This window comes from Bufo bufo, chromosome 1, assembly GCF_905171765.1.
Source record: "Bufo bufo chromosome 1, aBufBuf1.1, whole genome shotgun sequence".
NCBI lineage: Eukaryota > Metazoa > Chordata > Amphibia > Anura > Bufonidae > Bufo > Bufo bufo.
In genome coordinates this window covers 99,714,083-99,786,171 of record NC_053389.1, presented here as the reverse complement: position 1 = coordinate 99,786,171, position 72,089 = coordinate 99,714,083, and the positions used below count along the sequence as shown (strand labels likewise).

At 45.5% G+C, this 72,089-nt stretch overlaps 1 protein-coding gene and 1 long non-coding RNA gene across 2 annotated transcripts; both read right to left on the bottom strand.

Annotated features, from left to right (window-relative positions):
* Positions 1–28,300: 28,300 nt before the first annotated feature.
* Positions 28,301–31,947, bottom strand: LOC120990447 (izumo sperm-egg fusion protein 1-like). Its single transcript, XM_040419289.1, has 12 exons — positions 31,803–31,947; positions 31,646–31,720; positions 31,434–31,517; positions 31,140–31,160; positions 30,731–30,745; positions 30,554–30,637; positions 30,317–30,364; positions 29,922–29,996; positions 29,650–29,750; positions 29,198–29,339; positions 28,656–28,833; positions 28,301–28,361 (listed from the first exon to the last, which is right to left on the bottom strand). Exons 1-12 carry the CDS (start codon positions 31,945–31,947, stop codon positions 28,301–28,303), a joined length of 1,029 nt encoding a protein of 342 aa, XP_040275223.1.
* Positions 31,948–47,994: 16,047 nt separating this feature from the next.
* LOC120986857 lies at positions 47,995–49,063 on the bottom strand. Its single transcript, XR_005775818.1, has 5 exons — positions 49,025–49,063; positions 48,813–48,896; positions 48,519–48,539; positions 48,110–48,124; positions 47,995–48,016 (listed from the first exon to the last, which is right to left on the bottom strand). It is a non-coding gene; the product is annotated as an uncharacterized LOC120986857 (long non-coding RNA).
* Positions 49,064–72,089: the final 23,026 nt, after the last annotated feature.

The window sequence follows — 72,089 nt, the reverse complement described above, 5'->3', positions numbered from 1 at the left end:
TCAAAGCCGAAGCAGAGGCCAGCGATCAGGAAGTCCACGAATCCCGGAACCGGATGTTCCCGTAACAGGAGGGCCAGGAGGTCAATGTTGCAATCGGCCAGTCATAGGTGCTTGGACTCCTTCTTGGGACATGTGGACCTAGGGTGAGCCCTGAAGCAGATGGAGCAGATGTGCAGGGCCCTGCAACCGCTGAAGAGACAGGAACCGAAGTTAAAGTTGTTGCATACTTGGCTGTTGCCAAGGTAAACAATGGGTCTGCCTAACTTATCAGTGGAGGAGGGGCTACGGGGGACCCCGGAAGGGCCTGGGATGACCTTGTCTGGTTGGGCCGTGGCAGTTTGAGGACACCACTCTGTGGAATGAAAAATCGACTGACAAGTCGAACAGGCGGGGGCCCGGAGACCGGCAAAATGCCGGCAGAACAATTCCATGTCCAGAGTAGCCCAGTTGACGGAGAACTGAAACTGGGTCAGCGCGGCGGCAGCCTTGGCTGAAAAGGAGCGGTGGTAGTCGTAAAAAGCCGTGCCGCCGTACTTATGCCCAAGATCAGTAACCCTGTGTAGATACGTGTCCAGCTCCTCCCGGCGAGCTGGATAGGTGGAGCAGATCACGTCTCTATACAGGCCAAAGGCCAAAACGAACTCAGGTACAGAGAGCTTGCGATTGAGACGGGCATCCTTGGCCCGAAGGACCACCGAGATTTCCCCGCAGTCAAAGGTCTTATTATCTGCGGCATCGTGGGACGCAATCAGGATGGACGCGAGATTCACGTCCTTGCCCGCCAAGATGTCCCTCCTGATGTTGTCCGGCACAAAGTGCGCAGGAGCCACCACGGGAGCAGCCGGGGACGTACCTGGAGCCGGTAGCTGATATAGAGGGGGATCGGTGATGGGGACCACCGCCTGGGATGACGCCGGTGTTCTGGACTCCAAGTCCACCACCCTGGTCCTGATGTCGGCAACATATGAGATGAGCGAATCCATGGAGGCCTGTAACTGTGCCAAGGACTGCTGGATGGCTGGGGGTGGATCTTCTCTTTCAGGAGGACTGGGTTCGGTCATCAACAGCCTGTATAGCTCGGCCTTTCTGGCTGACGCTGGGTGCCTGATACCCCTTCTGCCCAACTCCGCAATGAGCCTTGGTACGGTCCATCTTCGGAGGGCTACTGGGCCGCCTTGGCCAGAGACCGAAGTACCCGGGAGGGACAATGCGTCGTCGACATCTGATACCTGAGACATGGCTCCGAAGATAGCAGAGACCTTATGCGAGACCTGGAATTAGAGACAACAATATGGCAGCTGGAGAGGTCATGGGGACCGTGTACCATGACTACTGAGGCCGTGGGTGAACGTATTTGAGGACGTACCTGAGCGTGGAATCAACACCCTTGCCTTACCGTCTGAGGATCGACTGGAACGACTCGGCTGGCCCTGAGGACTGGAAAAGTTAGGAGCGACGTGAGAAAATTGCAGCGCGGGACCTGAAAACCAATGCTGATGCGTGCGGACACACCGCTGTGTCGGCTAATAACGGGAACAGGGAGACGTGGAAGAAACATGAAACCAGGAATAAAGGGGTATCTGGGGAGCCAGGAGGCGGAGTCGAAGACTGCGGTACGAAGGAGGCCTGGATGTTCCAGGATGAGCGGCGAGGAGTGACCTGAACATTTCAGGTTGGGGACGTGAGCAGGGTTGCCTGGGTGCCGCAAGATACGTAGGAACTGGGAGACACCTGACGCACCGGCTGACTACCGTAATGGTGGCTGCACCCGTGAGCTAAAGAGACCAGGAACGACCCTGATGCTACAGGCAACAGTGGATGGGGGAGACACCTGAACGCTTCAGGGTACCTGGGCAGAGAAGACACCTGAACGTCTCAGGCTAAGATGGACAGAGGAGACACCTGAACGCTTCAGGGTACCTGGACAGAGAAGACACCTGAACGCCTCAGGCTAAGATGGACAGAGAAGACACCTGAACGCTTCAGGGTACCTGGACAGAGAAGACACCTGAACGCCTCAGGCCGAGATGGACAGAGAAGACACCTGAACGCTTCAGGGTACCTGGACAGAGAAGACACCTGACTGTCTCAGGCCGAGATAGACAGAGAAGACACCTGAACGTTTCAGGGTACCTAGAGTCACAGGAAGTGCGAGTAGGCGGGCGCGGTGAGGTGAGCTGGACGAGGGGGTCTAAGAAGGAGGACCTGGCCCCTCCCACAATTACAGGCTGCACGCAGACTTAACTATTTATCATTCATTATGGCTTTGCAATTTGTCCGTAAAAAATGTTGGCTGTCAGTGATTTGGGTGTCATCAAAAAATTACCTATTGTTTAAATCACGTTTTAACATGTTTTAAAAAAAAATTATGATTTAAATATCTATATTTAACCTCTTCCGGACACATGACGTACCGGTACGGCATGTTTTCCCGGTACTTAAGGACACATGGCCTACCGATACGTCATGTGTATTTCGGATCACCGCCGCTCGGCGGGCTGTGATCGGAACCCGGTGCCTGCTCAAATCGTTGAGCAAGCATCTTGGCTAAATGCGCGGGGGGGCCCCATGACCCCCCCGTGTCGGCGATCTCCGCAAACCGCAGGTCAATTCCGACCTGCGGTTTGCAGCTTTTCAATGTTGGGGCGGCGATCAGCGGTGCCATCGGGTCCCCGTGGGTCTGCAGTTGGGACCCAATGGCATGGAAGGCAGCGCGATGCCTTCCTGAGGCATCGGCGCTGCCTTCCGGTTAAGAGCCTGTGAGATCCAGCCCCCTGGATCTCACAGGCCGGAAGCTGTATGAGTAATACACACAGTATTAGGCCTCATGCACACGACCGTTGTGTGCATCCGTGGCCGTTGTTCCGTTTACCGTGATTTTCTGCGGACCCATTGACTTTCAATGGGTCTGTTGAAAACTCGGAAAATGCACCATTGTTCATCCGCGGTCGTGATCCGTATTTCCTGTCCCTCCTCCTTCTTCTCTAACATCCTGCGCGTGCGCACAGGCCTGTGCCTGATGTGCCCGTGCGGACTTCTCCGTTCGGCTTCATGGAGCGAAGTGCGCATGCGCCGACACTTCGCTCAACCTCCCGATGACCTGAACACTGGCGCCAGCCTGTCAGAGGCCTGTGCGCACGCGCGGGATGTTAGAGAAGAAGGAGGGGGGAGTGAGGGAGAGCCGGAGGCGTAGCAAAGGATTCTGAGGCGGCGCTGATGACAGCAAAGGAGGAGCTGGGCACGAACGGCGGCGGGTGCGGGCGGCATCTGGAAGACATGAGCATCCCCTTGGGCACCTTTGTGAGATGAATGACAGGTTAGTTATAACGTTTTTTAGACAAAATGAGCCTACAGATTTCGGTTATAAGACCACATTAGGAATCGCTAGAGCTCCATGAACATAACCATATTTTTAAATGGGGGGGGGGTAAAAAACTGGTGACAGAATCCCTTTTAGTTGAAATAGGGCTGAGTCCTTAAGGGGTTAAAGTGACACTGGTCATATTTGCAAAAAAATGGCCTGGTCCTTAAGGTGAAATATGGCCGTGTCCTTAAGGGGTTAAGGACACAGCCTTATTTTACCTTAAGGACACGGCCATTTTTTGCAAATCTGACCAGTGTCACTTTAAGTGGTGATAACTTTAAAACGCTTTGACTTATCCAGGCCATTCTGAGATTATTTTTTTTCCGTCCCATATTGTACTTCATGACACTGGTAAAATGAAGTAAAAAAAAAACAATTTTATTTTTTTAAAAATACCAAATTTGCCAAACAATTTGAAAAATTTGCAAATTTCCAAGTTTCAATTTCTCTACTTCTATAATACATAGTAATACCTACAAAAATAGTTATTACTTTACATTCCCTATATGTCTACTTCATGTTAGGATCATTTTGGGAATGACATTTTATTTTTTGGGGGACGTTACAACTTTTTAAGGACCAGTTCAGGTCAGAAGTCACTTTGTCAGGCTTACATAATAGAAACCACTCAAAAATGACCCCATTCTAGAAACTACACCTCTCAAGGTATTCAAAACTAATTTTACAAACGTTGTTAACCCTTTAGGTGTTCCACAAGAATTAATGGAAAATAGAGATACAATTTCAAGATTTCACTTTTTTGGCAAATTTTCCATTTTAATCCATTTTTCCCAGTAACAAAGCAAGGGTTAACAGCCAAACAAAACTCAATATTTATGGCCCTGATTCTGTAGTTTACAGAAACACCCCATATGTGGTCGTAAACAGCTGTACGGGCACACGGCAGGGCGCAGAAGGAAAGGTTTTGCTAGACTGTTTTTTTTGACACCATGTCCCATTTGAAGCCCCCCTGATGCACCCCTAGAGTAGACACTCCAAAAAAATGGCCCCATTTTAGAAACCACGGGATAGAGTGGCAGTATTGTTGGTACTAGTTTAGGGTACATATGATTTTTGGTTGCTCTATATTACACTTTTTGTGAGGCAAGATAACAAGAAACAGCTGTTTTGGCACCGTTTTTATTTTTTGTTATTTACAACATTCATCTGACAGGTTAGATCATGTGATATTTTTATAGACCAGGTTGTCACGGATGCGGCGATACCTAATATATATACTTTTTTTTATTTATTTAAGTTTTACACAATGATTTCTTTTTTGAAGCAAAAAAAATCATGTTTTAGTGTTTCCATAGTCTGAGAGCCATATTTTTTTCAGTTTTTAGGCGATTACCTTGGGTAGGGTATGATTTTTGCGGGATGAGATGACGGTTTTATTGGCACTATTTTGGGGTGCGTGTGACTTTTTGATCGCTTGTTATTACACTTTTTGTGATGTAAGGTGACAAAAAATGGTTTATTTAGCACAGTTTTTATTTTAAATTTTTTAAGGTGTTCATCTGAGGGGTTAGGTCATGTGATATTGTTATAGAGCCGGTCGATACGGACGTGGAGATACCTAATATGTAAACTTTTTTTTTATTTATGTAAGTTTTACACAATAATATCATTTAAAAAAAAATAAAAAATCATGTTTTAGTGTCTCCATATTCTGAGAGCCATATTTTTTTTAGTTTTTGGGCGATTATCTTAGGTAAGGTCTAATTTTTTGCAGGATGAGATGACGGTTTGATTGGCACTATTTCGGGGTGCATATGACTTTTTGATCGCTTGCTATTACACTTTTTGTGATGTAAGGTGACAAAAAATGGTTTATTTAGCACAGTTTTTATTTTTTACGGTGTTCATCTAAGGGGTTAGGTCATGTGATATTTTTATAGAGACGGTCGATATGAACGCGGCGATACCAAATATGTATACTTTTTTTTTTATGTAAGTTTTACACAATGATTTAATTTTTGAAACAAAAAAAAATCACGTTTTAGTGTCTCCATAGTCTGAGAGCCATAGATTTTTCAGTTTTTGGGCGATTATCTTAGGTAGGGTCTAATTTTTTGCGGGATGAGATGACAGTTTGATTAGCACTATTTTGGGGTGCATATGACTTTTTGATCGCTTGGTATTACACTTTTTGTGATGTAAGATGACAAAAAATGGCTTTTTTTACACCGTTTTTTTTCTAACGGTGTTCACCTGAGGGGTTAGGTCATGTGATATTTTTATAGAGCCGGTCGATATGGACGCGGAGATACCTAATATGTATACTTTTTTTATGTAAGTTTTACACAATGATTTAATTTTTGAAACAAAAAAAATATCATGTTTTAGTGTCTCCATAGCCTGAGGGTCTCATTTTTTGCAGGATAAGGTGACGGTTAGATTGGTACTATTTTGGTGGGCATACTCCTTTTTGATTGCTTACTGCTGTACTTTTTGTGATGTAAGGTGACAAAAAAATGGTTTATTTAGCACAGTTTTTATTTTTTATTTTTTACGGTGTTCATCTGTGGGGTTAGGTCATGTGATATGTTTACAGAGCCGGTCGATACGGACACGGCGATACCTAATATGTATACTTTTTTTTCCCCCCTATCTTTTACCTTTTTTTTTTTTTACTTTATTTGGGGAAAATGACGATTTTGTTTATTTTTACTTGAAACTTTTAATTTTTGGGGGGGGAAACTTTATTTTTTCAACTTTTTTTTTACTTTATTTTTTGTCCCACTTTGGGACTTCAACTTTTGGGGGTCCAATCCCTTTTACAATGCATTCCAATACTTCTGTAATGGAATGCATTGGCTGTACGAGTAATACTATGTGTATTACTCATACAGCTTCCGGCCTGTGAGATCCAGGGGGCTGGATCTCACAGGCTCGTCACCGGAAGGCAGCGCGATCATAGATTTAAGCCACAACTAATACATATCATGACATTCTTTACAGAATATACATATCAGGCATGGGTAACAGAACATGTACCACCCGTATATTCCACTGTATGATGTTATCGGAATTTGAAAATGAGGCTCTGAAACACAAAAATTATTGGATTGGTGGAAAATGTAATTGTGTCATCATTATATGAAATATGCAAGTTATGTTCTGCTAGTGTTGGGCAATATACCGGTATCCACAATATAATGCAGTATTAAAAAACGGCAATATGACGATATCATCGTTTCTTAAGTATCGTGGTATTTAATGACATCATAGGGGTGGCCGCTTCCATTATAGGTAGGTATGGAAGACCTATAATGAAAGCTGGTGGTTAAGGACTGACTCACGTGGTCTTCTCTTAATCTTGAGGCTGGCAAACGTCAGAACGTTGCTGTCTTTGTCACAGCGACATCACCTAGCATATGGGCGCCGCGGCTGACTTCACAGCAACTGCCAGCGGAGCTAGGCTGATGCTCTGTCTCACTCCTGTGTCCTGCTGCCAGACTGCTGAGTGGGGCCATCATCTGTCAGTCAATGCCAGGGGCCTTCTAGCTGCTGCCCTCAGCTTCAGCCTGCCTCACTTGTCCACCCAGGCCCTCAGCTGCCCTGGACTGATGGTGGTACATGCTGCCCAAGTAATATACTGTATATTCAGGGGCGTAGCTAGAAATGACTGGGCCCCATAGGAAAAAAAAAAATTATGGGCCCCCTCCCGGATTTCCCACCCCCACATACCTCTCAGACCTCGCTGCCACATCCGCAGGTCCTCATGCACTTACAACGGTTACGTGTAGGACTGAGCACAGACAGTTGGTCACGGGCAACGCATTTGTGCTAGTGTAGGAAATGTATGACTCTAAATGTCTGTGTATTTAAGTAGGACTAGTCAGAACAGCCACCCAGACTGCGGGACCACTCCAGGGGTCAAGTCCTGAGAAAAAAGTGTGGGAACTCCCTCAAGATCCACTGCCACCCCTCCCCCCTCATATTATAAGCTCCCCTTATATATAATTTACTTACAGTTCTGAAGACTCAGGGGTGCTGACAGGCTTGGCCTCACGGGTGCTGGCAGGCTTGGCCTCACGGGTGCTGGCAGGCTTGGCCTCAGGGGTGCTGGCAGGCTTGGCCTCAGGGGTGCTGGTAGGCTTGGCCTCAGGGGTGCTGGCAGGCTTGGCCTCAGGGGTGCTGGCAGGCTTGGCCTCAGGGGTGCTGGCTGGTTTGGCCTCAGGGGTGCTTTGCAGGCTTGGCCTGAGGGGTGCTGGCTGGGGGGGGGTCGGGGAGGGGGTAAGGCCGCATCCTCAGCAGGCGGACCGGGCTCAGTGGCGCTGCTATAGCGATACTGCCCGCTGCCACATCTATCTCTCCTGGACGGGGCCCCATGGGCCCCTCTGACTTAGGGGCCCGGTCGCAATTGCGACCCCTATAGCTACGCCACTGTGTATATTATGTATATGTACTGCAATGTGATGTTCCAATATCTGCACTGTATACTCGTGCATCACATTACTAGTAGATCACATAACATGTTACATGTTTTATATTACACATATAAGGCCACTGCATTTGCAGATATTGGTGAGCTATATTCATGATGGGTCATCAATATCAGATCGGTGGGGGTCTGAATCTGATTAGCTGATTCATGCAGCCACTGCTCCAGAAATTATACTGTGTACGGAGCACAGCACAGCTCTGTGTATGGTATAGCGGCCATGCATTTGCACTGAAGCTCAACTCCTATTTAAGGGAATGACAGCTGAATGTCATGGATGAGATTTGCAGATAGCTGGAACTTATAAATAAACGAGCGACTGGCTTGATCCCACACTAAGGAGCTATTAGGTGAGCCCTATAAAACCCTAACAGCTCTCCCTGACTGCTATGCACATACAAGGGTCTCGATGGTAGACGATTGCATGCCCACGTACCTAAGCCTGTGTGACACCTGAAAACCCTATAATAGTGAGGGAGTCAGGGTCACCTAGAATCAAGCCAGAAAGCAAACACAATAAAGTAAAGGACTTATCTGAGCAAACAGCAGACGAAGCCTCCAGCAGTGAACACCTAATCCAGGAAGTAGTATAAACCGCAAAGTGAGGCAGTATGGGAGGGAATATAAAGGAAGACGATTATGTCTAAATAAGTGACACCTGGCAGAAGGAAAGGAGATGAGAAAGTGAAACCAAAACAAAGAACATCATACAAGAGGTAGAGAAGAACGTCTGCCAGACCTTCTCACAGAAGTGGCAGTGACAGTAACCCTCCCTCTACGGGTGGACTCCGGACACTGAGAGCACACCTTCTCAGGATGAGACCTATGGAAAGCCCTAATGAGATGAGTGGCCTTAATGTCCGCCACTGGGACACACATCCTCTCCTCAGGACCATAACCCTCCCAATGAACGAGGTACTGGAGAGAACCGCGGATAATGCAAGAATCCACAATCCTAGAGACCTGAAATTCAAGATTACCATCAACAATAATTGGAGGAGGAGGCAAAGAGGAGGGTACAGTGGGTTGGACATAAGGTTTTAATAGGGACTTGTGAAAAACATTATGGATCTTCCAAGTCTGAGGAAGTCGGAAGGCAACGGGATTGATGACGGACAAGATCTTGTAAGGCCCAATAAACTTAGGACCCAACTTCCAGGAGGGAACCTTCAGTTTGATATTCTTTGTGGACAACCACACCAGATCACCCACATTCAGGTCCGGACCAGGCACACGTCTCTTATCCGCCACACGCTTATATCTCTCAGTCATCCTCTTCAGATTACCCTGAATCTTTTGCCAAATAAACGACAAAGACGAGGAAAATCTCTCCTCATCAGGTAAACCAGAAGACCACTCTCCAGAGAATGTCCCAAACTGCGGATGAAACCCATATGCACCAAAAAATGGTGACTTATCAGAGGACTCCTGGCGATGGTTATTTAAAGCAAACTCAGCAAGGACAGGTGCACTCTGCGGTCTTACTAAACCCTCAAACTGATTTTAAAATTGAGAGATTATCCAACATATCCTACGGTGTAGGACATGTCTGAGCCCAAGCACCGCGCCAAGGTTTCTCAAGTAGCTCGGGGACTTGACCGATTAGTTCCTAAATCCTTCAATCTCTCTATCTCAGAGATGCAGGCATTACAATCCCTTGAAAAAGACTGCACTATTATAATAAAACCTTCAGATAAAGGCGGGAATCTGGTTGTGCTCGATAATGAGGCCTATATGCGTATGTGCCTTGAACTTCTGAAGGACCGGGAGGGTTATAGTATCTTACCCTCTAACCCTACTCTGACATTTCTGGCAGAGCTTAAACATATTTTGCTGTATGGCCTTGAGAACAAAGTGATTGGAACATCGGAATTTGAATTCCTCTTACCCACCAAACCCCTGATAGCGACCTTCTACGGGCTCCCGAAGATTCATAAAGGGACTAACCCGTTGAAGGGCCGCCCCATAGTGTCAGGTGTTAATTCACTTACTCAGAATTGTGGGATATATCTGGATAAAGTGTAGAGGGAGTTCGTTGTGGCCCTCCCAGCCTATACGAGGGACACAGTGGACCTCCTCAACAAAATTGATGCTCTAACTCTCGATCCTGACTGTATCTTATGTAGTATTGACGCCGAGTCGCTTTATAGCTCAATTCCACATCAGCATGGCCTCAAAGACATTGAGTATTTTTTATGTGCTAGGGGTATTCAATATGACTTACATAATAGCTTTATCATCAGGCTGCTTGAGTATACCCTTACCCATAACTTTTTCTTATTTAACTCCAAATTCTACCACCAGCTCAGGGGGACGGCGATGGGTAGCCCTTGTGCCCCCACTTACGCCAACCTCTTCCTGGGCTGGTGGGAGGATACTCTTGTCTTCCCCGACCATGACGTCTGGTGGTCCAGGAACATACAGTTCTGGACTCGCTATATAGACGACGTGTTCGTCGTCTGGAAAGGAGGTTCAACTGAGCTTAAACGATTCGTATCCAACCTCAATATGAATGAGATCGGACTCCACTTTACCTTTGAACAACATCCGTCTAGTATTACATTTCTTGACGTTAAGGTCACAATAGTGGGGGATCGGCTATCTACTAATATTTACAGGAAAATTACAGCTACCAACTCTCTCCTTCACTGGAGCAGTTACCACCCAACCTCCCTCAAACGGGGTATCCCCAGGGGACAATACCTCCGGGTGCGGAGGAACTGCTCCAGTGACGAGGCCTTCTTCAGAGAAGCGAGGGTCCTTCAGGATAGATTTGTAGCCAGGGGGTACCCACAACCGGTACTTAGGGAAGCCTTTAAGCACGCACAGACTAGAGAACGTAATGATCTACTTATCCCTAAAACAAGGAGAACAGACAGCCCCCAACCGATGAGAATCATCTCTAACTTTGACACGGCTAATCAGAATGTCAAGAAAATCCTAAGCAAATATTGGCCTATCCTGAGAATGGACCGACCTCTCCGAGGTCGTGACTGAACGTCCATCCGTCTCCTACCGACGGGGCAGAAGTCTTAGGGACCGGTTGGTGGCCAGTCATTTTACACCTCCCGCTAAGGTGGGTACCTGGCTTGATCGCAGGCCAGTGGGTATCCATAAATGCGGTGGCTGTAAGGCATGTGCGTTCTTGAACACAGCTAATACCATCATAGGATCAGTATCGGGTCAGACCTTTCAGATACGTGATTTTATTAATTGCCGATCTAAGGGTCTTGTGTACCTATGTCAGTGTACCTGCCCTCTGGACTATGTCGGGAAGACTATTAGAGAATTCAGAAGACGAATTCTTGAACACGTTAACGATGTCAAAAACAAGGAGGATACCCCAATTGCGACACATGTGAACGAGTCCCATGGGGGTGATCCCAGGTGCCTTCGCTTCACTGTACTTGAAATGGTACATCCATCTCCACGTGGGGGGGATTGGGACAGGAGGATCCTACAAAAGGAAAGTGAATGGATTCATAGACTCCGGTCCCAATCCCCCCGTGGTCTTAATGAAAGACTGACTTTTTCATGCTTTTTGTGACCTGCTTTGCCCTCTGGCCTTCTGGCCTGTTCCTGATTTATCCTTATCTTCCCTCCTCTGTTCTTTTCCATCCCCCCTCCCCCCTCCGCCCCATCCCATTCCATCCCCTTGTCCCTGCAACATATGGGCTCGGTTGATATTTGTGTCCCTTTTCACTGGGCTTGGTGCGTGAAGCACCTAAATTGTAGTTATCTTGAACAGTGATCATGAATGGTTTCACTGGTTTAATTATACATTTGTCTATCGATTTCTATCGACTTTTGCGACATTTTTCTGTCCTTTTGTCTGTCCCCCTGTTCACCTACCCCTCATAGAGGTACCTTTATGCTCTATATATAAATTAAAATAAATATAGAGTTTGATGGTATTACTGCCCTTGTATGGCGATCTTATTATCTATTTTTATTAGTTCTGGTCTGGTTGAGCATTATAATCTCTTTCCCTGTTATACCTAATAGGTGCTTTAATGATGTGGACCTCATATACCTAATAGGAGCTTTCACTCCCCCATTTGGTCCACAGTGACCTGCCTGATCCGGCCGTATGCGCTCCACGCTGGAACGCAAGGCCCTAGGTGATGACGTCATACCTGGACGCCTGTCTATGCGATCAGTCTATTATGGATGTGCGCTCCAGGCTGGGACGCATGTCCTTATGACGCTACATCCGGGCGCTTGAACCGGAAGTCGTGCGGCGTGCGTTCCACTCTGGAACGCACGCTAACTATAAGGAGGTAACATGCTATTCAATACGGCACCTGTACCGGACAAACGAGGAGGAGTGGTCTGGATCTCTGCCCAGACACAGGTATGCTCAATTAGTGTACTTTAGGTGATCACTATAAGAGGGGGCTACTTTGAGAGTCTTATTGTTGGACCTTGGGAGTGGATACACCTCTGCGGTATTGGAGGGCTTTGTCATCTAGAAGCACCAACAGTAAGTAACTTTACTGTATCACCACTAGACATGAGCTGGTTGCACTGGTGTTTTTGTGACACATGCTTTTTTGTCATACAGGGAGTGCAGAATTATTAGGCAAGTTGTATTTTTGAGGATTAATTTTATTATTGAACAACAACCATGTTCTCAATGAACCCAAAAAACTCATTAATATCAAAGCTGAATATTTTTGGAAGTAGTTTTTAGTTTGTTTTTAGTTTTAGCTATTTTAGGGGGATATCTGTGTGTGCAGGTGACTATTACTGTGCATAATTATTAGGCAACTTAACAAAAAACAAATATATACCCATTTCAATTATTTATTTTTACCAGTGAAACCAATATAACATCTCAACATTCACAAATATACATTTCTGACATTCAAAAACAAAACAAAAACAAATCAGTGACCAATATAGCCACCTTTCTTTGCAAGGACACTCAAAAGCCTGCCATCCATGGATTCTGTCAGTGTTTTGATCTGTTCACCATCAACATTGCGTGCAGCAGCAACCACAGCCTCCCAGACACTGTTCAGAGAGGTGTACTGTTTTCCCTCCTTGTAAATCTCACATTTGATGATGGACCACAGGTTCTCAATGGGGTTCAGATCAGGTGAACAAGGAGGCCATGTCATTAGATTTTCTTCTTTTATACCCTTTCTTGCCAGCCACGCTGTGGAGTACTTGGACGCGTGTGATGGAGCATTGTCCTGCATGAAAATCATGTTTTTCTTGAAGGATGCAGACTTCTTCCTGTACCACTGCTTGAAGAAGGTGTCTTCCAGAAACTGGCAGTAGGACTGGGAGTTGAGCTTGACTCCATCCTCAACCCGAAAAGGCCCCACAAGCTCATCTTTGATGATACCAGCCGAAACCAGTACTCCACCTCCACCTTGCTGGTGTCTGAGTCGGACTGGAGCTCTCTGCCCTTTACCAATCCAGCCACAGGCCCATCCATCTGGCCCATCAAGACTCACTCTCATTTCATCAGTCCATAAAACCTTAGAAAAATCAGTCTTGAGATATTTCTTGGCCCAGTCTTGACGTTTCAGCTTGTGTGTCTTGTTCAGTGGTGGCCGTCTTTCAGTCTTTCTTACCTTGGCCATGTCTCTGAGTATTGCACACCTTGTGCTTTTGGGCACTCCAGTGATGTTGTAGCTCTGAAATATGGCCAAACTGGTGGCAAGTGGCATCTTGGCAGCTGCACGCTTGACTTTTCTCAGTTCATGGGCAGTTATTTTGCGCCTTGGTTTTTCCACACGCTTCTTGCGACCCTGTTGACTATTTTGAATGAAACGCTTGATTGTTCGATGATCACGCTTCAGAAGCTTTTCAATTTTAAGAGTGCTGCATCCCTCTGCAAGATATCTCACTATTTTTGACTTTTCTGAGCCTGTCAAGTCCTTCTTTTGACCCATTTTGCCAAAGGAAAGGAAGTTGCCTAATAATTATGCACACCTAATATAGGGTGTTGATGTCATTAGACCACACCCCTTCTCATTACAGAGATGCACATCACCTAATATGCTTAATTGGTACTAGGCTTTCGAGCCTATACAGCTTGGAGTAAGACAACATGCATAAAGAGGATGATGTGGTCAAAATACTCATTTGCCTAATAATTCTGCACGCAGTGTATACACTGCGTGCAGAATTATTAGGCAAATGAGTATTTTGACCACATCATCCTCTTTATGCATGTTGTCTTACTCCAAGCTGTATAGGCTCGAAAGCCTACTACCAATTAAGCATATTAGGTGATGTGCATCTCTGTAATGAGAAGGGGTGTGGTCTAATGACATCAACACCCTATATCAGGTGTGCATAATTATTAGGCAACTTCCTTTCCTTTGGCAAAATGGGTCAAAAGAAGGACTTGACAGGCTCAGAAAAGTCCAAAATAGTGAGATATCTTGCAGAGGGATGCAGCACTCTTAAAATTGCAAAGCTTCTGAAGCGTGATCATCGAACAATCAAGCGTTTCATTCAAAATAGTCAACAGGGTCGCAAGAAGCGTGTGGAAAAACCAAGGCGCAAAATAACTGCCCATGAACTGAGAAAAGTCAAGCGTGCAGCTGCCAAGATGCCACTTGCCACCAGTTTGGCCATATTTCAGAGCTGCAACATCACTGGAGTGCCCAAAAGCACAAGGTGTGCAATACTCAGAGACATGGCCAAGGTAAGAAAGGCTGAAAGACGACCACCACTGAACAAGACACACAAGCTGAAACGTCAAGACTGGGCCAAGAAATATCTCAAGACTGATTTTTCTAAGGTTTTATGGACTGATGAAATGAGAGTGAGTCTTGATGAGCCAGATGGATGGGCCCGTGGCTGGATTGGTAAAGGGCAGAGAGCTCCAGTCCGACTCAGACGCCAGCAAGGTGGAGGTGGAGTACTGGTTTGGGCTGGTATCATCAAAGATGAGCTTGTGGGGCCTTTTCGGGTTGAGGATGGAGTCAAGCTCAACTCCCAGTCCTACTGCCAGTTTCTGGAAGACACCTTCTTCAAGCAGTGGTACAGGAAGTCTGCATCCTTCAAGAAAAACATGATTTTCATGCAGGACAATGCTCCATCACACGCGTCCAAGTACTCCACAGCGTGGCTGGCAAGAAAGGGTATAAAAGAAGAAAATCTAATGACATGGCCTCCTTGTTCACCTGATCTGAACCCCATTGAGAACCTGTGGTCCATCATCAAATGTGAGATTTACAAGGAGGGAAAACAGTACACCTCTCTGAACAGTGTCTGGGAGGCTGTGGTTGCTGCTGCACGCAATGTTGATGGTGAACAGATCAAAACACTGACAGAATCCATGGATGGCAGGCTTTTGAGTGTCCTTGCCAAGAAAGGTGGCTATATTGGTCACTGATTTGTTTTTGTTTTGTTTTTGAATGTCAGAAATGTATATTTGTGAATGTTGAGATGTTATATTGGTTTCACTGGTAAAAATAAATAATTGAAATGGGTATATATTTGTTTTTTGTTAAGTTGCCTAATAATTATGCACAGTAATAGTCACCTGCACACACAGATATCCCCCTAAAATAGCTAAAACTAAAAACAAACTAAAAACTACTTCCAAAAATATTCAGCTTTGATATTAATGAGTTTTTTGGGTTCATTGAGAACATGGTTGTTGTTCAATAATAAAATTAATCCTCAAAAATACAACTTGCCTAATAATTCTGCACTCCCTGTAGTGGACCTATATTAAACAGGCTGTCTTACCCTAAGTGGCTGATGTTTGTGATCCAGCATGTATCTGAAGGTATGCTTACTTCCTTAATTCACCTATGTTATCTTATGGGGGGCTCTTATAGCATGACTCTGTATTGATTGGCAATTTCATTATGCTTGTAGTCTACCCTTGCGATTGGCACATGTGAAGCCTCTGGTGAACATCACTAACACGATTGGCCTCTGCAAACTCTATTATCTATAAGGCTGGGTTCACACGAGCGGATGCCGTGCGTGGCATCCGCTCCGTGAATGAGAGCCAAGACCCGATGCAGACTGCAGAGGCACGGAGCATTAACATGACTGATAATGCTCCGTGCCTCTCTGTGACCTCTTTACTACGAAATCACAGTTGTCACTGTGATTTCGTAGTAAAGAGGTCACAGAGAGGCACGGAGCATTATCAGTCATGTTAATGCTCCGTGCCTCTGCAGTCTGCATCGGGTCTTGGCTCTCATTCACGGAGCGGATGCCACGCACGGCATCCGCTCGTGTGAACCCAGCCTAAGGCTGCTAGTTGCATTATTTATGAGACCGATCTTGGCTATCCCTGTGTACTGAATTTCCTCAGGACATAGTAAGTGATTCCTCTTAATATAGCTTATGCTGGTGGTGGTCCCTCACACTTTTGAATTTGGTGCTGGGGTGCATACTTACGCATATATACATATGTATATCCTCCTTTTTCTTTACAGAAACCTACTCTTCTTACGTATGGTATACGCATTTGATACATCAAGACTGTTGGTATCTGTCTCTCCTTTTTCCCTCCCGGGATTGTCATCTGGTCCAATGTTTTAATCCTATTACTGAATGTCATTATTGACACCATTTGTTGAACGGTCACAACACGGATGCGCCAATTTTATCTGGGCCTCCCTCCGCTCGACATTGTTTCTCTTTTGTATCTATTTAAATATCTTTATTCATTTACCCCCTGATGATCCCACACCGTGGGGAAAACGCATTGGGGTTTACCACAGTTATGTTCTGTGGCATCAATAGTCATCATAATTAGGTGTCTTCTATTTCTGTAGTTGGTTGCACCGTGTACCTGTTGGTATATTATATCATCAGGGCTGTATACACTGTGCATTTTATAATTGATCCTCTCTGTCCACGCCCATACCAGCCCACCACTTTGGTAACTACTTTTAACCCATTACTGTAGGGTAAACTAGGAGTTGCTAGCCAGGTTCGAGGACAGGGGGGCTCCACCATCAGGAGTCGCCCCTGGGCTAAGGGCCTAGTCGTAGGATACGTAAGTAGGGTTATTTATCCCGCATCCTGGCAGCATTTTTTGTGTGGTCTGGTATGCGCCTGGACACAAATGGGCATTTTGTTGTAAGTAGTAATAAAGTTTAATATATATATATTTTTTGTAAGGGTTATGCTGTAGCTGGACCACCCTAATGAGACGAGTGGCCTTAATGTCCGCCACTGGGACCCACATCCTCTCCTCAGGACCATAACCCTCCCAATGAACGAGGTACTGGAGAGAACTGCGGATAATGCAAGAATCCACAATCCTAGAGACCTGAAATTCAAGATTACCATCAACAATAATCGGAGAAGGAGGCAAAGAGGAGGGTACAGTGGGTTGGACATAAGGTTTTAATAGGGACTTGTGAAAAACATTATGGATCTTCCAAGTCTGAGGAAGTCGGAAGGCAACGGGATTGATGACGGACAAGATCTTGTAAGGCCCAATAAACTTAGGACCCAACTTCCAGGAGGGAACCTTCAGTTTGATATTCTTTGTGGACAACCACACCAGATCACCCACATTCAGGTCCGGACCAGGCACACGTCTCTTATCTGCCACACGCTTATATCTCTCAGTCATCCTCTTCAGATTACCCTGAATCTTTTGCCAAATAAACGACAAAGACGAGGAAAATCTCTCCTCATCAGGTAAACCAGAAGACCCCTCTCCAGAGAATGTCCCAAACTGCGGATGAAACCCATATGCACCAAAAAATGGTGACTTATCAGAGGACTCCTGGCGATGGTTATTTAACCACCTCCGGACCGCTGTACGCAGATTCGCGTTCCGGAGGTGGCAGCGCTGCGCACAGTCACGCATATACGCGTCATCTCGCGAGACGCGAGATTTCGCTCCAAGCCGGCCCGCGCATGCGCATCGTGGGCCGGCAAAAGTTAAAGAACAAGTTCGTCACCAGCCTGCCAGCAATGATCATTGGCTGGCAGGCTGGCGATTTTTAAAAAATCCAATCACAAGCCATATAACAGATCATATTAGTAAATATGATCTGTTATATGGCTTCTCTGCTCCTCTGCTGGTCCTTTTCGTCGGTTGGATCCAGCAGAGAAGCAGACATCACTGTGAGTACACCAAACACTTCACTGTAGCCCCAGATCACCCCCCTGCACCCCAATTAACCCTTTGATCACCCCTTTGATCGCCCCTGTCAATCACCAGTGAAAGGAAAAAAAGTGATCAGTGTAAACTGTCACTTTTTTTTTTTCACTAGTATTGGCTGTTAGGTTTTAGGGATAGTTTAGGCCCCTTGGTTAGGTAGTTAGCGTCAGTTAGCGCCCACCCCACCGCACCGCAGTCACTTTTATTCGCTGAATAGCGTATCGCTAATCAGCATTTGTACTTTTATAGTATCTGTAAGTGATCAAAACTGATCACGGTCAGATCTATAATAGTATTAGTGTCACTTTAGTTCGCCCTCCACCCAAAACGCAGTGTTTGCCCGATCAGGCCTGATCGGTCGCCCACACGTGCGTTCACCCACGCCCGCCCCACCGCAGTGACAAAAAATATATATTTTTTGATCACTGCACATTCATTTTACACGCACTGCGGCGATAAAAAAATCAGTTTTGATATTTTTTATCAACCGCAGCGGCCTCCGGTACTTCGCTAGCCTCCCCTTTGTAAGACAGGCTTGCTTTTTTTCTTGGGTAGTCTCAGGGAATACCCCTAAATTTAGTAGTCCAAAATGTCAAACAGGGGGTATTCTTCTGAAGAGGCCTACAGGATTCTGACCCAGTCGGATGAGGAGTGGGAACCCTCATCTGATGAATCTAGCGGGTCAGAATATGAACCTGTGGAAAGCAGTGGCTCTCTGACCCAAAGTTCGGACGAGGAGGTGGAGGTCCCTGGCAGCACCAGGCGTACCCGGCCCCGTGTCGCTAGACCACAGGTTATGCAGGATCCGCTTCAAGAGCAGCAGAGTGGGGCTGGCGCTGTCGGATCACGTGGTGAGGCATACACCAGCAGCGCAGCCCTCCCTGGACCTAGTACCAGCACTGCCGTACAACATGGTGACGTGGCGAGCACCAGAAGGGCAGTTGAAGCTGGTACGGTGGCACGTGCAGTAGTTACCCCGTCGCAGCCACCGCACAGACAGGCCCGTAGAGCCCCTAGAATCCCTGAGGTGCTGGCAAACCCTGATTGGCAGTCACCAACTTCAGCCGCACCTGTAGTTCCCCCTTTCACCGCCCAGTCTGGAGTTCGGGTTGAGACGGCTCAAATCGGTTCGGCCCTGGGATTTTTTGAGCTGTTCTTGACTGCGGAGCTCTTGGACTTAGTCGTGGCAGAGACCAACCAGTATGCCACACAATTTATATCCGCCAACCCGGGAAGCTTTTATGCCCAGCCTTTCCGGTGGAAACCAGTCCAAGTTTCCGAAATTAAATTTTTTTTGGGCCTTCTCCTCAACATGGGCCTGACAAAAAAGCATGAATTGCGGTCATATTGGTCAACGCACCCGATTCATCACATGCCCATGTTCTCTGCTGCTATGTCCAGGGCACGATTTGAGGCCATCCTCCGTTTCCTGCATTTTAGCGACAACACCACCTCCCGTCCCAGAGGCCACCCAGCTTTTGACCGGCTCCACAAAATTCGGCCCCTCATAGACCATTTCAACCAGAAATTTGCAGATTTGTATACCCCCGAGCAAAACATCTGCGTAGACGAGTCCCTAATACATTTTACCGGGCGCCTTGGCTTCAAACAGTACATCCCAAGCAAGCGTGCCCGGTATGGGGTCAAATTGTATAAGCTCTGTGAAAGGGCCACAGGCTATACCCACAAATTTCGGATCTATGAGGGAAAAGATCAGACCCTGGAGCCGGTCGGTTGCCCTGACTACCTGGGGAGCAGTGGGAAGACAGTCTGGGACTTGGTGTCACCCTTATTCGGCAAGGGGTACCATCTTTATGTGGACAATTTTTACACAAGTGTGGCCCTCTTTAGGCATTTGTTTCTAGAACGGATTTGCGCCTGTGGCACCGCGCGAACTAGTCGCGTGGGCTTCCCCCAACGGCTTGTAACCACCCGTCTTGCAAGGGGGGAGAGGGCTGCCTTGTGTAACGAAGAACTGCTCGCGGTGAAATGGAGAGACAAGCGTGACGTTTACATGCTCTCCTCCATTCACGCAGACACGACAATCCAAATTGAGCGAGCAACCCGTGTCATTGAAAAGCCCCTCTGTGTCCACGACTATAATGCGCTCATGGGAGGGGTGGACTTCAATGACCAGATGTTGTCTCCGTATTTAGTTTCCCGCAGAACCAGACGCTGGTATAAGAAGGTGTCTGTATATTTAATTCAATTGGCGCTCTACAATAGTTTTGTTCTCTACAGTAAGGCTGGGAGAACACGATCTTTCCTCAAATTCCAGGAAGAGATCATCGAGAACCTCCTTTACCCAGGAGGTTCCGTGGCCCCATCCCCCAGTGTAGTTAGCCGTCTACACGAGCGACATTTCCCCAGTGTCGTTCCTGGTACCTCAACCCAACCGTCACCCCGAAAAAGATGTCGTGTCTGTAGCAGGAGTGGAATAAGGCGTGACACCCGCTATTTCTGTCCTGACTGTCCGGACCACCCTGCCCTATGCTATGGAGAGTGTTTCCGGAAGTACCACACACAGGTACACCTAGCATAGGGATTGCATCTCACAGGACAGGCACACAGGGCTATTAGGGCCCTTTTACTCTCAGCTGCTGCAAACCTCTCCTTTCACCTGGGATAAAGTGCATAACGTACTTCGCCACATCTTTGGGCGATTTGCGCTTTGCACATTGTCCCATGGGGAAGGAGAGGTTTGTTCTATAAAGGTAAAAAAAACTAAACAAAAAAAAAATTACCGGTAAGTAAAAAAGTTAAAAAAGTTTAAAAAAGTTAATATGTTCTGTTCTAAAGTTAATAAAGTTATTGCTTTGCGGCCTGGTTTTTTCTTTTTTGTTTTGTTTTTTTTACCTTCCAGGTGGACCAACCGATCGACCAGCTGCAGCACTGATGTGCATTCGGACAGAAGCATTGCGCTGCTGTCAGATTACACGCAAGTCGGTGTATGCGGCGCTGCAAGACGAGATTTCTCCTCTGCAGTAAAAGATATGTTTGCCGAGGCATATGAGCTGAGGAGGTGGCGGTGTTCATATACTTTGGCAAACACTTTGTATATATAAAAAAAAAAAATCCCGGCAATGATTTATTCATCCACATCGATTGATGTGAATGGAGAAATCGGGTTTGCCAGGGCATACGAGCTGAAATGGGTATGGATGTTGGGCGGAGCTCCTATGTCCTGGCAGACGCCTTTCCCCTCCTTTTTCTTTTTTTGGCAGAGATTTTTTCATCCACATTGATCGATGCGAATGAAGAAATCTGTGCCGTTCATTTTTTTCTTTCAGCCCAGAGGCTGAACGGAAAAAAAAAATCTCATTACCCGTATGCTCAATATAAGGAGAATAGCAGAAACTCCTAATGCTGGGCATACATGTAATGATTGCGGAGACCCTCAAATGCCAGGGCAGTACAAACACCCCACAAATAACACCATTTTGGAAAGAAGACACCCCAAGGTATTCGCTGAGGGGCATATTGAGTCCATGAAAGATTGAAATTTTTGTCCCAAGTTAGCGGAAAGGGAGACTTTGTGAGAACAAAATCCAAAAAATCAATTTCCGCTAACTTGTGCCCAAATTTTTTTTTTTCAATGAACTCGCCATGCCCCTCATTGAATACCTTGAGGTGTTTTCTTTCCAAAATGGGGTCACATGTGGGGTATTTATACTGCCCTGGCATTTTAGGGGCCCCAAAGTGTGAGAAGAAGTCTGGTATCCAAATGTCTAAAAATGCCCTCCTAAAAGGAATTTGGGCACCTTTGCCCACCTAGGCTGCAAAAAAGTGTCACACATGTGGTATCTCCGTATTCAGCAGAAGTTGGGGAATATGTTTTGGGGTGTCATTTTACATATACCCATGCTGGGTGAGATAAATATCTTGGTCAAATGCCAACTTTGTATAAAAAAAATGGGAAAAGTTGTCTTTTGCCAAGATATTTCTCTCACCCAGCATGGGTATATGTAAAATGACACCCCAAAACACATTCCCCACCTTCTCCTGAGTACGGAGATACCAGATGTGTGACACTTTTTTGCAGCCTAGGTGGGCAAAGGGGCCCACATTCCAAAGAGCACCTTTCGGATTTCACAGGTCATTTACCTACTTACCACACATTAGGGCCCTGGAAAATGCCAGGGCAGTATAACTACCCCACAAGTGACCCCATTTTGGAAAGAAGACACCCCAAGGTATTCCGTGAGGGGCATGGCAAGTTCCTAGAATTTTTTCTTTTTTGTCACAAGTTAGTGGAAAATGATGATTTTTTTTTTTTTTCATACAAAGTCTCCTATTCCACTAACTTGTGACAAAAAAAAAAAATTTCCATGAACTCACTATGCCCATCAGCGAATACCTTGGGGTCTCTTCTTTCCAAAATGGGGTCACTTGTGGGGTAGTTATACTGCCCTGGCATTCTAGGGGCCCAAATGTGTGGTAAGGAGTTTGAAATCAAATTCTGTAAAAAATGACCTGTGAAATCCGAAAGGTGCTCTTTGGAATATGGGCCCCTTTGCCCACCTAGGCTGCAAAAAAGTGTCACACATCTGGTATCTCCGTACTCAGGAGAAGGTGGGGAATGTGTTTTGGGGTGTCATTTTATATATACCCATGCTGGGTGAGAGAAATATCTTGGCAAAAGACAACTTTTCCCATTTTTTTATACAAAGTTGTCATTTGACCAAGATATTTATCTCACCCAGCATGGGTATATGTAAAAAGACACCCCAAAACACATTCCTCAACTTCTCCTGAGTACGGGGATACCAGATGTGTGACACTTTTTTGCAGCCTAGGTGGGCAAAGGGGCCCATTGTCCAAAGAGCACCTTTCGGATTTCACAGGTCATTTTTTACAGAATTTGATTTCAAACTCCTTACCACACATTTGGGCCCCTAGAATGCAAGGGCAGTATAACTACCCCACAAGTGACCCCATTTTGGAAAGAAGAGACCCCAAGGTATTCGCTGATGGGCATAGTGAGTTCATGGAAGTTTTTATTTTTTGTCACAAGTTTGTGGAATATGAGACTTTGTATGAAAAAAAAAAAAAAATCATCATTTTCCACTAACTTGTGACAAAAAATAAAAAATTCTAGGAACTCGCCATGCCCCTCACGGAATACCTTGGGATGTCTTCTTTCCAAAATGGGGTCACTTGTGGGGTAGTTATACTGCCCTGGCATTCTAGGGGCCCAAATGTGTGGTAAGGAGTTTGAAATCAAATTCTGTAAAAAATGACCTGTGAAATCCGAAAGGTGCTCTTTGGAATATGGGCCCCTTTGCCCACCTAGGCTGCAAAAAAGTGTCACACATCTGGTATCTCCGTACTCAGGAGAAGGTGGGGAATGTGTTTTGGGGTGTCATTTTATATATACCCATGCTGGGTGAGAGAAATATCTTGGCAAAAGACAACTTTTCCCATTTTTTTATACAAAGTTGTCATTTGACCAAGATATTTATCTCACCCAGCATGGGTATATGTAAAAAGACACCCCAAAACACATTCCTCAACTTCTCCTGAGTACGGGGATACCAGATGTGTGACACTTTTTTGCAGCCTAGGTGGGCAAAGGGGCCCATATTCCAAAGAGCACCTTTCGGATTTCACTGGTCATTTTTTACTGAATTTGATTTCAAACTCCTTACCACACATTTGGGCCCCTAGAATACCAGGGCAGTATAACTACCCCACAAGTGACCCCATTTTGGAAAGAAGACACCCCAAGGTATTCCGTGAGGGGCATGGCGAGTTCCTAGAATTTTTTATTTTTTGTCACAAGTTAGTGGAAAATGATGATTTTTTTTTTTTTTTTCATACAAAGTCTCATATTCCACAAACTTGGGACAAAAAATAAAAACTTCCATGAACTCACTAAGCCCATCAGCGAATACCTTGGGGTCTCTTCTTTCCAAAATGGGGTCACTTGTGGGGTAGTTATACTGCCCTGGCATTCTAGGGGCCCAAATGTGTGGTAAGGAGTTTGAAATCAAATTCTGTAAAAAATGACCTGTGAAATCCGAAAGGTGCTCTTTGGAATCTGGGCCCCTTTGCCCACCTAGGCTGCAAAAAAGTGTCACACATCTGGTATCTCTGTATTCAGGAGAAGTTGAGGAATGTGTTTTGGGGTGTCTTTTTACATATACCCATGCTGGGTGAGATAAATATCTTGGTCAAATGACAACTTTGTATAAAAAAATGGGAAAAGTTGTCTTTTGCCAAGATATTTCTCTCACCCAGCATGGGTATATATAAAATGACACCCCAAAACACATTCCCCACCTTCTCCTGAGTACGGAGATACCAGATGTGTGACACTTTTTTGCAGCCTAGGTGGGCAAAGGGGCCCATATTCCAAAGAGCACCTTTCGGATTTCACAGGTCATTTTTTACAGAATTTGATTTCAAACTCCTTACCACACATTTGGGCCCCTAGAATGCCAGGGCAGTATAACTACCCCACAAGTGACCCCATTTTGGAAAGAAGAGACCCCAAGGTATTCGCTGATGGGCATAGTGAGTTCATAGAACTTTTTATTTTTTGTCACAAGTTAGTGGAATATGAGACTTTGTAAGAAAAAAAAAAAAAAATAATTAGCATTTTCCGCTAACTTGTGACAAAAAATAAAAAGTTCTATGAACTCACTATGCCCATCAGTGAATACCTTAGGGTGTCTACTTTCAGAAATGGGGTCATTTGTGGGGTGTTTGTACTGTCTGGGCATTGTAGAACCTCAGGAAACATGACAGGTGCTCAGAAAGTCAGAGCTGCTTCAAAAAGCGGAAATTTACATTTTTGTACCATAGTTTGTAAACGCTATAACTTTTACCCAAACCATTTTTTTTTTACCCAAACATTTTTTTTTTATCAAAGACATGTAGAACTATAAATTTAGAGCAAAATTTCTATATGGATCTCGTTTTTTTTGCAAAATTTTACAACTGAAAGTAAAAAATGTCATTTTTTTGCAAAAAAAATCGTTAAATTTAGATTAATAACAAAAAAAGTAAAAATGTCAGCAGCAATGAAATACCACCAAATGAAAGCTCTATTAGTGAGAAGAAAAGGAGGTAAAATTCATTTGGGTGGTAAGTTGCATGACCGAGCAATAAACGGTGAAAGTAGTGTAGGTCAGAAGTGTAAAAAGTGGCCTGGTCTTTCAGGGTGTTTAAGCACTGGGGGCTGAGGTGGTTAAAGCAAACTCAGCAAGGACAGGTGCACTCTGCGGTCTTACTAAACCCTCAAACTGATTTTAAAATTGAGAGATTAGCCAACATATCCTACGGTGTAGGACATGTCTGAGCCCGAGCACCGCGCCAAGGTTTCTCAAGTAGCTCGGGGACCTAACACTCACCTACCTGGGCATATGTGGGCAATACCAGCAGCCAGTGGGCAAATTACAGGAGCATGAGGCCGACTCACAAACAACTCACCAGTTACCTCCAGCATGTGACCATGCTAGCAATGGGAGGAGGGAGGAGTCTGCGAGTCCCACTCAAAACTGGCTGATAAGGCCCAGGCCTCACAGGTGCACCTAAATGTAGCCTGTAGATGGAAAGCAGGCACATTTAAATTGGAGTTTATACACCTCCAGGAATCTCTATATATACAAACTGAAAAGAATGACGTGGTATTAAACAAGCAGGACGTGCTCAAACCCACATGCAGTTGTGCATATATATAGGGGAGCAGATCCTGCACTTGTGGCCCATTGCTAATGACGATCCCCAGCAAAAATGCATACAGTGGAGGATGACCGCAGTGAACCACAAGTACCACAATAGACATCCTACACAAGATAGCAATTATGTGGATGTGATATTCAATATAACAATATAACAAAATAATAGCAAAGACGGGTGCACTCTGCGGTCTTACTAAACCCTCAAACTGATTTTAAAATTGAGAGATTAGCCAACATATCCTACGGTGTAGGACATATCTGATCCCGAGCACCGCGCCAAGGTTTCTCAAGTAGCTTGGGGACGTAACACTCACCTACCTGGGCCTATGTGGGCAATACCAGGAGCCAGTGGTCAAATTACAGGAGCATTAGTGACTCCTCCCTCCTCCCATTGCTAGCATGGTCACATGCTGGAGGTAACTGGTGAGTTGTTTGTGAGTCGGCCTCATGCTCCTGTAATTTGCCCACTGGCTCCTGGTATTGCCCACATAGGCCCAGGTAGGTGAGTGTTAGGTCCCCGAGCTACTTGAGAAACCTTGGCGCAGTGCTCGGGCTCAGACATGTCCTACACCGTAGGATATGTTGGCTAATCTCTCAATTTGAAAATCAGTTTGAGGGTTTAGTAAGACCACAGAGTGCACTTGTCTTTGCTATTATTTTGTTATATTGTTATATTGATTTTCTTGGACGCCCAACCAGTGCACTGAAATAGACAGTGCACTGTGTCAAAGAAACGAGTGAGCAAACCAACACATGGGACGCCACGTGGGCCGCCAAACGAAAAGGAACTACACTACTTGACTTAGGGCTCATGCACACGACCGTTGTTTTGCGGTCCGTTTTTCCTGGATCCGTTGTTCCGTATCTATTTTTTTTCTCTGATTTAAGTCCTGTTCCGTTATTCCACAAAACATATCCGTATGGTTTCCTTATGCAATACATTTTTTGCAGATCGGAAACAGTAAGGCCCCTTTCACACGGGCAAGAATTCAGCGCGGGTGCAATGCGTGAGGTGAACACATTGCACCCGCACTGAATCCGGACGAATTCACTTCAATGGGGCTGTTCAGATGAGCGGTGATTTTCACTCATCACTTGTGCGTTGCGTGAAAATCGCAGCATGTTCTATATTCTGCGTTTTTCACGCAAAGCAGGCCCCATAGAAATGAACGGGGATGTGTGAAAATCGCAAGCATCCACATTCACACATGGTTGCTAAGGAGACAAGGGATAAGTTACCAGGGACCCCAATTACTTTATTATTTTCCATTATAACATGGTTATAATGGAAAATAATAGCATTCTTTAATTCTGAATGCTAAGTAAAAGGTCCATTGTGGGGTTAAAAAAAAAAAAATGCAACTCACCTCATCCACTTGATCGCATAGTCGAGCTCGTCGTCTTTCTTCTTCTTCTTGCAGAACCTGGCTGGAAAAGGACCTTCAGTGACGTCATCGCGCTCACAACGTGGTGAGCGCGGTGATGTCAGCACAGGTCCTGCTGAATGAAGATAGAAGGTTCTTCTATCTTCATTCAGCAGGACCGGCGCTGACGTCACCGTGCTCACCACGTGGTGAGCGCGATGACGTCACCGAAGGTCCTTTTCCAGCCAGGTCCTGCAAGAAGAAGAAGAAAGAAGACGAGCTCGACTATGCGACATCCCACATCTTTTTCCCCCAGCAAAGGTCACACCCTAGGCCCTTTAATCTGAGAGGGTCCAAAAGGTCCACATGTCCCATATGAGTAGACCAGTGCTGTACACCACACATGATAGTTCATGGCCCTGTTAGGTATTTTACATTGGAGCCCAGGTGCTTGAAGTTAGTCATCGAGATTAAGGAAGGTTTTCTAATAAAGACATGTTTCCGCTCAGTCAAACCATAAGTTATATGACTATAGATCTTGAAACTGGCGCTGGTGTTAAGAATAACAAGAAGAGACTCCATCCTCCTGATCTATCTCTGAGATAGGCCTCTTTCCCACGGGCGTGTGCGCCCTGTTGCCGTATTGCAGACCGCATATGTGGATCCGCAATACACGGGTGCCCTTCCGTGGGCATTCCTCATCACGGATGCGGACCCATTCACTTCAATGGGTCCGCAAATCCGGAGATGCGGAATGGAAGCACGGAACAGAACCCTATGAAAGCACTACGGAGTGCTTCCGTGGGGTTTCGTCCCGTACTTCCGTTCCGCAAAAAGATAGAACATCATTTTGTGGAACGGCCGGATCGCGGAACCATTCAAGTGAATGGGTCCGCGATCCGCTGCGGACTGTGCTCCTGCATTGCGGCCCGCATTATGCAGGCCGCAGCACGACCACGGGGCGTACACGCCCGTGGGAAAGAGGCCATAGTCTTTGTAGTTCTTATGTGACATATAGGCAGGTAAGGAATGGGAAATGAAATGCTGCAGTCAAGATTTTTTGTATATTTTTATTTTTTTTATTTTTAAGGGAAAAAGGGGAGGGAAGAAAAGGGGAAGGGAAGAGAATTTTTTATTTTTTTGGGAAACATTTTTTTATTTTTATTTTTTCATGGAGGGGGAGTAGGGAGAGAAAGTGAAGGCAGAAATGGGGAAGGGAAGTTTTTTTTTAAAGTTTTTTTGTTTTTGGGGAAGGGTTAAAATTTTCATTTTTTTTTTTTTTTTCCTGGCAGGTGGCAGTACAGGATGGTGCTTGACGGTTCGCCTTCACACTGGCTCATTTTCCAGAGGCTCTCTAGATTTCATTTTCCTCCAGAACATGCAGATGCTGAAAAAAGAAAATCTATCAGTTATTTGATATTTGCTACTTACATGTCAGCTCTGAGTGAAATGTGTGCACAGATCCTCCAATGTTTTTTCTTACATTAGCTGCTTATCAGTCCACTGACATTATAACATGTCTGGCCTTGTAATATGCGCCAAATTTATCATGAAGCGTTCAGTATTGTGATAAATCTGGAGCATCCAGTGACTGCCTGGACTAAGTTTACACTGTGTAATGTGTAATATTTATCTAAAATACTACGCCTGTTCCACAGAGTATCTTATAGATGCTACCTACCATATGCCAGCGATCAGCATGATGGTGACGGAGCCGGCCACAGATATTGCTATGAGGGAAGCATTGTTGTTCTGTAGCTCCTCTAGAAGTGGCGGCTCAGGCGCTGTGATGTCAAGCACATCAGGAAGTGTAGGGCGAGGATGGTATTTTTTTGTCGCCTGTTCCGATTCGCTGATAACTAAATGAAGAAAACAATTACATTATTAGTTAATTCCATGAAGAGAACGATAATGACATTGTAGTGTATCTTATACATGAAAGAACATGAAATATATGTCAGAATATCAGAATCGTCTGCATCATGGAGGCTCAGAAGCACTGTCAAAACCAAAAGTGGCTCCAAAATACAGAAATGGCTAAAATCTTTTCATTATAGGTTTTTTCCTTACAAATACTAATGTAAAATAGCCCCACATTATAGGTGACAATTCAGATTTTCAGAACTAGATCCTTTCTCACTAATTATCACCCACAAGTAGATATGAATCCCGTGTATCTAAGAATTACCACTCAGCATAGTGCCAGTAATAATATGTCCTTACCTGCCACGTTATAGGTGATCTTACTCACTGGCACCTCAGAGTCCAGGATGGTGGTACACGTGTAGCGTCCGGAGTCCCCCATCTGTACGCCCTTGATCACTAGATAGGGCTCCCGGGTGATTTTGGGATTGTGTTCACGAGGCTATAGAAAAAATATGGAGAATTATCAGAGCCTCAGATATCACAACTATTTATAATATAATATTTGTAATTTACATAGTCATATCATTAAGACCAAAATTTAGAAAATTGCTGATGATAATTTGCTGACATGACAGAAAGTCTGATTTTAGACCATATTGAGCAGCCTGGTGATGATATTGGGTGAAAGGACTTTCTGCTAAGTGGTTTTTGAGTAATGAAAGGAATACGTTTGGGAAACGCTGCCTTAACATTATGGTCGTATAACTCAAACTGAACAATCTCCCAATTTTACCCTGCATTGTACTTACCAGGGTGAACACGTTGTTATAGGTGTCCTCCAGCCTTGCGTACCATTCAAAAGTACAGTCCAGAATTAGTTCTTCATATTCTGGGATTTTTATATTTATCTCTAGAAAAACAGGAAAATAAAAGAAGATATTATAGAAGTAATTGTGTAGATATTCTGTCCTACATTTAGGGGTTGTCTCAATAACACGTCTCCTTCTATAAGACCTAATAGGAAATACGGCCATCATAGAGGAGACTGATAGTAACTGGTTATATTCTGCTATCTCCTCACCTCCACAGTTTACAGTCTCTGCCAGGTGAGACTTGTGATCTTTACATGGAGAGCAGGACCGTCCAGTTTTCAGATCTGAGAAAAGAAGAAAGAAATGAAATGTGAGCCGAGCATTAAAGACACTTATAATATTAGAATAAATATGATAATCATGTGCTGGTATCTATCACCCCTCTGTCACCTGCACATGGACAGGATACTGTACAGGCTGCCACAAATCACCCTTCTAGCCTGCTTATGGACTGAATCATATTAATGTAAATATCCTCCTGCTTTGGGAAGTCTGGTGTATACCAGTGACTGGTATATTTAGTGTACGGTGAGGATTTGGGGTCCTATATATTTACTAATGTACTATATGAATGTAGATATAAGAATAGAAACTTCTACTTTACCGAAACATCTGTTGGAGGTGCACAGGCAGCTGCATCTCTCCAAGTAGTCTGTGAAAAGAGGAGACATCATATAATAGTCAGCGAGTGCTGTGTAAAGTGCCTATGTAGTGCTGCTCACCTCTGTATAATAGGCACAGTACCCACAGTTTACACACACTAGTGGGAAAGGTCCATTGGCATGCATTATATAGTGTAATTCTAGTTACTCTGGCCTATGATAAAAATCTTATACTGTACCTTGATTTTTTGGAGGGCCCCCGGCGCAGACAACCTTCTCCTCGGCGCAGGTCTGACAGTTGATGTAGGTTTGCACCATTAATCCTGGGGAAATGCACTTGTGTTATAACCGTCCAATCTTATAGATAATAATAATAATAATGACAAGAAGCTGAATCTGGTATAAAATGTACTTACCACAGCTGTCTGCACCTGAGGAATGGAGAAGAAAGAAGACATTACTGACCGTTCTCATTGTCAGACTCAGAAACCTCTAATCTCTGGGTCTCCTTATTATTACATGATGTCAGTGCCTCTGTGTTCGTCACTTTGTTTTCTAGATTTCCATTGACAGAAATCTCTGAGCCGCCCCAGAACGGTCCGGGCCTCTATAGAACGCAGCAGCTCCTAGTGCAAACATTCCTGGCAGCCAATCAGGTGCTGGCTTTCATATGTCCAGTACAGGGTAGGAGATAACAGCAGTGATCTGATTAGTGGCTGTGGGGATCTCTAGTTTGGGTCTACATTACTATTACTACAAGAGGCCTGTGTGTGTAATACATATATATGTCATATTATAGCAGGTGTTATATCTAGAAGAACTCACCTTGTTTATTTGGACACCTCCCTAAAAGTGAGAAATGAAGAAGAGCAGAATTACTAATAGAGAACAATAGAGAACAGAAATCCCCTGTATATGAGGGCTCTATCTATAACCCTGCAATAATACAAAAGAAAACTGCGCGCATAGCAATTCCCAGTATAGAACATTTTATTACAATCGCTCCCTCCTGTCACTAGGCTGTAGGGAAAGGAAAACAAGTTGAAAACCTCCTCTCTGACAACCTACCAGACACGTAGAAGATAAGTACAATGGTAGACAGAAGAAGATTCCACTTACGTTGGTTTGAGTCCTGGACGATAACCTTGAGCTTTTCTTTGAGTCGCTGGAAATGGAGTCCAATGATGTGAAGAAGCTGGATCTCTAAGATATATAAAGAGGAGAAGAATGAGAGTCCGATCCCCTCATCTATCAGTCTGAGCCCCCAACACACTAATTCCTATTAATAAGAGAAGTAGAATTTCCACCTACGTATAAAATATTGTACTTACCCTTAAAATCTATATCCTGGATGACGTCCACAGATTTTTTATATTCAGACGCAATTTCGGATATAGCATATTTATCTGGAAGGAAAATAATGGTACAATAATTATCTATCTATCTATAGATTATATGAAATGGAGATAATAGTAATAATATAAGTACCCAGTATGCCGACTTCATCCTCAAGGTAGTTCAGGACTTTTTTCTCGGTGACTTTGGCAAACCGCTTGATGTTGACATAGGCTTCTATTGAGTCAATGTCATCGACTTGGCTTTTGATAAAGGTGTTGAATTCTTCCATAGCCATTTTCCCTCTGGAGTCGCATGGTATGCAACAGAGAGACTGTCCGATGAAGACAGATTTTACGAGCAGTAGAAGCCACATGGTCTGGATAGAACCAGACATCTTTAGTAAAATCGCTTCCTGTAGCAAATAATCACTAAGGACGCAAGAGAGCAGAACTGTGTCCCACTGAGAAGACAACAGCACTGCACAGGTTACAGCATCAGCCGCCGGTTAAAAGACAATGTCTTTATGACATCATCAGAATATGCAAATGAGGCTCTGAAACAAGCAATTGGATTGGTGGAAAATGGGATTATGACATCATATGCAAATAATTCTCTGGAACGTGAGATGTTTGAGGGAGTAAATAAGTATGTAACTTAAAAAACATTTTTTTTAAGCCACAACTAATACATATCATGACATTCTTTACAGAATATACATATCAGGCATGGGTAACAGAACATGTACCACCCGTATATTCCACTGTATGATGTTATCGGAATTTGAAAATGAGGCTCTGAAACACAAAAGTTATTGGATTAGTGGAAAATGTAATTGTGTCATCATTATATGAAATATGCAAGTTATGTTTTGCTAGTGTTGGGCAATATACCGGTATCCACAATATAATGCAGTATTAAAAAACGGCAATATGACGATATCATCGTTTCTTAAGTATCGTGGTATTTAACCACCTCAGCCCCCAGTGCTTAAACACCCTGAAAGACCAGGCCACTTTTTACACTTCTGACCTACACTACTTTCACCGTTTATTGCTCGGTCATGCAACTTACCACCCAAATGAATTTTACCTCCTTTTCTTCTCACTAATAGAGCTTTCATTTGGTGGTATTTCATTGCTGCTGACATTTTTACTTTTTTTGTTATTAATCGAAATTTAACGATTTTTTTGCAAAAAAATGACATTTTTCACTTTCAGTTGTAAAATTTTGCAAAAAAAAAACGACATCCATATAGAAATTTTGCTCTAAATTTATAGTTTTACATGTCTTTGATAAAAAAAAAATGTTTGGGTAAAAAAAAATGGTTTGGGTAAAAGTTATAGCGTTTACAAACTATGGTACAAAAATGTGAATTTCCGCTTTTTGAAGCAGCTCTGACTTTCTGAGCACCTGTCATGTTTCCTGAGGTTCTACAATGCCCAGACAGTACAAACACCCCACAAATGACCCCATTTCTGAAAGTACACACCCTAAGGTATTCGCTGATGGGCATAGTGAGTTCATAGAACTTTTTATTTTTTGTCACAAGTTAGCGGAAAATGATGATTTATTTTTTTTTTTTTTCTTACAAAGTCTCATATTCCACTAACTTGTGACAAAAAATAAAAAGTTCTATGAACTCACTATGCCCATCAGCGAATACCTTGGGGTCTCTTCTTTCCAAAATGGGGTCACTTGTGGGGTAGTTATACTGCCCTGGCATTCTAGGGGCCCAAATGTGTGGTAAAGAGTTTGAAATCAAATTCAGTAAAAAATGACCTGTGAAATCCGAAAGGTGCTCTTTGGAATATGGGCCCCTTTGCCCACCTAGGCTGCAAAAAAGTGTCACACATCTGGTATCCCCGTACTCAGGAGAAGTTGAGGAATGTGTTTTGGGGTGTCTTTTTACATATACCCATGCTGGGTGAGATAAATATCTTAGTCAAATGACAACTTTGTATAAAAAAAATGGGAAAAGTTGTCTTTTGCCAAGATATTTCTCTCACCCAGCATGGGTATATATAAAATGACACCCCAAAACACATTCCCCACCTTCTCCTGAGTACGGAGATACCAGATGTGTGACACTTTTTTGCAGCCTAGGTGGGCAAAGGGGCCCATATTCCAAAGAGCACCTTTCGGATTTCACTCATCATTTTTTACAGAATTTGATTTCTAACTCCTTACCACACATTTGGGCCCCTAGAATGCCAGGGCAGTATAACTACCCCACAAGTGACCCCATTTTGGAAAGAAGACACCCCAAGCTATTCCGTGAGGGGCATGGCGAGTTCCTAGAATTTTTATTTTTTGTCACAAGTTAGTGGAAAATGATGATTTTTTTTTTTTTTTTTTTTTTCATACAAAGTCTCATATTCCACTAACTTGTGACAAAAAATAAAAACTTCCATGAACTCACTATGCCCATCAGCGAATACCTTGGGGTCTCTTCTTTCCAAAATGGGGTCACTTGTGGGGTAGTTATACTGCCCTGGCATTCTAGGGGCCCAAATGTGTGGTAAGGAGTTTGAAATCAAATTCTGTAAAAAATGACGAGTGAAATCCGAAAGGTGCTCTTTGGAATATGGGCCCCTTTGCCCACCTAGGCTGCAAAAAAAGTGTCACACATGTGGTATTGCCGTACTCAGGAGAAGTTGAGGAATGTGTTTTGGGGTGTCTTTTTACATATACCCATGCTGGGTGAGATAAATATCTTGGTCAAATGACAACTTTGTATAAAAAAAATGGGAAAAGTTGTCTTTTGCCAAGATATTTCTCTCACCCAGCATGGGTATATATAAAATGACACCCCAAAACACATTCCCCACCTTCTCCTGAGTACGGAGATACCAGATGTGTGACACTTTTTTGCAGCCTAGGTGGGCAAAGGGGCCCATATTCCAAAGAGCACCTTTCGGATTTCACAGGTCATTTTTTACTGAATTTGATTTCAAACTCCTTACCACACATTTGGGCCCCTAGAATGCCAGGGCAGTATAACTACCCCACAAGTGACCCCATTTTGGAAAGAAGAGACCCCAAGGTATTCGCTGATGGGCATAGTGAGTTCATGGAAATTTTTTTTTTTTGTCACAAGTTAGTGGAATAGGAGACTTTGTATGAAAAAAAAAAAAAAAAAAATCATCATTTTCCACTAACTTGTGACAAAAAATAAAAAATTCTAGGAACTTGCCATGCCCCTCACGGAATACCTTGGGGTGTCTTCTTTCCAAAATGGGGTCACTTGTGGGGCAGTTATACTGCCCTGGCATTTTCCAGGGGCCCTAATGTCTGGTAAGTAGGTAAATGACCTGTGAAATCTGAAAGGTGCTCTTTGGAATGTGGGCCCCTTTGCCCAGCTAGGCTGCAAAAAAGTGTCACACATCTGGTATCTCCGTACTCAGGAGAAGGTAAGGAATGTGTTTTGGGGTGTCATTTTACATATACCCATGCTGGGTGAGAGAAATATCTTGGCAAAAGACAACTTTTCCATTTTTTTTATACAAAGTTGGCATTTGACCAAGATATTTATCTCACCCAGCATGGGTATATGTAAAATGACACCCCAAAACATATTCCCCAACTTCTGCTGAATACGGAGATACCACATGTGTGACACTTTTTTGCAGTCTAGGTGGGCAAAGGGGCCCAAATTCCTTTTAGGAGGGCATTTTTAGACATTTGGATACCAGACTTCTTCTCACGCTTTGGGGCCCCTAAAATGCCAGGGCAGTATAAATACCCCACATGTGACCCCATTTTGGAAAGAAGACACCCCAAGGTATTCAATGAGGGGCATGGCGAGTTCATTGAAAAAAAAAAAATTTGTCACAAGTTAGCGGAAATTGATTTTTTGGATTTTGTTCTCACAAAGTCTCCCTTTCCGCTAACTTGGGACAAAAATTTCAATCTTTCATGGACTCAATATGCCCCTCAGCGAATACCTTGGGGTGTCTTCTTTCCAAAATGGTGTTATTTGTGGGGTGTTTGTACTGCCCTGGCATTTGAGGGTCTCCGCAATCATTACATGTATGCCCAGCATTAGGAGTTTCTGCTATTCTCCTTATATTGAGCATACGGGTAATGAGATTATTTTTTTTCCGTTCAGCCTCTGGGCTGAAAGAAAAAAATGAACGGCACAGATTTCTTCATTCGCATCGATCAATGTGGATGAAAAAATCTCTGCCAAAAAAGAAAAAGGAGGGGAAAGGCGTCTGCCAGGACATAGGAGCTCCGCCCAACATCCATACCCACTTCAGCTCGTATGCCCTGGCAAACCAGATTTCTCCATTCACATCAATCGATGTGGATGAATAAATCATTGCCGGGATTTTTTTTTTTATATATACAAAGTGTTTGCCAAAGTATATGAACACCGCCACCTCCTCAGCTCATATGCCTCGGCAAACATATCTTTTACTGCAGAGGAGAAATCTCGTCTTGCAGCGCCGCATACACCGACTTGCGTGTAATCTGACAGCAGCACAATGCTTCTGTCCGAATGCACATCAGTGCTGCAGCTGGTCGATCGGTTGGTCCACCTGGAAGGTAAAAAAAACAAAACAAAAAAGAAAAAACCAGGCCGCAAAGCAATAACTTTATTAACTTTAGAACAGAACATATTAACTTTTTTAAACTTTTTAAACTTTTTTACTTACCGGTAATTTTTTTTTTGTTAGTTTTTTTACCTTTATAGAACAAACCTCTCCTTCCCCATGGGACAATGTGCAAAGCGCAAATCGCCCAAAGATGTGGCGAAGTACGTTATGCACTTTATCCCAGGTGAAAGGAGAGGTTTGCAGCAGCTGAGAGTAAAAGGGCCCTAATAGCCCTGTGTGCCTGTCCTGTGAGATGCAATCCCTATGCTAGGTGTACCTGTGTGTGGTACTTCCGGAAACACTCTCCATAGCATAGGGCAGGGTGGGTCAGCACAGTCAGGACAGAAATAGCGGGTGTCACGCCTTATTCCACTCCTGCTACAGACACGACATCTTTTTCGGGGTGACGGTTGGGTTGAGGTACCAGGAACGACACTGGGGAAATGTCGCTCGTGTAGACGGCTAACTACACTGGGGGATGGGGCCACGGAACCTCCTGGGTAAAGGAGGTTCTCGATGATCTCTTCCTGGAATTTGAGGAAAGATCGTGTTCTCCCAGCCTTACTGTAGAGAACAAAACTATTGTAGAGCGCCAATTGAATTAAATATACAGACACCTTCTTATACCAGCGTCTGGTTCTGCGGGAAACTAAATACGGAGACAACATCTGGTCATTGAAGTCCACCCCTCCCATGAGCGCATTATAGTCGTGGACACAGAGGGGCTTTTCAATGACACGGGTTGCTCGCTCAATTTGGATTGTCGTGTCTGCGTGAATGGAGGAGAGCATGTAAACGTCACGCTTGTCTCTCCATTTCACCGCGAGCAGTTCTTCGTTACACAAGGCAGCCCTCTCCCCCCTTGCAAGACGGGTGGTTACAAGCCGTTGGGGGAAGCCCACGCGACTAGTTCGCGCGGTGCCACAGGCGCAAATCCGTTCTAGAAACAAATGCCTAAAGAGGGCCACACTTGTGTAAAAATTGTCCACATAAAGATGGTACCCCTTGCCGAATAAGGGTGACACCAAGTCCCAGACTGTCTTCCCCACTGCTCCCCAGGTAGTCAGGGCAACCGACCGGCTCCAGGGTCTGATCTTTTCCCTCATAGACACGAAATTTGTGGGTATAGCCTGTGGCCCTTTCACAGAGCTTATACAATTTGACCCCATACCGGGCACGCTTGCTTGGGATGTACTGTTTGAAGCCAAGGCGCCCGGTAAAATGTATTAGGGACTCGTCTACGCAGATGTTTTGCTCGGGGGTATACAAATCTGCAAATTTCTGGTTGAAAATGGTCTATGAGGGGCCGAATTTTGTGGAGCCGGTCAAAAGCTGGGTGGCCTCTGGGACGGGAGGTGGTGTTGTCGCTAAAATGCAGGAAACGGAGGATGGCCTCAAATCGTGCCCTGGACATAGCAGCAGAGAACATGGGCATGTGATGAATCGGGTGCGTTGACCAATATGACCGCAATTCATGCTTTTTTGTCAGGCCCATGTGAGGAGAAGGCCAAAAAAATTTTAATTTCGGAAACTTGGACTGGTTTCCACCGGAAAGGCTGGGCATAAAAGCTTCCCGGGTTGGCGGATATAAATTGTGTGGCATACTGGTTGGTCTCTGCCACGACTAAGTCCAAGAGCTCCGCAGTCAAGAACAGCTCAAAAAATCCCAGGGCCGAACCGATTTGAGCCGTCTCAACCCAAACTCCAGACTGGGCGGTGAAAGGGGGAACTACAGGTGCGGCTGAAGTTGGTGACTGCCAATCAGGGTTTGCCAGCACCTCAGGGATTCTAGGGGCTCTACGGGCCTGTCTTTGCGGTGGCTGCGACGGGGTAACTAGTGCACGTGCCACCGTACCAGCTTCAACTGCCCTTCTGGTGCTCGCCACGTCACCATGTTGTACGGCAGTGCTGGTACTAGGTCCAGGGAGGGCTGCGCTGCTGGTGTATGGCCTCACCACGTGATCCGGCAGCGACAGCCCCACTCTGCTGCTCTTGAAGCGGATCCTGCATAACCTGTGGTCTAGCGACATGGGGCCGGGTACGCCTGGTGCTGCCAGGGACCTCCACCTCCTCGTCCGAACTTTGGGTCAGAGAGCCACTGCTTTCTACAGGTTCATATTCTGACCCGCTAGATTCGTCAGATGAGGGTTCCCACTCCTCATCCGACTGGGTCAGAATCCTGTAGGCCTCTTCAGAAGAATACCCCCTGTTTGACATTTTGGACTACTAAATTTAGGGGTATTCCCTGAGACTACCCAAGAAAAAAAGCAAGCCTGTCTTACAAAGGGGAGGCTAGCGAAGTACCGGAGGCCGCTGCGGTTGATAAAAAATATCAAAACAGATTTTTTTATCGCCGCAGTGCGTGTAAAATGAATGTGCAGTGATCAAAAAATATATATTTTTTGTCACTGCGGTGGGGCGGGCGTGGGTGAACGCACGTGTGGGCGACCGATCAGGCCTGATCGGGCAAACACTGCGTTTTGGGTGGAGGGCGAACTAAAGTGACACTAATACTATTATAGATCTGACCGTGATCAGTTTTGATCACTTACAGATACTATAAAAGTACAAATGCTGATTAGCGATACGCTATTCAGCGAATAAAAAGTGACTGCGGTGCGGTGGGGTGGGCGCTAACTGACGCTAACTACCTAACCAAGGGGCCTAAACTATCCCTAAAACCTAACAGCCAATACTAGTGAAAAAAAAAAAGTGACAGTTTACACTGATCACTTTTTTTCCTTTCACTGGTGATTGACAGGGGCGATCAAAGGGGTGATCAAAGGGTTAATTGGGGTGCAGGGGGGTGATCTGGGGCTAAGGTGTAGTGTTGGTGCTACTCACAGTTCAGTCTGCTCCTGTGCTGGATCCAACCGACGAAAAGGACCAGCACAGGAGCAGAGAAGCCATATAACAGATCATATTTACTAATATGATCTGTTATATGGCTTGTGATTGGATTTTTTAAAAATCGCCAGCCTGCCAGCCAATGATCGTTGCTGGCAGGCTGGTGACAAACTTGTTCTTTAACTTTTGCCGGCCCGCGATGCGCATGCGCGGGCCGGCTTGGAGCGAAATCTCGCGTCTCGCGAGATGACGCGTATATGCGTGACTGTGCGCAGCGCTGCCACCTCCGGAACGCGAATCTGCGTTAGGCGGTCCGGAGGTGGTTAATGACATCATAGCGGTGGCCGCTTCCATTATAGGTAGGTATGGAAGACCTATAATGAAAGCTGGTGGTTAAGGACTGACTCACGTGGTCTTCTCTTAATCTTGAGGCTGGCAAACGTCAGAACGTAGCTGTCTGTGTCACAGTGACATCACCTAGCATATGGGCGCCGCGGCTGACTTCACAGCAACTGCCAGTGCGGAGCTAGGCTGATGCTCTGCCTCACTCCTGCTGCCAGGCTGCTGAGTGGGGCCATCATCTGTCAGTCAATGCCAGGGGCCTTCTAGCTGCTGCCCTCAGCTTCAGCCTGCCTCACTTGTCCACCCAGGCCCTCAGCTGCCCTGGACTGATGGTGGTACATGCTGCCCAAGTAATATACTGTATATTCTCACCAGCCCCCAGTGCCTCTCACCAGCCCCCCGTGCCTCTCAATCAGTCCCCAGTGCCTCTCAATCAGTCCCCAGTGCCTCTCAGTCAGCTCCCAGTGCCTCTCAATCATCTCCCAGTGCCTCTCACCAGCAGCCCCCAGTCAATGCCTCTCCATCAGCCTCCAGTGCCTCTCAATCAGCCCCCAGTGCACCCTCCCCGGTATTAAAATCATTTGTGGGCAGTGCACCCTCCCAGGTTTTAAAATCATTGGTGGGCAGTGCGCCCCCCCCCCCCTCCCCTGTATTAAAATCATTGGTGGGCAGTGCGCCCTCGCCGGTATTAAAATCATTGGAGGGCAGTGCGCCCCCTCCAGTATTATAATCACTGGTGGGCAGTGCAAGCCCTCCCCCCAGCATTAAAATCATTAGTGGGCAGTGCGCCCTCCCCCCCGGTAATAAAATCATTGGTGGGCAGTGCGCCCCCTCCAGTATTATAATCATTGGTGGGAAGTGCAAGCCCTCCCCCCAGTAATAAAATCATTGGTGGGCAGTGCGCCCCCCCCCAGTATTATAATCATTGGTGGGCAGTGCAAGCCCTCCCCCCCAGTATTATAATCATTGTGGGCAGTGCGCCCTCCCCCAACCCCCCCCTCCAACATTGGTGGCAGCAGCAGTTCCAATCGGAGTCCCAGCAGTGTAATGCTGGGGCTCCGATCGATTACCATGGCAGCCAGGACGCTACTGAAGTCCTGGCTGCCATGGTCAGTTAGTCAGCAGAATACTTACATGCGCGGTGGCCGCCGGGCACTCCTTCTTCTTGTAACTTACAGGTCTGTGCGGTGCATTGCTTATGCTTATAGCAATGTGCCGCACAGACCTGTGATGAGTTACAAGAAGGAGGAGCGCCCGGCGGCGACAGCGCATGTAAGTATGCTGCAGAGTAACTGGCCATGGCAGCCAGGATTTCAGTAGCGTCCTGGCTGCCATTACACTGCTGGGACTCCGATCGGAACTGCCGCTGCAACCAATGATGGGGGGGGGATCGGGGAGGGGGTAAGGCCGCATCCTCAGCAGGCGGACCGGGCCCAGTGGCGCTGCTATAGCGATACTGCCCGCTGCCACATCTATCTCTCCTGGAGGGGGCCCCATGGGCCCCTCTGACTTAGGGGTCCGGTCGCAATTGCGACCCCTATAGCTACGCCACTGTGTATATTATGTATATGTACTGCAATGTGATGTTCCAATATCTGCACTGTATACTCGTGCATCACATTACTAGTACATCACATAACATGTTACATGTTATATATTACACATATAAGGCCACTGCATTTGCAGATATTGATGAGCTATATTCATGATGGGTCATCAATATCAGATCGGTGGGGGTCTGAATCTGATTAGCTGATTCATGCAGCCACTGCTCCAGAAATTATACTGTGTACGGAGCACAGCACAGCTCTGTGTATGGTATAGCGGCCATGCATTTGCACTGAAGCTCAACTCCTATTTAAGGGAATGACAGCTGAATGTCATGGATGAGATTTGCAGATAGCTGGAACTTATAAATAAACGAGCAACTGGCTTGATCCCACACTAAGGAGCTATTAGGTGAGCCCTATAAAACCCTAACAGCTCTCCCTGACTGCTATGCACATACAAGGGTCTCGATGGTAGACGATTGCATGCCCACGTACCTAAGCCTGTGTGACACCTGAAAACCCTATAATAGTGAGGGAGTCAGGGTCACCTAGAATCAAGCCAGCAAGCAAACACAATAAAGTAAAGGACTTATCTGAGCAAACAGCAGACGAAGCCTCCAGCAGTGAACACTTAATCCAGGAAGTAGTATAAACCGCAAAGTGAGGCAGTATGGGAGGGAATATAAAGGAAGACGATTATGTCTAAATAAGTGACACCTGGCAGAAGGAAAGGAGATGAGAAAGTGAAACCAAAACAAAGAACATCATACAAGAGGTAGAGAAGAACGTCTGCCAGACCTTCTCACAGAAGTGGCGGTGACAGTAACCCTCCCTCTACGGGTGGACTCCGGACACTCAGAGCACACCTTCTCAGGATGAGACTTATGGAAAGCCCTAATGAGACGAGTGGCCTTAACGTCCGCCACTGGGACCCACATCCTCTCCTCAGGACCATAACCCTCCCAATGAACGAGGTACTGGAGAGAACCGCGGATAATGCGAGAATCCACAATCCTAGAGACCTGAAATTCAAGATTACCATCAACAATAATCGGAGGAGGAGGCAAAGAGGAGGGTACAGTGGGTTGGACATAAGGTTTTAATAGGGACTTGTGAAAAAACATTATGGATCTTCCAAGTCTGAGGAAGTCGGAAGGCAAAGGGATTGATGACGGACAAGATCTTGTAAGGCCCAATAAACTTAGGACCCAACTTCCAGGAGGGAACCTTCAGTTTGATATTCTTTGTGGACAACCACACCAGATCACCCACATTCAGGTCCGGACCAGGCACACGTCTCTTATCCGCCACACGCTTATATCTCTCAGTCATCCTCTTCAGATTACCCTGAATCTTTTGCCAAATAAACGACAAAGACGAGGAAAATCTCTCCTCATCAGGTAAACCAGAAGACCCCTCTCCAGAGAATGTCCCAAACTGCAGATGAAACCCATATGCACCAAAAAATGGTGACTTATCAGAGGACTCCTGGCGATGCTTATTTAAAGCAAACTCAGCAAGGACAGGTGCACTCTGCGGTCTTACTAAACCCTCAAACTGATTTTAAAATTGAGAGATTAGCCAACATACCCTACGGTGTAGGACATGTCTGAGCCCGAGCACCGTGCCAAGGTTTCTCAAGTAGCTCAGGGACCTAACACTCACCTACCTGGGCCTATGTGGGCAATACCAGGAGCCAGTGGGCAAATTACAGGAGCATGAGGCCGACTCACAAACCACTCACCAGTTTACCTCCAGCATGTGACCATGCTAGCAATGGGAGGAGGGAGGAAGTCTGCGAGTCCCACTCAAGACTGGCTGATAAGGCCCAGGCCTCACAGGTGCACCTAAATGTAGCCTGTAGATGGAAAGCAGGCACATTTTAAATTGGAGTTTATACACCTCCAGGAATCTCTATATATACAAACTGAAAAGAATGGGCGTGGTATTAAACAAGGCATGGACGTGCTCACAACTCCATGCAGTTGTGCATATAAATAGGGAGCAGATCCTGCACTTGTGGCCCATTGCTAATGACAATCCCCAGCAAAAATGCATACAGTGGAGGATGACCGCAGTGAACCACAAGTACCACAATAGACATCCTACACAAGATAGCAATTATGTGGATGTGATATTCAATATAACAATATAACAAAATAATAGCAAAGACGGGTGCACTCTGCGGTCTTACTAAACCCTCAAACTGATTTTCAAATTGAGAGATTAGCCAACATATCCTACGGTGTAGGACATGTCTGAGCCCGAGCACCGCGCCAAGGTTTCTCAAGTAGCTTGGGGACCTAACACTCACCTACCTGGGCCTATGTGGGCAATACCAGGAGCCAGTGGGCAAATTACAGGAGCATGAGTGACTCCTTCCTCCTCCCATTGCTAGCATGGTCACATGCTGGAGGTAACTGGTAAGTTGTTTGTGAGTCGGCCTCATGCTCCTGTAATTTGCCCACTGGCTCCTGGTATTGCCCACATAGGCCCAGGTAGGTGAGTGTTAGGTCCCCGAGCTACTTGAGAAACCTTGGCGCGGTGCTCGGGCTCAGACATGTCCTACACCGTAGGATATGTTGGCTAATCTCTCAATTTGAAAATCAGTTTGAGGGTTTAGTAAGACCACAGAGTGCACTTGTCTTTGCTATTATTTTGTTATATTGTTATATTGATTTTCTTGGACGCCCAACCAGTGCACTGAAATAGACAGTGCACTGTGTCAAAGAACGAGTGAGCAAACCAACACATGGGACGCCACGTGGGCCGCCAAACGAAAAGGAACTACACTACTTGACTTAGGGCTCATGCACACAACCGTTGTTTTGCGGTCCGTTTTTCCTGGATCCGTTGTTCCGTATCTATTTTTTTTCTCTGATTTAAGTCCTGTTCCGTTATTCCACAAAACATATCCGTATGGTTTCCTTATGCAATACGTTTTTTGCAGATCGGAAACAGTAAGGCCCCTTTCACACGGGCAAGAATTCAGCGCGGGTGCAATGCGTGAGGTGAACACATTGCACTCGCACTGAATCCGGACAATTCACTTCAATGGGGCTGTTCAGATGAGCGGTGATTTTCACGCATCACTTGTGCGTTGCGTGAAAATCGCAGCATGTTCTATATTCTGCGTTTTTCACGCAAAGCAGGCCCCATAGAAATGAACGGGGATGTGTGAAAATCGCAAGCATCCACATTCACACATGGTTGCTAAGGAGACAAGGGATGAGTTACCACGGACCCCAATTACTTTATTATTTTCCATTATAACATGGTTATAATGGAAAATAATAGCATTCTTTAATTCTGAATGCTAAGTAAAAGGTCCATTGTGGGGTTAAAAATAAAAAAAATGCAACTCACCTCATCCACTTGATCGCATAGTCGAGCTCGTCTTTTTCTTCTTCTTGCAGAACCTGGCTGGAAAAGGACCTTCAGTGACGTCATCGCGCTCACCACGTGGTGAGCGCGGTGATGTCAGCGCAGGTCCTGCTGAATGAAGATAGAAGGTTCTTCTATCTTCATTCAGTCAGACCTGCGCATGACGTCACCGCGCTCACACGTGGTGAGACACGATGACGTCACCGAAGGTCCTTTTCAGCCAGGACCTGCAAGAAGAAGAAGAAAGAAGACGAGCTCGACTATGCGACATCCACATCTTTTTCCCCCCAGCAAAAGGTCACACCCTAGGGGCCCTTTAATCTGAGAGGTGTCCAAAAGGTTCACATGTCCCATATGAGTAGACCAGGAGCTGGTACACCACACATGATAGGTCATGGCCCTGTTTAGGTATTTTACATTGGAGCCCAGGTGCTTGAAGTTAGTCATCGAGATTAAGGAAGGTTTCTAATAAAGACATGTTTCCGCTCAGTCAAAACCATAAGTTATATGACTAGAGATCTTGAAACTGGCGCTGGTGTTAAGAATAACAAGAAGAGACTCCATCCTCCTGATCTATCTCTGAGATAGGCCTCTTTCCCACGGGCGTGTGCGCCCTGTTGCCGTATTGAAGACCGCATTTGTGGATCCGCAATACAACGGGTGCCCTTCCTGGCATTCCTCATCACGGATGCGGACCCATTCACTTCAATGGGTCCGCAAATCCGGAGATGCGGAATGGTGCGGAATGGAAGCACGGAACAGAACCCTATGAAAGCACTACGGAGTGCTTCCGTGGGGGTTTCGTCCCGTACTTCCTTTCCGCAAAAAGATAGAACATGTCCTATCATTTTGTGGAACGGCCGTATCGCGGAACCATTCAAGTGAATGGGTCCGCGAACCGCTGCGGACTGTGCTCCTGCATTGCGGCCCGCATTATGCGGGCCGGCAGCACGACCACGGGGCGTACACGCCCGTGGGAAAGAGCCATAGTCCTTGTATTCTTATGTGACATATAGGGCAGGTAAGGATGGGAAATGAAATGCTGCAGTCAAGATTTTTTGTATATTTTTATTTTTTTTATTTTTAAGGGAAAAAGGGGAGGGAAGAAAAGGGGAAGGGAAGAGAATTTTTTATTTTTGGGAAACATTTTTTTAGGGAGAGTAGGGAGAGAAAGTGAAGGCAGAAATGGTGAAGGGAAGTTTTTTTAAAGTTTTTTTGTTTTTGGGGAAGGGTTAAAATTTTCATTATTTTTTTTTTTTTCCTGGCAGGTGGCAGTACAGGATGGTGCTTGAAACGGTTCGCCTTCACACTGGCTCTTTTTCCAGAGGCTCTCTAGATTTCATTTTCTCCCAGATCATGCAGATGCTGAAAAAAGAAAATCAATCAGTTATTTGATATTTGCTACTTACATGTCAGCTCTTGAGTGTAATGTGTGCACAGATCCTCCAATGTTTTTTCTTACATTAGCTGCTTATCAGTCCACTGACATTATAACATGTCTGGCCTTGTAATATGCGCCAAATTTTTCATGAAGCGTTCAGTATTGTGATAAATCTGGAGCATCCAGTGACTGCCTGACTAAGTTTACACTGTGTAATGTGTAATTTTATCTAAAATACTACGCCTGTTTCCACAGAGTATCTTATAGATGCTACCTACCATATGCCAGCGATCAGCATGATGGTGACGGAGCGCCACAGATATTGCTATGAGGGAAGCATTGTTGTTCTGTAGCTCCTCTAGAAGTGGCGGCTCAGGCGCTGTGATTCAAGCACATCAGGAAGTGTAGGGCGAGGATGGTATTTTTTTTGTCGCCTGTTCCGATTCGCTGATAACTAAATGAAGAAAACAATTACATTAATAGTTAATTCCATGAAGAGAACGATAATGACATTGTAGTGTATCTTATACATGAAAGAACATGAAATATATTCAGAATATCAGAATCGTCTGCATCATGGAGCTCAGAAGCACTGTCAAAACCTAAAGTGGCTCCAAAATACAGAAATGGCTAAAATCTTTAAATTATAGTTTTTTTTCCTTACAAATACTAATGTAAATAGCCCCACATTAATGGTGACAATTCAGATTTTCAGAACTAGATCCTTTCTCACTAATTATCACGCCCACAAGTAGATATGAAATCCCGCGTATCTAAGAATTACCACTCAGCATAGTGCCAGTAATAATATGTCCTTACCTGCCACATTATAGGTGATCTTACTCACTGGCACCTCAGAGTCCAGGATGGTGGTACACTGTAGCGTCCGGAGTCCCCCATCTGTACGCCCTTGATCACTAGATAGGGCTCCCGGGTGATTTTGGGATTGTGTTCACGAGGCTATAGAAAAAATATGGAGAATTATCAAAGCCTCAGATATCACAACTATTTATAATATAATATTTTGTAATTTACATAGTCATATCATTAAGACAAAAATTTAGAAAATTGCTGATGATAATTTGCTGACATGACAGAAAGTCTGATTTTAGACCATATTGAGCAGCCTGGTGATGATATAGGGTGAAAGGACTTTCTGCTAAGTGGTTTTGAGTAATGAAAAGGAATACGTTTGGGAAACGCTGCCTTAACATTATGGTCGTATAACTCAAACTGAAGCAATCTCCCAATTTTACCCTGCATTGTACTTACCAGGGTGAACACGTTGTTATAGGTGTCCTCCAGCCTTGCGTACCAATCAAAAGTACAGTCCAGAATTAGTTCTTCATATTCTGGGATTTTTATATTTATCTCTAGAAAAACAGAAAATGAAAGAAGATATTAAGAGGTAATTGTGTAGATATTCTGTCCTACATTTAAGGGTTGTCTCAATAACACGTCTCCTTCTATAAGACCTAATAGGAAATACGGCCATCATAGAGGAGACTGATAGTAACTGGTTATATTCTGCTATCTCCTCACCTCCACAGTTTACAGTCTCTGCCAGGTGAGACTTGTGATCTTTACATGGAGAGCAGGACCGTCCAGTTTTCAGATCTGAGAATAGAAGAAAGAAATGAAATGTGAGCCGAGCATTAAAGACACTTAAATATTAGAATAAATATGATAATCATGTGCTGGTATCTATCACCCCTCTGTCACCTGCACATGGACAGGATACTGTACAGGCTGCCACAAATCACCCTTCTAGCCTGCTTATGGACTGAATCATATTAATGTAAATATCCTCCTGCTTTGGGAAGTCTGGTGTAATACCAGTGACTGGTATATTTTAGTTGTACGGTGAGGATTTTGGGGTCCTATATATTTACTAATGTACTATATGAATGTAGATATAAGAATAGAAACTTCTACTTTACCGAAACATCTGTTTGGAGGTGCACAGGCAGCTGCATCTCTCCAAGTAGTCCTGTGAAAAGAGGAGACACATATAATAGTCAGCGAGTGCTGTGTAAAGTGCCTATGTAGTGCTGCTCACCTCTGTATAATAGGCACAGTACCCACAGTTTACACACACTAGTGGGAAAGGTCCATTGGCATGCATTATATAGTGTAATCTAGTTACTACCTGGCCTATGATAAAAATCATATACTGTACCTTGATTTTTTGAGGGCCCCCGGCGCAGACAACCTTCTCCTCGGCGCAGGTCTGACAGTTAATGTAGGTTTGCACCATTAATCCTGGGGAAATGCACTTGTGTTATAACCGTCCAATCTTATAGATAATAATAATAATAATGACAAGAAGCTAAATCTGGTATAAAATGTACTTACCACAGCTGTCTGCACCTGAGGAATGGAGAAGAAAGAAGACATTACTGACCGTTCTCATTGTCAGACTCAGAAACCTCTAATCTCTGGGTCTCCTTATTATTACATGATGTCAGTGCCTCTGTGTTCGTCACTTTGTTTTCTAGATTTCCATTGACAGAAATCTCTGAGCCGCCCCAGAACGGTCCGGGCCTCTATAGAACGCAGCAACTCCTAGTGCAAACATTCCTGGCAGCCAATCAGGTGCTGGCTTTCATATGTCCACTACAGGGTAGGAGATAACAGCAGTGATCTGATTGGTGGCTGTGGGGATCTCTAGTTTGGGTCTACATTACTATTACTACAAGAGGCCTGTGTGTGTAATACATTTATATGTCATATTATAGCAGGTGTTATATCTAGAAGAACTCACCTTGTTTATTTGGACACCTCCCTAAAAGTGAGAAATGAAGAAAAGCAGAATTACTAATAGAGAACAATAGAGAACAGAAATCCCCTGTATATGAGGGCTCTATCTATAACCCTGCAATAATACAAAAGAAAACTGCACGCATAGCAATTCCCAGTATAGAACATTTTATTACAATCGCTCCCTCCTGCACTAAGGCTGTAGGGAAAGGAAAACAAGTTGAAAACATCCTCTCTGACAACCTACCAGACACGTAGAAGATAAGTACAATGGTAGACAGAAGAAGATTCCACTTACGTTGGTTTGAGTCCTGGACGATAACCTTGAGCTTTTCTTTGAGTCGCTGGAAATGGAGTCCAATGATGTGAAGAAGCTGGATCTCTAAGATATATAAAGAGGAGAAGATATGAGAGTCCGATCCCCTCATCTATCAGTCTGAGCCCCCAACACACTAATTCCTATTAATAAGAGAAGTAGAATTCCACCTACGTATAAAATATTGTACTTACCCTTAAAATCTATATCCTGGATGACGTCCACAGATTTTTATATTCAGACGCAATTTCGGATATAGCATATTATCTGGAAGGAAAATAATGGACAATAATTATCTATCTATCTATAGATTATATGAAATGGAGATAATAGTAATAATATAAGTACCCAGTATGCCGACTTCATCCTCAAGGTAGTTCAGGATCTTTTTTCTCGGTGACTTTGGCAAACCGCTTGATGTTGACATAGGCTTCTATTGAGTCAATGTCATCGACTTGGCTTTTGATAAAGTGTGTTGAATTCTTCCATAGCCATTTTCCCTCTGGAGTCGCATTGTATGCAACAGAGAGACTGTCCCGATGAAGACAGATGTTACAAGCATTAGAAGCCACATGTCTGGATAGAACCAGACATCTTTAGTAAAATCGCTTCCTGTAGCAAATAATCACTAAGGACGCAAGAGAGCAGAACTATGTCCCACTGAGAAGACAACAGCACTGCACAGGTTACAGCATCAGGCGCCGGTTAAGAGACAATGTCTTTATGACATCATCAGAATATGCAAATGAGGCTCTGAACCAAGCAATTGGATTGGTGGAAAATGGGATTAATGACATCATATGCAAATAATTCTCTGGAACGTGAGATGTTTGAGGGAGTAAATAAGTATGTTCACTTAAAAAACATTTTTTTAAGCCACGACTAATACATATCATGACATTCTTACAGAATATACATATCAGGCATGGGTAACAGAACATGTACCACCCGTATATATTCCACTGTATGATGTTATCGGAATTTTGAAAATGAGGCTCTGAAACACAAATGTTATTGGATTGGTGGAAAATGTAATTGTGTCATCATTATATGAAATATGCAAGTTATGTTCTGCTAGTGTTGGGCAATATACCGGTATCCACAATATAATGCAGTATTAAAAAACGGCAATATGACAATATCATCGTTTCTTAAGTATCGTGGTATTTAATGACATCATAGGGGTGGCCGCTTCCATTATAGGTAGGTATGGAAGACCTATAATGAAAGCTGGTGGTTAAGGACTGACTCACGTGGTCTTCTCTTAATCTTGAGGCTGGCAAACGTCAGAACGTAGCTGTCTGTGTCATAGCGACATCACCTAGCATATGGGCGCCGCGGCTGACTTCACAGCAACTGCCAGTGCGGAGCTAGGCTGATGCTCTGCCTCACTCCTGTGTCCTGCTGCCAGGCTGCTGAGTGGGGCCATCATATGTCAGTCAATGCCAGGGGCCTTCTAGCTGCTGCCCTCAGCTTCAGCCTGCCTCACTTGTCCACCCAGGCCCTCAGCTGCCCTGGACTGATGGTGGTACCTGCTGCCCAAGTAATATACTGTATATTCTCACCAGCCCCCAGTGCCTCTCACCAGCCCCCAGTGCCTCTCAATCAGTCCCCAGTGCCCTCTCAATCAGTCCCCAGTGCCTCTCAGTCAGCTCCCAGTGCCTCTCAATCAGCTCCCAGTGCCTCTCACCAGCAGCCCCCAGTCAATGCCTCTCCTCAGCCTCCAGTGCCTCTCAATCAGCCCCCAGTGCACCCTCCCCGGTATTAAAATCATTGGTGGGCAGTGCACCCTCCCCGGTTTTAAAATCATTGGTGGGCAGTGCGCCCTCCCCCCCCCTCCCCTGAATTAAAATCATTGGTGGGCAGTGCGCCACGCCGGTATTAAAATCATTGGTGGGCAGTGCGCCCCTCCAGTATTAAATTGGTGGGCAAGCCCTCCCCCCCAGCATTAAAATCATTAGTGGCAGTGCGCCCCCCCCCCGGTAATAAAATCATTGGTGGGCAGTGCCCCCCCCCCCCAGTATTATAATCATTGGTGGGCAGTGCAAGCCCTCCCCCCCAGTAATAAAATCATTGGTGGGCAGTGCGCCCCCCCAGTATTATAATCATTGTGGGCAGTGCGCCCTCCCCCATCTTTTTCCCCCAGCAAAGGTCACACCCTAGGCCCTTTAATCTGAGAGGGTCCAAAAGGGTCCACATGTCCCCATAGAGTAGACCAGTGCTGTACACCACACATGATAGTTCATGGCCCTGTTAGGTATTTACATTGGAGCCCAGGTGCTTGAGGTTAGTCATCTAGATTTAGGAAGGTTTTCTAATAAAGACATGTTTCCGCTCAGTCAAACCATAAGTTATATGACTATAGATCTTGAAACTGGCGCTGGTGTTAAGAATAACAAGAAGAGACTCCATCCTCCTGATCTATCTCTGATATAGGCCTCTTTCCCACGGGCGTGTGCGCCCTGTTGCCGTATTGCAGACCGCATTTGTGGATCCGCAATACACGGGTGCCCTTCCGTGGGCATTCCTCATCACGGATGCGGACCCATTCACTTCAATGGGTCCGCAAATCCGGAGATGCGGAATGGTGCGGAATGGAAGCACGGAACAGAACCCTATGAAAGCACTACGGAGTGCTTCCGTGGGGTTTCGTCCCGTACTTCCGTTCCACAAAAAGATAGAACATGTCCTATCATTTTGTGGAACGGCCGATCGCGAACCCATTCAATGTGAATGGGTCCGCGATCCGCTGCGGACCTGTGCTCCTGCATTGGCGGCCCGCTATTATGCGGGCCGCAGCACGACCATCTGGGGCGTACGACGCCCGTGGGGAAAGAGGCCATAGTCTTTGTAGTTCTTATGTGACATATAGGCAGGTAAGGAATGGGAATGAAATGCTGCAGTCAAGATTTTTTGTATATATTTATTTTTTTTATTTTAAGGGAAAAAAGGGGAGGGAAGAAAGGGGAGAGGAAGAGAATTTTTTATTTTTTGGGAAACATTTTTTAGGAGAGTAGGGAGAGAAAGTGAAGGCTAGAATGGGGAAGGGAAGTTTTTTTTTAAGTTTTTTGTTTTTGGGGAAGGGTTAAAATTTTCATTATTTTTTTTTTTCCTGGCAGGTGGCAGTACAGGATGGTGCTTGACGGTTCGGCCTTCACACTGGCTCTTTTTCCAGAGGCTCTTAGATTTCATTTTCCTCCAGAACATGCAGATGCTGAAAAAAGAAAATCTATCAGTTATTTGATATTTGCTACTTACATGTCAGCTCTGAGTGAAATGTGTGCACAGATCCTCCAATGTTTTTTCTTACATTAGCTGCTTATCAGTCCACTGACATTATAACATGTCTGGCCTTGTAATATGCGCCAAATTTATCATGAAGCGTTCAGTATTGTGATAAATCTGGAGCATCCAGTGACTGCCTGGACTAAGTTTACACTGTGTAATGTGTAATATTTATCTAAAATACTACGCCTGTTCCACAGAGTATCTTATAGATGCTACCTACCATATGCCAGCGATCAGCATGATGGTGACGGAGCCGGCCACAGATATTGCTATGAGGGAAGCATTGTTGTTCTGTAGCTCCTCTAGAAGTGGCGGCTCAGGCGCTGTGATGTCAAGCACATCAGGAAGTGTAGGGCGAGGATGGTTTTTTTTGTCGCCTGTTCCGATTCGCTGATAACTAAATGAAGAAAACAATTACATTAATAGTTAATTCCATGAAGAGAACGATAATGACATTGTAGTGTATCTTATACATGAAAGTACATGAAATATATGTCAGAATATCAGAATCGTCTGCATCATGGAGCTCAGAAGCAACTGTCAAAACCAAAAGTGGCTCCAAAATACAGAATGGCTAAAATCTTTCCATTATGGTTTTTTCCTTACAAATACTAATGTAAAATAGCCCCACATTATAGGTGACAATTCAGAATTTCAGAACTAGATTCCTTTCTCACTAATTATCACACCCACAAGTAGATATGAATCCTGTGTATCTAAGAATTACCACTCAGCAATAGTGCCAGTAATAATATGTCCTTACCTGCCACGTTATAGGTGATCTTACTCACTGGCACCTCAGAGTCCAGATGGTGGTACACGTGTAGCGTCCGAGTCCCCCATCTGTACGCCCTTGATCACTAGATAGGGCTCCCGGGTGATTTTGGGATTGTGTTCACGAGGCTATAGAAAAAATATGGAGAATTTATCAGAGCCTCAGATATCACAACTATTTATAATATAATATTTGTAATTTACATAGTCATATCATTAAGACAAAAATTTAGAAAATTGCTGATGATAATTTGCTGACATGACAGAAAGTCTGATTTTAGAACATATTGAGCAGCCTGGTGATGATATTTTGCTGACATGACAGAAAGTCTGATTTTAGACCATATTGAGCAGCCTGGTGATGATATTGGGTGAAAGGACTTTCTGCTAAGTGGTTTTTGAGTAATGAAAGGAATACGTTTGGGAAGCGCTGCCTTAACATTATGGTCGTATAACTCAAACTGAACAATCTCCCAATTTTACCCTGCATTGTACTTACCATGGTGAACACTTGTATAGGTGTCCTCCACCTTGCGTACCATTCAAAAGTACAGTCCAGAATTAGTTCTTCATATTCTGGGATTTTTATATTTATCTCTAGAAAAACAGGAAAATGAAAGAAGATATTATAGAGGTAATTGTGTAGATATTCTGTCCTACATTTAGGGGTTGTCTCAATAACACGTCTCCTTCTATAAGACCTAATAGGAAATACGGCCATCATAGAGGAGACTGATAGTAACTGTTATATTCTGCTATCTCCTCACCTCCACAGTTTACAGTCCTCTGCCAGGTGAGACTTGTGATCTTTACATGGAGAGCAGGACCGTCCAGTTTTCAGATCTGAGAAAAGAGAAAGAAATGAAATGTGAGCCGAGCATTAAAGACACTTATAATATTAGAATAAATATGATAATCATGTGCTGGTATCTATCACCCTCTGTCACCTGCACATGGACAGGATACTGTACAGGCTGCCACAAATCACCCTTCTAGCCTGCTTATGGACTGAATCATATTAATGTAAATATCCTCCTGCTTTGGGAAGTCTGGTGTATACCAGTGACTGGTATATTTAGTGTACGGTGAGGATTTGGGGTCCTATAATATTTACTAATGTACTATATGAATGTAGATATAAGAATAGAAACTTCTACTTTACCGAAACATCTGTTGGGAGTGCACAGCAGCTGCATCTCTCCAAGTAGTCTGTGAAAAGAGGAGACATCATATAATAGTCAGCGAGTGCTGTGTAAAGTGCCTATGTAGTGCTGCTCACCTCTGTAAAATAGGCACAGTACCCACAGTTTACACACACTAGTGGGAAAGGTCCATTGGCATGCATTATATAGTGTAATTCTAGTTACTCTGGCTATGATAAAAATCTTATACTGTTACCTTGATTTTTGGAGGGCCCCCCGGCGCAGACAACCTTCTCCTCGGCGCAGGTCTGACAGTTGATGTAGGTTTGCAACCATTAATCCAGGGGAAATGCACTTGTGTTATAACCGTCTAATCTTATAGATAATAATAATAATAATGACAAGAAAGCTGAATCTGTATAAAATGTACTTACCACAGCTGTCTGCACCTGAGGAATGGAGAAGAAAGAAGACATTACTGACCGTTCTCATTGTCAGACTCAGAAACCTCTAATCTCTGGGTCTCCTTATTATTACATGATGTCAGTGCCTCTGTGTTCGTCACTTTGTTTTCATAGATTTCCATTGACAGAAATCTCTGAGCCGCCCCAGAACGGTCCGGGCCTCTATAGAACGCAGCAGCTCCTAGTGCAAACATTCCTGGCAGCCAATCAGGTGCTGGCTTTCATATGTCCAGTACAGGGTAGGAGATAACAGCAGTGAACTGATTGGTGGCTGTGGGGATCTCTAGTTTGGGTCTACATTACTATTACTACAAGAGGCCTGTGTGTGTATAACATTTATATGTCATATTATAGCAGGTGTTATATCTAGAAGAACTCACCTTGTTTATTTGGACACCTCCCTAAAAGTGAGAAATGAAGAAAAGCAGAATTACTAATAGAGAACAATAGAGAACAGAAATCCCCTGTAATGAGGGCTCTATCTATAACCCTGCAATAATACAAAAGAAAACTGCACGCATAGCATTTCCCAGTATAGAAACATTTTATTACAATCGCTCCCTCCTGTCACTAGGCTGTAGGGAAAGGAAAACAAGTTGAAAACCTCCTCTCTGACAACCTACCAGACACGTAGAAGATAAGTACAATGGTAAGACAGAAGAAGATTCCACTTACGTTGGTTTGAGTCCTGGACGATAACCTTGAGCTTTCTTTGAGTCGCTGGAAATGGAGTCCAATGATGTGAAGAAGCTGGATCTCTAAGATATAATAAAGAGGAGAAGAATGAGAGTCCGATCCCCTCATCTATCAGTTTGAGCCCCCAACACACTAATTCCTATTAATAAGAGAAGTAGAATTTCCACCTACGTATAAAATATTGTACTTACCCTTAAAATCTATATCCTGGATGACGTCCACTAGATTTTTTATATTCAGAGACGCAATTTCGGATATAGCATATTTTATCTGGAAGGAAAATAATGGTACAATAATTATCTATCTATCTATAGATTATATGAAATGGAGATAATAGTAATATTATAAGTACCCAGTATGCCGACTTCATCCTCAAGGTAGTTCAGGACTTTTTTCTCGGTGACTTTGGCAAACCGCTTGATGTTGACATAGGCTTCTATTGAGTCAATGTCATCGACTTGGCTTTTGATAAAGGTGTTGAATTCTTCCATAGCCATTTTCCCTCTGGAGTCGCATGGTATGCAACAGAGAGACTGTCCGATGAAGACAGATGTTACGAGCAGTAGAAGCCACATGGTCTGGATAGAACCAGACATCTTTAGTAAAATCGCTTCCTGTAGCAAATAATCACTAAGGACGCAAGAGAGCAGAACTATGTCCCACTGAGAAGACAACAGCACTGCACAGGTTACAGCATCAGGCGCCGGTTAAGAGACAATGTCTTTATGACATCATCAGAATATGCAAATGAGGATCTGAAACAAGCAATTGGATTGGTGGAAAATGGGATTATGACATCATATGCAAATAATTCTCTGGAACGTGAGATGTTTGAGGAATAAATAAGTATGTTCACTTAAAAAACATTTTTTTAAGGCCACAACTAATACATATCATGACATTCTTTACAGAATATACATATCAGGCATGGGTAACAGAACATGTACCACCGTATATTCCGCTGTATGATGTTATCGGAATTTGAAAATGAGGCTCTGAAACACAAAAGTTATTGGATTGGTGGAAAATGTAATTGTGTCATCATTATATGAAATATGCAAGTTATGTTCTGCTAGTGTTGGGCAATATACCGGTATCCACAATATAATGCAGTATTAAAAAACGGCAATATGACGATATCATCGTTTTTAAGTATCGTGGTATTTAATGACATCATAGGGGTGGCCGCTTCCATTATAGGTAGGTATGGAAGACCTATAATGAAAGCTGGTGGTTAAGGACTGACTCACGTGGTCTTCTCTTAATCTTGAGGCTGGCAAACATCAGAACGTAGCTGTCTGTGTCACAGCGACATCACCTAGCATATGGGCGCCGCGGCTGACTTCACAGCAACTGCCAGTGCGGAGCTAGGCTGATGCTCTGCCTCACTCCTGTGTCCTGCTGCCAGGCTGCTGAGTGGGGCCATCATCTGTCAGTCAATGCCAGGGGCCTTCTAGCTGCTGCCCTCAGCTTCAGCCTGCCTCACTTGTCCACCCAGGCCCTCAGCTGCCCTGGACTGATGGTGGTACATGCTGCCCAAGTAATATACTGTATATTCAGGGGCGTAGCTAAAAATGACTGGGCCCCATAGCAAAAAAAAAATTTGGGGCCCCCTCCCGGATCTCCCACCCCCACATACCTCTCAGACCTCGCCGCCACATCCGCAGGTCCTCATGCACTTACGACGGTTACGTGTAGGACTGAGCACAGACAGTTGGTCACTGGCAACGCATTTGTGCCAGTGTAGGAAATGTATGACTCTAAATGTCTGTGTATTTAAGTAGGACTAGTCAGAACTGCGAAGTGAAAAAAAGGGGGTCAGTCAGCACATCCCATAGCACCGCAGTATTGCAAATGCTGTACCAGCCAGTTAGAGATATTTGGCAAATCATTTTGTACAAAATTATCTGAGCCCGTCTGCCGAACGTCAAGGCAATCTCTAGTTAGACGGGTTCCTAACACTATATACCTGTTATGTGCCAAGGCGGCTAACATATATTCAGAAGGTATAGGTTCCACTTACATGCTGGGCCCACCTGGATTTCTGTCATTATCGGTGCCACAATGGCCTCCATTGAATCCAGGGAAGACATGAACCAGCATGCACGCTGGGCCCACTCCACACCACCCCCGGCGCCACAACGGTCACCAAGGACTGCAATGAGAGTCCACTCACTATCTCTCTCCTGGTGCCATATGGTTTCAGTGAGTGAGGGGGAGTGGGCCAAGCTATATACTAACATTGATTAAAATCAACCTGTGAGACAAACGAGCTGGTCAGGAGTGCACGACTAAAGAGGCAGCCACGCCTCCAGCTTACTGTGAAGTGAAAAAAAGGGGGTCAGTCAGCACATCCCATAGCACCGCAGTATTGCAAATGCTGTACCAGCCAGTTAGAGATATTTGGCAAATCATTTTGTACAAAATTATCTGAGCCCGTCTGCCGAACGTCAAGGCAATCTCTAGTTAGACGGGTTCCTAACACTATATACCTGTTATGTGCCTAGGCGGCTAACATATATTCAGAAGGTATAGGTTCCACTTACATGCTGGGCCCACCTGGATTTCTGTCATTATCGGTGCCACAATGGCCTCCATTGAATCAGGGGCGGGCTGGGCCGGGGGGCAGGGAGGCAATTGCCCCCCAGGCCGCCCAAAATAAACGGCCACTGGGCCGACCGTCTTAAAAAAAAAAATTTTTTTTTTTTTTTTTTTTTTTATTCTTCAGGGCCGCACCGCCGATCATCACCACAGGCGGCGCGGCCCTGGATGTCATTGCGGCCGTGCTGTGTGCTGTGGGGCAGGGGAGGGAGAGGCGTGTCCCTCCCCTGTTCTTCTGATAGGCCGCAGGCACTAATGCCTGCAGCCTATCAGAGGCCGGCTCAGGCAGAGCAATGACGTCATTATCATTGCGACGCCTGAGCCAGCACACAGCAGGGACACAGGCCAGAAGAGGCTGCATCGCTGCTGATGGAGGTAAGTATTAGTGTTGTTTTTTTTTTCTTCTTTGCAGGGGGCTGGCACTATGGGGGGGATCTGGCACTATAAGGGGGGCTGGCACTATGGGGGGGATCTGGCACTATGGGGGGGGATCTGGCACTTTGGGGGAGCTAGCACTATGGGGGGGCACTATAGGGGGAGCTGGCACTATAGGGGGGGCTGGAACTATGGGGGAGCTAGCACTATGGGGGGGCTGGCACTATGGGGGGCTGGCACTATAGGGGGAGCTGGCACTATGGGGGGCTGACACTATGGGGGGCTGACACTATGGGGGCTGTCACTATAAGGGGGCTGGCACTATGGGGGAGGAGCTGGCACTATGGGGGGCTGGCACTATGGGGGGGGATCTGGCACTATGGGGGGGATTTGGCACTATGGGGGGATTTGGCACTAAGGTGGGGAATCTGGCACTTTGGGGGAGCTAGCACTATGGGGGGGGGCACTATAGGGCTGGAACTATGGGGCAGCTGGCACTATGGGGCGGCTGGCACTATGGGGGGCTGGAACTATGGGGGGGGGCTGACACTATGGGGGGGCTGACACTATGGGGGACTGGCACTATAAGGGGGGCTGGCACTATGGGGGGGGCTGGCACTATGGGGTAGGAGCTGGCACTATGGGGGGGCTTGCACTATAGGGGAGCTGGCACTATGGGGGGGGGCTGGCACCACGGGGGGGCTGGCACTATGGGGGAGCTGGCACTATAAGGGGGCTGGCACTATGGGTGAAGTGGCACTATGGGGGGGCTGACACTATAAAGGGGCTGGCACTATAAGGGGGCTGGCACTATGGGGTAGGAGCTGGCACTATGGGGTAGGAGCTGGCACTATGGGGGGGCTGGCACTACGGGGGGGCTGGCACTACGGGGGGGCTGGCACTATAAGGGGGCTGGCACTATGGGTGAAGTGGCACTATGAAGGGGGCTGGCACTATAAGGGGGCTGGCACTATAAGGGGGCTGGCACTATAAGGGGGCTGGCACTATAAGGGGGCTGGCACTATGGGGGGGGGTGGCACTATGGGGTAGGAGCTGGCACTATGGGGGGGCTGGCACTATGGGGGAGCTGGCACTATAAGGGGGCTGGCACTATGGGGGGGGCTGCCACTATGGGGGGCCTGGCACTATGGGGGGCTTGTACTATGGGGGGGGAGCTGGCACTATGGGGGCATTTCTTGCTGGCACATTATGGGGGGGGCACCATGGGGGAGAGGAGCACTATGGGGGTATCTGGGGGCTCTAAAGGGGCTTTTTTTTAATTATTGGCACATTCTGGGGGGCACTATAGGGGAGAGCAGCACTATGGGGCATCTGGGGTTACTATAGGGGCATTATTTGGGGGCACTATGGGGAAGTGGGGGCTCTAAAGGGGCCTTTTGTATTGGAACATTATGGGGGGCACTATGGCATTTGGTAGCACTAAGGGGGCATTTTTTACTGGCACATTATGGCAGGCACTATAGGGGAGAGCGGCACTATGGGGCATTATTTGGGGGCACTATGGGGGAGTGGAGCACTATTGGGGCATATGGTGGCACTAAGAAGGGAAATTTTTTTACTGGCACATTGTGGGGGAGAGGAGCACTATAGGGGCATCTGCTGGGGGTACTAAGGGGCATTTTTTTACTGGCATATTATGGGGGACACTATGGGGAAGGGGGAGAGGAGCAGTATGAGTGCATTTACTGGGGCACTATATAGGGGTATTTTATACTGGCATACATTATGGGGACATTAGCTCAACTGCGGGCACTAAGCGGGGTATTTCATGTACTGTCATATTATAGGGAAAATTAGTACTACTAGGGGGTATTATGGGGAGCTTTACTACTACTGGGGGGCTATGAGGAACATGATTACTAGGGCACTATTGGGGCATTATTACTACTAAGTGTGCTCTGGCAGATAATTATTTCTATTGGTGGGATTTTGGGGGGCACTGTTACTTTGGGGGCACCCTAGCACAGTATCAGCTTAGCACAATTATTTTTGGGGGACATTATCTTTATACTATTAGTGTCTGGGCGCAGTTATTTTTTAGAGCACTGTGTGCCAATAATTGTTTAAGGGGGCACTATCTGTGTGGTAGTAGTATTCCCAGGGGTACTGTTTCTGCAGTATAGTATTGGGGGTGGCAGGAAACTAATGTCTGTTTCTCAATCTCTGCAGAGACGGGAGATGGCTGAAAAATCATCATGGCGGTCTGGTCTGAATGGAGAAGATGAGGAAAAAGAACGTCTACAACAAAGGTGACACTGGATGTAAGAGGTATGTGGTGCTATGTAGGAGAGGAGATGCTCCGGCTCCTCCCCCTGCCATTTGCAGAAGGATGATTCAGAGCTGGGTGAGGACGGCAAAGGGGGCAGCAGGCCACGGGCGGGTGGCAGATGGTGGGGGGGAACCACAAGCCTTGAGCAGGATCAGGGGAGGGAGGAGAGTGGAGGAGCTTCCTGGCTGTAGTTTGTTATATAAGCAGGCAGTGCAGCCAGGACAGGTCCTCCCCTCTTCGTATGATGTGTAGACAGGCCTCAACTATAGAATGTCAGCTGTACAGTGTGTGTTGGGAGTGGCCTATTAAATGTAGGAGGGGCTTTTAATAATGGGCGGGGCTAAAAATGGGCCACTTGACTGGATTTGCCCCCCAGGACTAAGGCTGCCAGCCCTCCCCTGCATTGAATCCAGGGAAGACATGAACCAGCATGCACGCTGGGCCCACTCCACACCACCCCCGGCGCCACACGGTCACCAAGGACTGCAATGAGAGTCCACTCACTATCTCTCTCCTGGTGCCATATGGTTTCAGTGAGTGAGGGGGAGTGGGCCAAGCTATATACTAACATTGATTAAAATCAACCTGTGAGACAAACGAGCTGGTCAGGAGTGCACGACTAAAGAGGCAGCCACGCCTCCAGCTTACTGTGAAGTGAAAAAAAGGGGGTCAGTCAGCACATCCCATAGCACCGCAGTATTGCAAATGCTGTACCAGCCAGTTAGAGATATTTGGCAAATCATTTTGTACAAAATTATCTGAGCCCGTCTGCCGAACGTCAAGGCAATCTCTAGTTAGACGGGTTCCTAACACTATATACCTGTTATGTGCCAAGGCGGCTAACATATATTCAGAAGGTATAGGTTCCACTTACATGCTGGGCCCACCTGGATTTCTGTCATTATCGGTGCCACAATGGCCTCCATTGAATCCAGGGAAGACATGAACCAGCATGCACGCTGGGCCCACTCCACACCACCCCCGGCGCCACACGGTCACCAAGGACTGCAATGAGAGTCCACTCACTATCTCTCTCCTGGTGCCATATGGTTTCAGTGAGTGAGGGGGAGTGGGCCAAGCTATATACTAACATTGATTAAAATCAACCTGTGAGACAAACGAGCTGGTCAGGAGTGCACGATTAAAGAGGCAGCCACGCCTCCAGCTTACTGTGAAGTGAAAAAAAGGGGGTCAGTCAGCACATCCCATAGCACCGCAGTATTGCAAATGCTGTACCAGCCAGTTAGAGATATTTGGCAAATCATTTTGTACAAAATTATCTGAGCCCGTCTGCCGAACGTCAAGGCAATCTCTAGTTAGACGGGTTCCTAACACTATATACCTGTTATGTGCCAAGGCGGCTAACATATATTCAGAAGGTATAGGTTCCACTTACATGCTGGGCCCACCTGGATTTCTGTCATTATCGGTGCCACAATGGCCTCCATTGAATCCAGGGAAGACATGAACCAGCATGCACGCTGGGCCCACTCCACACCACCCCCGGCGCCACACGGTCACCAAGGACTGCAATGAGAGTCCACTCACTATCTCTCTCCTGGTGCCATATGGTTTCAGTGAGTGAGGGGGAGTGGGCCAAGCTATATACTAACATTGATTAAAATCAACCTGTGAGACAAACGAGCTGGTCAGGAGTGCACGACTAAAGAGGCAGCCACGCCTCCAGCTTACTGTGAAGTGAAAAAAAGGGGGGTCAGTCAGCACATCCCATAGCACCGCAGTATTGCAAATGCTGTACCAGCCAGTTAGAGAAATTTGGCAAATCATTTTGTACAAAATTATCTGAGCCCGTCTGCCGAACGTCAAGGCAATCTCTAGTTAGACGGGTTCCTAACACTATATACCTGCCTAGGCACATAACAGGTATATAGTGTTAGGAACCCGTCTAACTAGATCATTTTTGTAATTTTGTACAAAATGATTTGCCAAATATCTCTAACTGGCTGGTATAGCATTTGCAATACTGCGGTGCTATGGGATGTGCTGACTGACCCCCTTTTTTTCACTTCACAGTAAGCTGAAGGCGTGGCTGCCTCTCTAGTCGTGCACTCCTGACCAGCTCGTTTGTCTCACAGGTTGATTTTAATCAATGTTAGTATATAGCTTGGCCCACTCCCCCTCACTCACTGAAACCATATGGCACCAGGAGAGAGATAGTGTGTGGACTCTCATTGCAGTCCTTGGTGACCGTGTGGCGCCGGGGGTGGTGTGGAGTGGAGTGGGCCCAGCGTGCATGCTGGTTCATGTCTTCCCTGGATCCAATGGAGGCCATTTTGGCACCGAAAATGACAGAAATCCAGGTGGGCCCAGCATGTAAGTGGAACCTATACCTTCTGATGTATGTTAGCCGCCTAGGCACATAACAGGTATATAGTGTTAGGAACCCGTCTAACTAGAGATTGCCTTGACGTTCGGCAGACGGGCTCAGATAATTTTGTACAAAATGATTTGCCAAATATCTCTAACTGGCTGGTATAGCATTTGCAATACTGCAGTGCTATGGGATGTGCTGACTGACCCCCTTTTTTTCACTTCACAGTAAGCTGGAGGCGTGGCTGCCTCTCTAGTCGTGCACTCCTGACCAGCTCGTTTGTCTCACAGGTTGATTTTAATCAATGTTAGTATATAGCTTGGCCCACTCCCCCTCACTCACTGAAACCATATGGCACCAGGAGAGAGATAGTGTGTGGACTCTCATTGCAGTCCTTGGTGACCGTGTGGCGCCGGGGGTGGTGTGGAGTGGGCCCAGCGTGCATGCTGGTTCATGTCTTCCCTGGATCCAATGGAGGCCATTTTGGCACCGAAAATGACAGAAATCCAGGTGGGCCCAGCATGTAAGTGGAACCTATACCTTCTGATGTATGTTAGCCGCCTAGGCACATAACAGGTATATAGTGTTAGGAACCCGTCTAACTAGAGCTTGCCTTGACGTTCGGCAGACGGGCTCAGATAATTTTGTACAAAATGATTTGCCAAATATCTCTAACTGGCTGGTATAGCATTTGCAATACTGCGGTGCTATGGGATGTGCTGACTGACCCCCTTTTTTTCACTTCACTAGTCAGAACTGCCACCCAGACTGCGGGACCACTCCAGGGGTCAAGTCCTGAGAAAAAAGTGTGGGAACTCCCTCAAGATCCACTGCCACCCCTCCGACCTCAGAAAATTCAGTGCAACATAAAACATAAACAAAAACTGGAATTTGCACTATACTGTATGTCTGTTCAGACATAATTCGTCTCTTTCATATTATAAGCTCCCCTTATATATAATTTACTTACAGTTCTGAAGACTCAGGGGTGCTGACAGGCTTGGCCTCACGGGTGCTGGCAGGCTTGGCCTCACGGGTGCTGGCAGGCTTGGCCTCAGGGGTGCTGGCAGGCTTGGCCTCAGGGGTGCTGGCAGGCTTGGCCTCAGGGGTGCTGGCAGGCTTGGCCTCAGGGGTGCTGGAAGGCTTGGCCTCAGGGGTGCTGGCTGGCTTGGCCTCAGGGGTGCTTTGCAGGCTTGGCCTGAGGGGTGCTGGCTGGCTTGGCCTGAGGGGTGCTGGCTGGCTTGGCCTGAGGGGTGCTGGCTGGCTTGGCCGGGCAGAAGGAGTGTGGGAGACTGTGAGGCCTTTTTTCTCCAAGCTGCTCCGGAAAAAAATATATTTTTCATTATACCTCAGGTCAGACCACCAATCAGACCCCCAATGTTAATCAGACCTCAGCTAACAGCCCCAATGAGATCCCCAATGCTAATAAGACTCCAATAAGACCTCAGCTAACACCTCAGCTCAGACCCCAATATGAATGACCCCCAATCAGACCTCAGATAAGAGCCCCATGCCTTATAGCAGCCCCCAGTAGCCTTATAGCAGCCCCCAGTAGCCTCATAGCAGCCCCCAGTAGCCTCTCCATCAGCCCCCAGTGCCTCTCACCAGCCCCCAGTGCCTCTCGCCAGCCCCCAGTGCCTCTCGCCAGTCCCCAGTGCCTCTCGCCAGTCCCCAGTGCCTCTCCATTAGCCCCCAGTGCCTCTCACCAGCCCCCAGTGCCTCTCACTCAGTCCCCAGTGCCTCTCAAGTGCACTTGGATTGACATAAAAAAAAAAAACTGGATATAGTGAGTTACCTAAAAGTGCTGTGTGATTAACGCGGTGGTGGGTACACAATTGTCAGGTGAAGAGCTAGTGTTGAATATATCATGCAATTACATGTGTGTGTATCTTTCTTTCTACAGAAATCCACCTCGAAGTCCTGTATGACTGCATTAAATAACCGCGTACACAAGCGGAGATTGCGATACTCGATGTGCATCCTCCTCCTCCTAGTAATATCGTGTAATACCATCTGGTCCATTTTTAATTGATATGTGTATGACAACGGACACCATTATATTTTGAACGGTGATCAACACCCATTACACGGTGGCCTCATTACAACATGGGTCCCCGCCCGTTCTTTGTTTAATTTATTACTTTTTTATTTTTTGTTGATTTATCATCCAGTTAAACCTATAGATTCACCTACCCCCTGATGATCCCACACCGTGGGGGAAACGCGTTGGGGTTTATTATATCATTTGTTTGTGACCACAAACAATTATTCAATGGGGTGTCTTTTAATAAGTTAGTCCAGTGCACCATGTACCTCTTGGTGTCTTCACATCAATAGGGCTGTATACATTGTGCACAATTTTTGTGTTTGTTTTGTCTTTCTGTCCATGTAGGTTTTCTACTCTGAGGTTTTTTTCTATCAGTATTACCAATAAGGGTTATATAGGAGCTGATAGCCTTAGGCTCGAGGACAGGGAGTCCCCACCATTAGGGGCCGTCCCTGGGCAGAGGGTTTAGTCTAGGGTCTTCTCAGTAGGGATATTGTCCCCACCCATAGCTAACTTACTCAGCTTTTTTGTGGATCTACCTACATTGGACAATCAGTATATGTCTTGACTCCACATAAAAGTGTCATTGAGTACGCTACCAAGATGCAAAACAGGATAGAGACAGTGTTGCCTCTTGTTAGGGAGCATCTGGAGCCAGCTCAGCGAGCCCAGAGTCGGGTCTATAATCGGCATGCTCGGGTCTGGATCTTTAACCCCGGTGATCGAATTTTGGTTCTAGTGCCGACCGTGGACAATAAGTTCCTGGCTAGGGACAGGGGCCCTACGAGGTACTCGAGAAAATTGGAGATGTAAACTACAAGGTACACCTGCCAGGGCGGCAAAAGCCTGAGCAGGTTTACCATGTGAATTTACTCAAACCGTGGAAAGATAGGGAAACCTGTACAGAAGACAGCCCGCGGCCGGGTTTTCTAGGAGAAGAGGCACCGGCCCCTCTGTCTGATGCAAGAAAAGTGGCTGCCACAGTAAAAATTGCTGACAGCTTCTCCTCTAAACAGACTCAGAAGGCCAGGGAGTTCGTTAGTCGTAACACGGATGTGTTCTCGGACCTCTCTGGACGCACTTCCATAATCCAGCATGACATTGTAACTGAGCCTCAGGCAAAAGTCAGATTAAAACCATAAAGGGTACCTGAGGCTCGGCAACAAGCCATATCGGAGGAGGTGCAGCTAATGTTGCAGCTAGATGTCATTGAGGAGTCAAAAAGTGAGTGGGCCTGTACTATTGTATTGATACTCAAGCTGGACGGGACGTTGTGGTTTTGTAACGACTTAACAAGGTTTCCAAATTCGATGCGTATCCCATGCCCCGGGTGGATGAGCTCAGAGAGGTTAGGACAAGCCTGGTATTTTTCTGTTTTGGACCTCACGAAAGGGTACTGGCAGGTGCCATTAACGGAGGCTACCAAAGAGAAAACAGCCTTCATCAGCAAGATTTAATGGACGATGAGGAGAACTCAGACGTCAATCAACAGGACCTGGGCGTGCAAAATGGTTCATAGACCGAGCCTCTAGGTGCTGAAACAACGCCCTCATAGCACCTAGAGGCTCATTAGCATATTTTACAAGTCTTTATTTTAAGAGCATGGCGGCAGGCAGGGATTTATAAAACATACTGTTATGTAGTGCTGACATTAGCACATCGCTAATGTCAGTCAGCTACATAACGTTATTTCTGATTACAGAAACCTTTTAATATGATGTAATGGTGGGATAACCCCTTTAACATTTTTATATTTATAGTGGGGGCTACATTATTCCTAACATGGCTGGTCAAGTCACATTATTATGACCACCAGCCAGGGGCGTACATAGAAATCATGGGGCCCCATAGCAAAACTCAGTATTGGGCCCCTCCCTCCCCACACAAATATAAAGTACAATTTAATAGTAATATCTATACTGTATACAGTACAGACCAAAAGTTTGGACACACCTTCTCATTCAAAGAGTTTTCTTTATTTTCAGGACTATGAAGGCATCAAAACTATGAATTAACACATGTGGAATTATATACATAACAAACAAGTGTGAAACAACTGAAAATATGTCATATTCTAGGTTCTTCAAAGTAGCCACCTTTTGATTTGATTACTGCTTTGCACACTCTTGGCATTCTCTTGATGAGCTTCAAGAGGTAGTCCCCTGAAATGGTCTTCCAACAGTCTTGAAGGAGTTCCCAGAGATGCTTAGCACTTGTTGGCCCTTTTGCCTTCACTCTGCGGTCCAGCTCACCCCAAACCATCTCGATTGGGTTCAGGTCCGGTGACTGTGGAGGCCAGGTCATCTGGCGCAGCACCCCATCACTCTCCTTCATGGTCAAATAGCCCTTACTTTCAAAGTTTTCCCAATTTTTCGGCTGACTGACTGACCTTTATTTCTTAAAGTAATGATGGCCACTCGTTTTTCTTTACTTAGCTGCTTTTTTCTTGCCATAATACAAATTCTAACAGTCTATTCAGTAGGACTATCAGCTGTGTATCCACCTGACTTCTCCTCAACGCAACTGATGGTCCCAACCCCATTTATAAGGCAAGAAATCCCACTTATTAAACCTGACAGGGCACACCTGTGAAGTGAAAACCATTTCAGGGGACTACCTCTTGAAGCTCATCAAGAGAATGCCAAGAGTGTGCAAAGCAGTAATCAAAGCAAAAGGTGGCTACTTTGAAGAACCTAGAATATGACATATTTTCAGTTGTTTCACACTTGTTTGTTATGAATATAATTCCACATGTGTTAATTCATAGTTTTGATGCCTTCATAGTCATGAAAATAAAGAAAACTCTTTGAATGAGAAGGTGTGTCCAAACCTTTGGTCTGTACTGTATATTACTTGAACTAGCCAGTTTCTCACTCAAAACTTGCAGGTGATGCTGGGGGCTGGAGTATGGTGGCTGACTGAGCAGGCAGTGAGCACGTCCCGCACACTCACTTCTTTCTCCTGCTGCTGCGATGCACTAGCCAATCAGCAGCAGGAGCCTAGCACCGCTAAAAGCTGATTGGTCAGTACAGCGCCCAGCAGACAGAGGAGAGCGAGTGGCATTCTCACCTGCCTGCAGACTGTCCGGTCTGTGCACTGTTTGCAGTGCACACAATATGTTTAAACAATTTTTATTGAACATTTTCAAGTATTATATCAATATACAATATGCGATCCTCAAGGAGAGATTGACAAGTCAAACATGTGAAAGCAAGTACCTATTAAGGTATACATATGTTGGAAATAAATGACTGTCTAAGTTTGTTCACAAAGGTAGTTTAACATCTATATCTCGATTAAAAATTGAATATAGAGTGAAGTGACTGGCACTCGACCTTTGACACCATGAGTTAGTATATATAGAAAAATACAATTTATTTGGAGAATACAATGTATATGTAATGGTTCATACAATGTATATAAAATCGCAGATAAGAACACATAAGTGATGATTCAAACAGTATGTATAAAATCGCAGATAAGAATGCATATGATAACTACAGTATAATAAATCGCATTGGTAAAATCGTATGGCTAAAAATCACTGTTATAACGCACACCAACATAAATTCGCATTGGCATAAATTGTAGTCCCAATTCTTGAGGCCTATGGGTGGGATTTGCAGACAAAATCCACAGTTCATATAACTATAGTAGACAGTATTGATTCGAATAAGCAGTTGAGTCAGTATGAGATACTTTGAGACCATGGATATTAGAAAGTGACTTTTTCGGATGATGAAAATCGAATAATAGAAATCGATAGTAGTTGATTGTCAGTCTATACCTCCGCTACTACGTGGCGTCCCACGGAGTGGTCAGTGTCCGACCTCTTTTACCTCCCTCCTGTAGATGACTCCGGCCATGTTGGTTTGCCGTCCAAGTACGATACCCTGCGTGGTCCTGGAGGTATCAGCTCGGCGTCCCACGTGTTCAGGTAAATTTGGTTCCCGGCTGTACGGTCGAGTCTTGGATATCAGAGGTGGTGAAATAGTTCGTAGAAAAGAAGCGCTTCAATTTGTCAGATGTTTTATCTATAAAAGTCGAGAGTAGGTCTTGCGATATGGGAATCCAAACAATACGCATTTCGAAGTGTATGCTCACTCCTTTATCAGATGATCACTGATGAAGGAGTGAGCATACACTTCGAAACGCGTATGGTTTGGATTTCCATATTGCAGGACCTACTCTCGACTTTTATGGATAAAACATCTGACAAAATAGAAGCGCTTCTTTTCTACGAACTAGTACACCACCTCTGATATCCAAGACTCGACCGTACAGCCGGGAACCAAATTTACCTGAACACGTGAGCTGACACCTCCAGGACCACGCAGGGTATCGTACTTGGACGGCGAACCAAAACGGCTGGACTCATCTACAGGAGGGAGGTAAAACAGGTCGGATACTGACCGCTCCGTGGGACGCCACGTAGTAGCGGTGGTATAGACTGACAATCAACTACTATCGATTTCTATTATTCTATTTTTATCATCCGAAAAAGTCACTTTCTAACATCTATTCTCTCAAAGTATCTCATACTGACTCAACTGCTTATTCGAATAAATACGGTCTACTATAGTTATATAAAATGTGGATTTTGTCTGCAAATCCCACCCAAAGGCCTCAAGAATTGGGACTACAATTTATGCCAATGCGAATTTATGTTGGTGTGCGTTATAATTGCGATTTTTAGCCATACGATTTTACCAATGCAATTTATTATAGTTATCATATGCGTTCTTATCTGCGATTTTATACATACTGTATGAATCATCACTTATGTGTTCTTATCTGCGATTTTATACACATTGTATGAACCATTACATATACATTGTACTCTGCAAATAAATTGTATTTTCTATATATCCTAACTCATGGTGTCAAAGGTCAAGTGCCAGTCACTTAACTCTATATTCAATTTTTGTTCCTTCTCTTGACTGGGTGGGTCAACACGTGACTAGAGCACCTATCCATACCTACAGTTGGGTGAGCCTCTATTCCTTCTTTTTTATATATCTCAATTAAGTTAAAGAAAAGGGGGGGCGTGGCTAGCCAGCTATGTGAGAAGCCGCATGTCCGTTAAGCTCCCGCGCACCCTCGGCCTGTTATCCTGACCGACTGCCGTGACTCCTCTGCTAAGACCCCCAAAAGGTTGCTGGTGGTGTACTGAGTCCTCCGGTACCCATATCGCGGTGAATAGCGCACAGATGGCCGGGCGGAGAGGAGCTAAAGGCGCCAACAAAGAAATTCAAGATGGCGCTGGGCCCGATACCCCGAGGCGCCGGGAGCGCGCAGGAGAGATGCAGCGTGAGGTGGCAGCTAAGTTAGGCAAGTTTGCCCGCAATTTACACACTCCCCTGGCGAATACTGTCTCTGCTGGGCACAATAACCGCCCTGATGAGGACGACCCTGACTCTGGAGGAGAAAGTGCTGCAGATATGGCTGGAGCTGGGAACTCCTCCACTGCCACTGCGGGTGCTCCACAGCTGCCCTGCCAGACCAGAGCTGAATCTGAGGCCTTGGATCCAGAACCTGATGAACCCACTCTTAAAGATGTTCTGCGAGCTATAGCCAAATGCAGCAATTCCTTAACTATTCTTACCATGCAAGTGGGCACTATTAAAGAGGATGTGTCTATAGTGCGCCATGATTTGAAACGGCTGGCGGAACGCACTACTGCTCTAGAGGGTCGTGTGGGGGAACTGGAAGATGCCATACCTCCTCTTAGGAGGGACACCTCTGAACACGCTCACAAGCTAGATGCCATAGCAGCTAAACAGGACGATTTGGAAAACCGTCTGCGTAGAAATAATGTACGAATCGTGGGAGTGCCGGAGAAGGTGGAGGGGTCGAACCCTACTGATTTCTTTGAAAATTGGATTAAAGAACAATTCGGCCCGGATACGCTGACCCCACTATTTGCCATCGAAAGGGCTCACCAGGTGCTCCCCCCAGACCTGTGCTCATGAAGATACTTCACTACAAGGACCGGGACATTATCCTCTGAAAGGCTCGTGACCTGCCTGCATTAGCTATTAATGGTCAGAAAGTGTCTCTGTTTCCTGACTACTCCATGGAGGTCCAAAAACGGAGGGCGAGATTCCTGGATATAAAACGTCGCCTACGTGGAATAAATGTGCCTTACTCGATGCTCTAACCAGCAAAATCGAGAGTAGTTGCTTTTGGAACCACTACCTTCTTTAAAGATCCAAAAGAGGCAATGAAGCGGTTGTACCGACATGAGCGACAACTCCAGGCGGCGGCTCCATGGGCAGATGGAGATTGACACGAACTCGTTCCTGACCGTCGCTGATCACTTGAGTATATAGACCTGAATATGTGCCTGGGAAAGTGATCCTGTCTGTTTTAGCCAATGTGTCCTGATGTGTATGTTCTGATTGCACCGTTCTCCTTTCCTGTTGAGAGATATGGTGAGTCTGTGGAGGATGTATGGGTTGGTTGGTTTTAAAGTTATACTGTACCCATGTACGCCGAGGGGGCGAAGGAGGTGGATATTAAGATTTTACAGACCTTTGCGTCTGTATATTCCACTTTCACTGTTTGGTGTTATTACATTTCAAGTTTCTGTTACATTAGCCTACCACCTCCCTCACGGGGTAGCTACGTTAGGGCGAGATCCGGTGGTGCTGCTGACAGGTTTTTCTGTTCCTTACCCGCGGTCCAATATGGGAGTTTTGGCGGGGACCTGTTGGTACGGCCGGTATCCATCCATTAGTTTCAGTTGTTTACATGGGGGGGGGGGGGGGGAATACAGGGGGTTCCGAGGGCTACAGTCAAGATCGCTTGGATTTTTCAGAGGTACCCGTTATCTGCTCACCTACTGATAATTGGCGAATATGGCTAGTTCAGGAAAAACCTTGAGCTGGAATTTGAGGGGGATAAAGGATGCTAACAAGAGGAAAGCGGTTTTAGATAATGTATGTCAATATCAACCCTTGCTTTGTTGTTTACAGGAAACGCATCTATTACCCTCTGACGTTCACTTGCTCACTCCTTCTTGGGCTGGGCATAGCTTTCATGCCACTTACTCGGCATATGCCAGGGGAGTAAGTATTCTAGTCCATAGGACTATCCCGTTTACCTGCATCAACAAGCGGATTGATGAAGAAGGGCGGTATATATACCTACACTGCACTTTATTTAATGTAGAGTGCGTTCTTATAGGAATTTATATCCCTCCGCCCTACTCGCCACTGATTATTAAGAGGATGATCTCTTATATTGCT

Bases quoted from the DNA above. Each gene is read 5' to 3' on its own strand.
- LOC120990447 (XM_040419289.1), bottom strand. From the start codon at position 31,947: ATGGCTATGGAAGAATTCAACACCTTTATCAAAAGCCAAGTCGATGAC. The intron at 30,365-30,553 runs GTACAGTATAAG...CTCTTTTCACAG, and splicing joins GGGCCCTCCAAAAAATCAAG to ACTACTTGGAGAGATGCAGC. The intron at 28,362-28,655 runs GTAGGTAGCATC...TTCTTTTTTCAG, and splicing joins ATGCTGATCGCTGGCATATG to CATCTGCATGTTCTGGAGGA.